The sequence below is a fragment of the Corylus avellana genome, chromosome ca7 (assembly GCF_901000735.1).
Source record: "Corylus avellana chromosome ca7, CavTom2PMs-1.0".
In the NCBI taxonomy this organism is placed as follows: Eukaryota; Viridiplantae; Streptophyta; class Magnoliopsida; order Fagales; family Betulaceae; genus Corylus; species Corylus avellana.
Genome location: NC_081547.1, coordinates 18,958,689 through 19,012,948, shown reverse-complemented (window position 1 = coordinate 19,012,948; position 54,260 = coordinate 18,958,689). Strand labels below are relative to the sequence as shown.

General features: G+C 36.2%; 3 protein-coding genes and 1 non-coding gene across 7 annotated transcripts; 2 read left to right on the top strand and 2 right to left on the bottom strand.

Annotated features, from left to right (window-relative positions):
- Positions 1-10,632: 10,632 nt before the first annotated feature.
- Positions 10,633-15,775, top strand: LOC132187237 (probable sulfate transporter 3.4). Its single transcript, XM_059601481.1, has 13 exons — positions 10,633-11,049; positions 11,560-11,608; positions 11,696-11,903; positions 12,714-12,885; positions 13,350-13,415; positions 13,522-13,635; positions 13,735-13,851; positions 13,953-14,079; positions 14,160-14,446; positions 14,614-14,804; positions 14,936-15,021; positions 15,281-15,357; positions 15,460-15,775. Exons 1-13 carry the CDS (start codon positions 10,720-10,722, stop codon positions 15,601-15,603), a joined length of 1,968 nt encoding a protein of 655 aa, XP_059457464.1. The 5' UTR covers positions 10,633-10,719; the 3' UTR covers positions 15,604-15,775.
- Positions 15,776-16,839: 1,064 nt separating this feature from the next.
- LOC132187264 (uncharacterized) lies at positions 16,840-24,914 on the bottom strand. 3 transcript variants are annotated; one of them, XM_059601524.1, is made up of 4 exons: positions 24,773-24,914; positions 23,957-24,680; positions 19,045-19,271; positions 16,840-17,259 (listed from the first exon to the last, which is right to left on the bottom strand). In XM_059601524.1, the coding sequence occupies exons 2-4, from the start codon at positions 24,178-24,180 to the stop codon at positions 17,252-17,254; spliced, it is 459 nt and encodes a 152-aa protein (XP_059457507.1). In that variant the 5' UTR covers positions 24,181-24,680; positions 24,773-24,914; the 3' UTR covers positions 16,840-17,251. The 3 variants fall into 3 exon arrangements, with proteins under 3 accessions (XP_059457507.1, XP_059457508.1, XP_059457506.1); XM_059601525.1 differs by having other exon boundaries at positions 23,957-24,628; XM_059601523.1 differs by having other exon boundaries at positions 23,957-24,914.
- Positions 24,915-28,215: 3,301 nt separating this feature from the next.
- Positions 28,216-28,289, top strand: TRNAR-UCG (transfer RNA arginine (anticodon UCG)). Its single transcript has one exon. It is a non-coding gene; the product is annotated as a tRNA-Arg (tRNA).
- Positions 28,290-28,508: 219 nt separating this feature from the next.
- Positions 28,509-41,980, bottom strand: LOC132186328 (MAR-binding filament-like protein 1-1). Of its 2 annotated transcripts, XM_059600240.1 has the most exons (5): positions 41,623-41,637; positions 32,046-32,251; positions 30,827-30,870; positions 30,598-30,738; positions 28,509-30,406 (listed from the first exon to the last, which is right to left on the bottom strand). In XM_059600240.1, the coding sequence occupies exons 2-5, from the start codon at positions 32,062-32,064 to the stop codon at positions 28,691-28,693; spliced, it is 1,920 nt and encodes a 639-aa protein (XP_059456223.1). In that variant the 5' UTR covers positions 32,065-32,251; positions 41,623-41,637; the 3' UTR covers positions 28,509-28,690. The 2 variants fall into 2 exon arrangements, with proteins under 2 accessions (XP_059456223.1, XP_059456222.1); XM_059600239.1 differs by lacking the exon at positions 32,046-32,251 and having other exon boundaries at positions 41,623-41,980.
- Positions 41,981-54,260: the final 12,280 nt, after the last annotated feature.

Genomic DNA, 54,260 nt, shown 5'->3' with positions numbered 1-54,260 from the left:
AAAAAAAAAACCTCATATTTGAAAAAAAAGAAAAAAAAGAAAAAGGAAAACCTAGCATTGCATGGGCGGCTTGCAACTCCATTGGAGTGGCCGACCACCCCTGCCAGGACCTAGGGGTTGTCGCACCACCCCCGGAGCACCCTACGGTGGACCCCGAGGTGCCCCGGGGGTGGCGCGACCACCCCCAGGTCCTGCTAGTGGGTGGTCGGCCACCCCTTAAATTCTAGGTTTTCATTTTTTTTTTAATATAATAAAAAAAAAAAAACAAATTTTAGGGTTAAAATAAACATTTTGAAAAAAATTGGTTTTTTTTTTTTTTTGTAAAAAGTTATCAATTCCTTCTAGAATAGCTATTCTCCTTATTTTTTTTAGAGGAATAGCTATTCTTGTGTGTAAAGGATTAGTGATTCTCACGACAATAACTATTCCTAAGAGTAGGCCCTTATTAAACAAAAGAATGACTATTACATAAGAGTAACCATTCCATTACAGGGATCTATTTCACAAACTAAACGGGCTCCTAGTAATAGCTATTCATTTTCCTAACGGAATACTGAATCCGCAAACCAAACGAGTTCTTAATGTAATTGTTGCGGGAGTAGACAAGATTAATAAACAAGCTACTCTTTCTAATTATTATTATTTTTATTAAAAAAAAAATAGTTTTAGAGCATGATATTTAATTGGTTGGAAGATGATGGGTTTGTGCAGAAAACCTATGGATAGGATTGAATGAAGCTTATTGGGTCGTAGTGGTCCGGCCACTACGATTTTTGTGGTACAAAACGCGCAGAATCGTTTAGAACATATCAAGATCCCCTCGAAGTTGACTTGAGTGGAGCACCAAAAAGTACGTCACCCATAAATCAAGTCAATCGAAGCATGATTCAAACAACAAGGCCACTCTGAGGGACTAGGAAAGCTCACGTAACTTGTTCCAAAATGTGAAAGAAAGGTATATTCCAAGAATAAACCTGCCCACTCATCAACCCTAGCCTCTCCATGTTCATCCATGAGGAATAAGGTCACACCCTAGCTAAGCTACTCATGCACTCACTCACTCACTCCAAAAATGAATCTACTAACCATGATCAATCAAACTAGGTAGGAACATTACTTTCGGTCGGGTCAATCACTTTAAGAAAATTTGATTCAATTTTTAAATTTGATTAATATTAATTGTTTTGGATTCTACTAATGTTCTCATGTGTTAGGTCAGACAGTGGCTTAATCCGTAGAGTTTGTAATTCTCACCGTTTTTTGTGTAACTATTATGATCACGTCTAGATAAAATAGTCACTTTATCTATCTAAAAAGACTGATTTTGACTTAGGTCATGATTGGATAACTTGGTAGGAGCTTTTTCTTATGTGAAAAATGTATCGGGAACTAATTATATTGTGTCCACCATCTCCAAAGCAAGTAGTAATTGTGCTGTTTGGATGGAAATGGGGAAGGTGGAGCAAGCGCGGAAGGCTATCATCATTTTGATCTATTGGGAGGTGTTTGATTCATTGATGAGTGGTTACATTATCCTTAGGATGGCCTTGGTCTCAATGTTGGCATTGGATATACGAGTAACCCTCATTTGTACTCCCATTACACGCTTTGAATTTTGGACCTATAAGTCCAAGCCACTCTCTAGGCTCTTATGTTGTCCAACTTTCAAAGGTGGTCGAGAAGCCCCAACTACAAACGTCTTGCTAAGGACGGCTTCAATCATTCAAACCAGGACCTACCATTTTGTGAATGGCACAGACGCGTGTCAAAATTACAGACGTCATACATAATTTAATTCATTTAAATAAATTGTTCATATCTTTTTATTTTAATCCGTTAATTTTGTGTTGGGTTCATAACAAATTTACGGTACTAACTTTATGTTGTGCACTCAGTACAAGAGTTGTGGAAGTAGTAGTCCAAATCTGATGGGTGTCTACTAGTTGTTGCGAGATAATCTATATATCTGTAAGTTTATTTACTAAGAGTACATTACATTAATATACATATTTGAACATCACTATGATATAATTTCTTTATACTTAACTATTAACTATTAGTTTTTTTTTTTATACTTTCTCAATGTGTGACTCAACCCTCACAAAGTGCACTCATAACACTTTAGTGTCGAGTTCAGAACGTGTAATTCAATCAATTTAATTAAATGGATCAGATTCTTCGATTGTATTTCATTAATTTTATGAAAAGTTGTAAAAATAAAAAAATAAAAAATAATAATAATAATAATAATAATTTTTTTTTTTTTTAATGAAAATTGTTGGCTTAACATTGATTTTAAAATAAGATAATTTTGGATTCGAATAAATGAGAGTAACATCCAACGTTGGGACAGGACTGGAGCAAATTACCACGTTCCATATTTCCTTAAATTACTTTACTGCGAATGTTATTATTTTAGATTAAGATAAAGACTTAGAACAATCTTTTTGACTAGCATTGAAAAAACGAAGAAAGATACTCAAGAAGGGTGGGAAAAGGGCCTGAATTGGTCCGCTCCAATAGCTTTTTGACTTGTAAGCCAAGAAAAAGGTCCATATCGCCTACCAATTACCTACGGTTTTTTAAGCAATCCCAAAGAAGATCTACTTTAAAAGAGAACTACAATAATGACAATGAGACTTAAAAGTTACGGTAAAGAAGATGACATTAAAAATGAATTAACTCAATTAATTATTAGTCACAGGAAAAGAATTGGATTTGAATCCCTTCATATTTTAAAAAATATGAGATTTTAATATTCTAAAATTTTAGCGATTCATTTCATCTAACGATTTAAATAAATGCAAAAATTTAATTAGGGACTCAAGATAGACACAAGAGATATTTTTAGAATTACTCTCGAGGGGCACGTGGGCTTTACATATTAAAAATTAAAACTAATTATCTCGATAACACACAAACTTTTGTATTTATTTAGACCGTTAAATAAAATAGATAGCTCAAATTTTAGAATATAAAAATTTCTTATTTTAAAAAATACGAGGGAATCTCAATCCAAACAAATTTCACCCCATGTTCGATGGTCGGCAAAATAGTCTGGAAATATCTTTGGGTTTTAGGCTTACCCTAAAGGGTGTCAAATTACACACTGGTTTTTATTTTCTTAAAAACAGTTTAGTTTTTTTTTAAGTGTAGTTTTGTCATTTGGGGCATTAGCAATTTTTTTTAATAATTTGAGGAGAGAAATTGTCTCAATTAAAAACTTGGGACGGCATTTTCAATTGTTTGATTTTATATACTAAACATCCTATAAATTAAAATGTCTTTTATTTGTAATTTGACACCCGTTCGAGTAGGCCTAAAACCCAGAGACATTTCCAGGCTGTTTTTGCCTTTTCAGGTCACTTGATGAATTTGTTCAAAGTAGCTTCAAGTTAATTCCTAACACTTTTTTTTCTCTACCTGCAAGATAGCCCAGCTCCTCAAAGAATCTGAATAGATTAAGATATCTTTCTTTGTTTTTTTCTTTTCTTTTTTTATTATTATTATTATTATTTTTTTAAAAAGCATCATATTATAATCAACAAGAAGAACAAATTCCTGACAGATGTACGTGGATGCGTCCAAATCAGAACCACCACGTACATGTACGTGTCAAACCTTTTTCTTCAGAACATCTTCGTAAAGAGAGAATTTCTGATTGAATCAGGTCCGTCCATCGTGCGTACCGTATTAAGTTTCCGTTTTCCAAATTGCGGTAGCCCTTCCGCCCCATTTCTGGCTTAGAATCTAATCAAATGCCTCTACCGCTCGCCGCGTATTTATTTATTTATTTATTTTTAAAAAGGTTAGAATATTCTGAAACTAATAATCAAGCATAATTTTGAAGTGAAGTGAAAATTTATTCTCTTTGGGGGTTTGAAAAATTCAGTGGTTGCTGATATATTACGTAGCAAGAACGCAGAAAGAAAGAGTTAGGAGTAGTGGGTTGCTCACGTGGCTTAACTGAGCATTCAACAGGCTGAAACTTTTGACTCCCATCCACAAGATTTTGCACTGAAGAGAGTATCTCAACTTTGGATTGGACCTCTCTCTTTATAGACGTGTATCTAATTTCCCATTCTTAAGATTACTACTATTTTGTCACTAGTATAACTCCTTAAGCACCAGCCAAGTAGCAATAATTATACTCCAAATGAGCTTCACGTGGGAATCATCAACCTATAGAAAACCCTAAACAATAACCAGTAAAGAATGTGTTTAAACTGTTTCTTCGCTCGAAACCAATAACATAATGTGTTTAAACGGTAAAACGTGACTATAGTAACACATTTTCGTTGACAATTAATGACAAGAGGAGCTTAGACGGTAAAAATTACAGACGTTCCGATTGAATAATACTGTGACACAGTTCCATCAAAACATTAGTGAGACTCAGAGTGATTTTACACTCATGCATCTGTGTTTACCTAACCAGATAAGAATTGGTTTGAGGTGGTCGAGGATAAGCCATCTTTGTTAAACTAATGACACTTTCTAGCAACCTTCCGGTGAGGGAGTTAAAAAGAGTATTATAATGATGAAGTTGGCCAAGTGTCTAAAAAAAGGGAATGTTTATAGTGATTGAATTATTTGGCAGGATCATGATGAATCAATGCTTAGATTTTCTTTTTCGACCAAGTTGTTCATGTGGCGCATATCTATTGGATCTCCGGCCGGTTACATCCAGACATACCGGCAGGCATGCAACTGCGATATGCTCCTAATATAAACATACCTAATATGCCAACATGTCTGCCCTTTTGCTTCAAGGATTACATTAAATAATACAAAATTTAACGTACAATTATTAGACAAATTACTAAAATATATATCTTGGCCTGATGGTAGGTCGAAATTAGACCCACTGCTTGTGGTCAAAAAGAGAAGTTAATTAATTTTCCACATGTATTGGCGAGTCCAAGCTGACAAAGCAATAAGCACTATATAGAAAAAATATGTTCGACAATCTGCTCGATAAAACGCTCGTATAAATCTGACTCGAATTAGTAATTAAGTGAGTTGTACAAAATTAATCTCGATTATTAAACGAGCTAACTTGTATTAACCTAGCTAACTCGTGTAATTTTATTTTTATTGTTTATTTATAGTATTATTTTAATTTCAAAATTAGAACATATTAAGTAAAGAGAAATTTTTTTCCTAATATAATAAATATTACTTGAATTATTGTTATTATAAGTCTAAAATATATATATATATATATATATATATAGATATATGTCTCTCTTTGTGTACGTGTGTTTGTGCATATGTTTAAATATACGTGTGTGCGTGCATAATGAATTTATATATATACTACAAAACATACATATAAACTTGAGATTGGATAATTTACTATTCAAGTTAATTTTTTTAACTAACTCAAATGATAAAATCTTAACAATAGTTAATTAACTAATAATTAATATGAATTTATGAAGAAAAAAAATACCTTTATATAAAAAATGAATAAGTTAAATACAAAGTTAGTGAATAAGCTTGAGTTTGCTTGAAAATGAAATGAGTCAAAATTGAACAAATTATTTAGTTTAGTGATAAGTACGAACTCTAAGTAAGAGGTTCAAGGAGCCGGTTGGTTAAAATAAGAGAAGTAAAATTGTAATTTTAATTTTTCTGGGACAATTTTGCCTTTAAAAATAACTAACCGGCTCCTCTCCATTTCATCTTCCGCCGAACTCCACTTGTGTTTGAAATAAAATTAAATGAATAGAACTTAAACATTCAATATTCAGCTCGAGGATTATAGCCCTATTCTCGTAGGTCGGCAGCTTTAATTTTCTTGAGCATATTAAAAAGATAAGATAGAAATCTGCAAAAGTTCTTTTTGTTATTTTTAGCTTTAATCTTTTCCCAGTACTAATCACTTCTGCTGCCGGAATTTTCTAATGAAGAAGTGCACCCTCCCTTTGTACTACAGTCATCTTTGCTTTCTACATCTTACCCACATAACTTTGTGAGAAAATTTTAAAAGAAAATATATATATATATTGACAACTTGTTCTAGTTGATATGTTTTGGCTTTATTTAGATCAATAATTAATTAAGTTATTAGTATATATAAGTTTATATTTAAAAATTAGTGTTGTTTTGTAATTTAATCATAAACTTGGCCTAAAGTCAGTCAAATTAAGCTGTTCTTTTCTACTCCAATGGAGATAGATTATATTATCTAGCTATTAGTGTGAGTGAGATATTCTTGTTTGAGATGAGATTTCTCATTTTGAGGCGTAAATAAAATTCTATTCAAAACAAATTTATCTTTATTTTCTATTTGTTAGAAAATTCTTCCATTTAGAGAAAACGCGTTCCATATAAACACACAATCTTTTTCACACCCAGACAATGTGGGACGTCAAACAGTTCTTCAGGAAAAGGAAATTCCTTATGACATAAGAAACAAATCAAATACGGGTTTTGTTTTGTTTTTGTTTTTTGTTTTTTTTTTTTGGTGTTTTTAATTACTCAAGCAACCAAAAAACGTTTTTTGATTGGAAAATATTTTCTGGTTGCATTAGAAACATATTCTTTATACCACTCAAACAACGAACACCATTTTTTTATTTTATCAAAAAAATAAAAATTCTTACTTAAAAACAATTATTTTTTTATTTTTTATTTTTTGAAAACAAATTAAGGCTGTCTATAACAACCTAAATCATGAGGCTCATTGGGTTGAAAAATAAATAAATAAAGATATCATTGTTATTATTAATAAATTGATATGTAGGAGATGCCAAATAGGTGCTAATTTGGTGCTTAATTTACTAATTAAGTTAATATGCAAATTTAGTGTTTCTTTTTCTCCTTTTTGACCCTGATTTTACAACTAAATTGATACTCTTGACATTATAGATTCTTTTACGGATTAAATATTAACAGATATAGAAAAAAATTAGGAGAAGTAAAAAAGAAGCCGACCCAAGAAAGAAAGAAAGAAAGACTGGCTACCTAGCTAGCGAGAATCTTTTCCAGTGGAGTAAAAGGTGGCATCAATTCGACGGTCCTGATGGAATGGCCTCCTCATTCAACGCAGAGCCAGGATTCAATTCAGGAATGCCACAACGACTTATACAACTACTAAAAACATATCGAATACAATAAAAAATATATATATATATCGAATAATTTTTTTTTAAAAGTTATATATACCTTCTTCAAATTATGACTCCATTGACAACGTTTCTCTTAAATTATCAATTGTGTTAATTTTTCCTTCTAAACTACCCAAAAATATCAATGTCACCCTGGCCAAGAAAAGACAAAAATGATTCTACCAAAATTTTAATAAGACAAAAATATCCTTATAAATTTGAAAAAAAAATAATAAAAAAAAACCGAGCTGCCCCCCGCCCCCCTTTTTTTCTAATTTGTGTTCTTTTAGATTTTTTTTTTTTTAAAAAAAAAAAATTATGAATGATATTTTTTGTCATTAGGAACATTGACATTTTTTTGGTAGTCTAGGAGGAACATTGACACAATTTATAGTTTAGGGAAGTAATTGACAATGAATTTGTAGTTTGAGAGGATTATGTGTACTTTATTTAAAAAAAAAAATCCTCTACATGATAGAGTACTGGACTTAGGTTCACCAAAGGTTTTTTTTTTTTTTTTTTTTTTTTTGTTTAAGGAAATCTTTCATATTCATTCCTTGAAAAAAGATTAAGAGCATAAAGCTCTGATAAATCATAACCAAAGTTATGAGATTACAACATCATAAAAACAAACATAAAAATCTTACAATCAAATCCTATCTATAACTTCAACATTCGCTAACCCATGTTCAAACTTCAGTTATATAACATATATGCTGTAGGCAAACTCAATCTAATACATAGGTAGCCCATATTCTAAACTTTTATTTTCTAAGCCATGGGAGTAAAACCCTCACACCGAAACTAATCATCCTCAACCCAAAGGCTAAGATAAAAACGTTCACCCTAAAGATGGCTCATGAAAGTAGATTTAAAGAGAAATCAAACCCTTATTCAAAAAACACAACAAAAACACAATAAAAAAAGCCAGTAAACAGCTACAACAGTCTGGGTGAGAGAGGCGAAGCGCATTGGCCGGCGCGTGGTGGACGAGATGAAGCCGTTTTGCGCCGATGGACTATTGAGGAGCCGCGGACCACGGTGGCTGAGCGAAACTTGTTGAGGGAACTAGATTTAGATTTGAAAAACTAGATCTAAAGCCCAACCGATTTCGGAAAGGCGAAGAGCGGCGCAGCACGGTGAATAGCGAACGGAGGTAACGCAACATAAGCAAAAGGATGGTTGGAGCAATTGGACTGGTAGGAGAAACCAAAAAAAAAAAACAATTGAAAAAATAAATAAATAAAAAAAGGGAGGGAGAGGAAAGAAGAGGGGAGTAGGGGGGGAGGGGAAACTCCCCCACAGGTTTTTTCTCTCTAGGGCCGTGTGATTTACCAAAGTTTTGATCTACAATTAGAGTTACTGAATAACCAAAAAAAAAAAAAATAGAGTAATTCTATTTAGTAAACTTTTGTATAACTATCATATAAATAGATACCATGGCAATAAAAATCAACTAACTATTGGATCATCACTTGTAAAAAGGAAATTTAAATACTTATTCAATTGTGATTTTTACTGCCACATTATCGAGTTGTATGACAATTGTATTGGAGTCTGCTAAATAGAATTATTAAAATAAAAAATAATAATAAAAAAGGTAGAAAAGTAATATGAAAACGACTTATTTAGTTTTTTTTTTTTTTTTCCATAAATTGAATGGATCAAACACAATAAAAAGTTATTTTGTGAAGTATATTTTAGTATTACCATATGTTTTAAATTGGATGGGAGGGTATGTAATGATTTTATACATTTTTATTGAATTGGAAGCCCTACATATGATTGGGTTTGTGTTGATCACAAGTGATGATGAAGAAAAGGCAATTGGAATTTGGATTGGATTTGGATATCTCTCTCCTGCCCACCAATGTTAGGCAATATGCCTGCCGGCCGGTCAAATGGATTGGCATGGATTCAGCTTTTGTATTGCTTGATATTTATAAAGCCAACACCCCCCCTTGGATGTTTTTTATTTGCTTTATTATATGCTTTTTTAGATGTCTTCTGTCTTATTTCATTTCAAGTAACACCTTCTTCACACATGGGGCTGTTTAGGCGTGACTGATTTTAACCCAAAAAAGGGGAAAAAAATATAAACTTAGTTCTTGTGGTTTACTTTACATGAACTCAGAGGTTCATACGAGATCTAAAGCGTGAGAGAGACAGATATTAGTGTGTGAGAGAGAGAGAAATCAGAGTCTGGAGAGAGAAAGTTATTAGTGTGTGAGGGAGACAGTTTTATAGGCGTGTGATTAATTAATTAAGAAGATAAACGGTTTATTTATTACAAGACTTCTAACTGAATGTCAAGACACCCCAGCTCTGTCCCTACTACTAACATTCGGTTAAGTCTTGTAATAAATGAACAGTTTATCTTCCTAATTAATTAGTCACACACGCACAAGACTGTCACACACTTATATAGACTGTCGCATACCCATAAAGCCATTTCTCTCACACGCTAATATCTTTCTCTCCAGAGTCTGACTATTTGCGAAGAAGTGACTTACCAAAAAAAAAATGTAAATTTAATTATCTAATTATCGAAGGGGTTTAAGTTAAACCATATTTTATATTTTCAAGTGCCTTGTTGAGTATTCCTGGGGCTTGCTAGCTCTATCTCTTCCATTGCACCCAAAACATCCTGCACGGCGCTTGAATCCTTGACCCACTCCCACGAAAAGTGCAGGAAATGCCAGTCCACCAAAAGACAACAGTGAGGGCTCAAATGGAGTCATAGTAGAAAACAACAATCAGGGCACAAAAATGGAGTACAATCGAGACGAGTATGAAATGGTCAAGATTATATTTGTTTATTTAATATTCTTTTGAATACGGGTTGAGTTCGACTTTATCACTTGGCTAAATAATTTGTTCAAGCTTGGCTTATTTATTAAATGAACTAAATTCGAATTGAGTATTGAACGTAAAATAAGAGGTAGTATTGTAAATTTGGTCATTCAGCTTTAATGTTAAGACAATATTACTATTTATTTTACATTAAATAAATACTCTCTATTTCAAATGAAATGGAGAGGATTCTATTCCATCAAACTGATAGTCAATCAGACTGGTTCATTTACAACCTTATTTATGGTTCATTATTGTCCATCGAAACCGGAGTGAAGGACCCCACAGATATTCCAAGTTTTCCACCCTTGAAAACCATCTACCTAAAAAGGAAACTGTGGAGCGATAAGAATCATAAAGAGTGTTCTTCAGGGCCCTCCATTGTGTTGTGCACTAGTTCTGACGCTTCAACTCCATGACACCCTCATTCCATGGCCTTTTTTTTTTTTTTTCTCTCTTTTTCTTAAAAAAATAAAAAATAAAAAATAAAAAAAGTAATTTATTTTTATTTTATCTTTCAAATCCAAGTGAAATGACCAAAATGCTCCTGACACGCAACATTTGACAACTGCTCAATTAACTGCCATTTGAGACATGCCCTTCTCTCTGCTTCATCTATATAATCCCCAGAACCCCTTCATTTTTTTTCACAAGCACACAACATTCGAGTGGGTTTTTTTGTTTGGTTTCATTGTTTAGCAGTATCTGAGGTTTTTGTTGAGCATTTTGGTGGGTCTTTGAGCAAAGAGAAATGGGTGTCAACTCTAACAGAGTGGAACACTTTGCATGTCCAGAAAGCAATCTCACAATCCCATCAGAGTTGGGGGGAGCAATGCAAATTCACGACGTTCGCCTTCCACCAGAGAAAACCACTCTCCATAAACTCAAGCACAGGATCTCCGAGATCTTCTTCCCCGATGATCCACTCTACCGATTCAAGAATCAAACTTGGCTCAACAAATTCATCCTTTCTCTTCAGTTTTTCTTCCCTATATTTCAATGGGGCTCTGAGTACAATGTTCCTCTTCTGCGCTCTGATATCATCTCTGGTCTTACCATTGCCAGCCTCGCTATCCCACAGGTGAGAGAAACAAATGAAGCTCTGTTCTTCTTGTTTTTTTTTTAATAATACGGGTGTCCAGGGCTTCGCTCAAACTAGATTTTTGAGACACCATGCAAAACGTCTCCTCTACAAGAGTTAGGTACACTCGGGCTTTCGATTTCCACTCAAAAGGGGTTGAACCTTGGACTTGATACTTCATTAAGTACCCGGACCAAATGACTTACCATTCAAGCCAACTCTTTGGAGTTATTAATTATGTTTGTCATTGAAGTTTGGTTCCATTTCTCGTGGACCATATGAATTAGTATATTATGTATCCTATGAACATGGTTTTTGTCTTTACTCCTCATAAACTATATTTTCCAATGTCCTTTTTCATAAGGTGATGTTATTTGGAAATTTACTACATCATAGAAATGGAATATACATTTTATCAAACCATTTGACCGTTGGAGACAAGAACTCTTTTTTTTTTTTTTTTTTTTTTTTTTCTGGTGATCTAATTTAGTTTGTAATACTATACTGCAGGGAATCAGTTATGCAAAGCTTGCCAATTTGCCACCTATAGTCGGGCTATGTAAGTATCAATAACCACTGATGTATTTACTAAAAATATTAATTATTTTGATTAATTAATAAAAAATAAAAACTGGGTTTGATGCAGATTCAAGCTTTGTGCCCCCATTGATTTACTCAATCCTTGGAAGTTCAAAACATCTTGCAGTTGGGCCAGTGTCAATAGCATCTTTGGTGATGGGATCAATGCTAAGTGAGGCAGTCTCTCCTAATGAAGACCCAATTCTCTATCTTAAGTTGGCCTTCACTGCCACCCTCTTTGCTGGTTTCTTTCAGGCTTCTCTAGGTTTCTTAAGGTATTCTAATATTTCACTTCTTCAGCCCTTCTCTTTTGTCATTTCATTATGAATGAGTAATATTATTTCAAAATTTGCTCTTATTTCTATATTAGAAATGGTGGTAGAAAGAGAAGTCTTTTTAACAAAAAAATTCTTAGGGAGATTGAGTATAGAGTCTTTAACCCAAAAGTTTAAGTTTATATGTTTGGGGTCAACCATGCTATATTAATCGCTCACACTTGTAACTCATTTTCAATATGAAATTCAATCTTTTTATATTCATAAGTGAGTTCATCACTACATTGCTAGGCTCCCCCTCAAATGAAAACTTTTTATCAACTTTTATGTGCTAGGTGAGTTTGCCCGTGTCGTGTACTTTTTCCTCTACTCTAAGGACTCGTTTGTGCCCATGCCATGAATCTTTTCCCTTATTCTAGGAACTCTTTGTCAATGCTTGCGCCAGTCCACCATGCCACGCTTCACCGACCTATCTCTGATATCACTTGTTAGAGAAATTAACATCTTGTAGAATCTCTCAACGAGATTATAATATAGTATGTTAGCATACCACTTAATTTGAAAGCTAAAGTTTATAGGTTTTGATCCAACTATGTCATATTAACCGCTCATACTTTAGACACAGTTTTAACGTGAGATTCAATCATTTTACAATCACACATGCTCAACATAAATTAATAACCTTAAAAAAAGAATATTTCACCTTTTAAAGAGTAAAAGAATAATTTGTAAATGGAGATTGATAAAAAGAAGATAATCATTTTCTTTTCCTTGTTGAATTTGTAGTTGATTTTGACTTGTGATTTGCAGGTTAGGGTTTGTAATTGATTTTCTGTCAAAGGCAACTCTAGTTGGGTTTATGGCTGGTGCAGCCGTCATCGTATCATTGCAACAGTTGAAAGGATTGCTGGGGATCGTCCACTTCACAAGCAAAATGCAAATGATTCCTGTCATGTCCTCTGTTTTAAACCAGAGAGATGAGGTAATTATTAACCAGAATAAAGTAGTCGCTAGTCTATGGAAATTTATTCTCTTTTTTTTTTTTTTTTTAGCAAATACTTTAGATATTTACACAAAAGGAGCTTTTAGAATTTTTTTTAAAAAAATTATTAATAAAGGCAACTTAACCATGTATGCTTTCTTTTAATAAATCCAAGCAACTCAAACATAGAAATAATTACTAGAAGGACCTGGTGCCACCAACTTTCTCCAGGGAGAATCATTATGTATATATTTTTCAATATATCAAACAGTTCCACACAATAAAAGTTTGATTCTTTATGTCAAACTTTTATTGTGGTGGAATTGTTGGAGATATTAAAATATTTCTTTCTTTTTTTTTAGTTACAAAAAAAAAAAAAAGAATTGTGTTTTATTGATATTACTCTAATTTCAATTTTCATCCTCAGTAGTATTTTGAGTAATAGTGGTACAATTGATGTGCAGTGGTCTTGGCAAACCATTGTCATGGGTTTTGGTTTCCTCCTCTTTATGTTGACTACAAGGCATATTGTAAGTGTTTCTTTGCTGCTCAAAAGCATAATCTACTCATCAACATGTTCTGTTTTTTGGTTTTTTGTTTTTAATGTTCTAATTAATTTTGTATTAATGAAAACAGAGCAATAGGAAACCGAAGCTTTTTTGGGTCTCAGCAGCAGCCCCATTAACTTCAGTTATTCTCTCAACCCTTGTAGTTTTCCTCCTCAAGTCTAAGGCAAGAGGAATTCCAATTGTAAGTAGTACTAAAAAGTGGCAGGTTTTGGAACTTCTTTCTTTCCATTAGTTTAATCATGTATTGATCTTTCTTTTTATCCTTTTTTTTTTTGAAAAGATTGGGCATTTGCCAAAGGGCCTTAATCCCCCTTCACTAAACATGCTATACTTGAGTGGCCCTTATCTAGCTGTCGCTATTAAAACCGGCATCGTGACAGGGATCTTGTCTCTCACTGTAAGTTGAATGTTCTACGTGTTGGGCCTCCCTGACGGTGATTTACCACAGCAATGTTTTTCTCTTACCAAATTCCTGCTGTTTTGTATTGTTACTTACAGGAAGGAATTGCAGTGGGGAGGACATTTGCTGCTTTGAAAAACTACCAAGTTGATGGAAACAAAGAAATGATGGCTATTGGTCTTATGAACATGGCTGGTTCATGCTCTTCATGCTATGTTACCACAGGCATGCAATTATGATACCCTTTTCCAAATTATGCAGTTGTTTAACAATGGCTGAAGTTTCTAATAAGATAATGTTTTCAGGATCATTTTCTCGATCGGCTGTAAACTGTAATGCCGGAGCACAAACGGCAGTGTCAAATATTGTGATGGCTTCAGCTGTGCTTGTGACTCTACTTTTTCTGATGCCACTGTTTTATTACACCCCCAATGTCATCTTGGCGGCCATCATCTTAACGGCTGTGATCGGGTTGATAGATTACCAGGCTGCATACAAATTGTGGAAAGTTGACAAGCTTGATTTCATGGCTTGTTTGTGCTCCTTTCTCGGTGTTCTTTTCATTTCAGTGCCTCTAGGACTTGCCATTGCGGTAAGCTTTTTCACCCCTTCATGTTTTACGTGTTGAGCTTCACTTATTAAATGAGAGTTTAAACCTACACGTAAGGGGAGTTAAATGATTAAACTCGCCCCTTCTTATCGGCTTAAGCTTTTAGGATAAGTGATGATTTATTAAAGCTAATTGTCTGCAAAATTCAGGTTGGGATATCAGTTTTCAAGATTCTGTTGCATGTCACCAGGCCAAACACAATGGCATTAGGGAATATCCAGGGCACTCAAATATACCAAAACCTCAGTAGGTATAGAGAAGCTTCAAGGGTGCCCTCATTTCTCATTCTTGCTATTGAGTCTCCCATCTACTTTGCAAACTCAACTTACCTGCAAGAAAGGTGAGTCTCTCAAAATATATGATTTCCAAGTTGCTTCTAAGTACAACTTTGGGATTACGTGAAGTTATGCATATAGTTTTAGTAGGATACACTTGAGCATCTCCTTGACTTGTTAACGTTTTTTGGCACAGGATGTTAAGATGGGTTCGAGAGGAGGAAGAGTGGATAAAGGCAAACAATGCCAGTACACTGAAATGTATAATTTTAGACATGACAGGTAACACTTCAGTCATCTAAACTCGTTTCGTAAGATATCGGCGTTGTTTGATGACACAAGCTTTTTGCTTTTTAGTATAAAAAAAAAAAAAAAAAAAAAAAAACGAAAAGCGTTAGCAAACAACTTTAAACACAAAACACTCAAAACTGACATCTTTTGAATCAAAAAGCAGAAAAACACCCTCTAAAAAGTGTTGTCCAACCAACCGATGTCGATTCTGGTGCATTTGGCTGACCATTTTTTATTATTATATTCTCAGCTGTGACAGCCATAGACACAAGTGGTATAGACGCAATATGTGAAATCAGAAAGATGATGCAGAAAAGAACACTCAAGGTAAAATAAATAAATATATAGTAATTATATCAGAAAGTTTCATAAATGCCAGAATTGTTTGGTGGGGTTCTGATTAGTTATGTTGTGGTTGTTGTTATGTAGCTTGTGTTGGCAAATCCTGTTGGGAGTGTGATGGAAAAGCTAGAGCAATCACAACTCTTGGAATCCTTCCGTGTGAATGGACTCTACCTCTCTGTTGGAGAAGCTGTGGCTCACATTTCTTCTTTGTGGTATCCTCAGCCATGACTTGCAAAGCTTGGCAATCAAACAAGAGTTCTACTCAGAGGACTCAGGAGAGGACTTTTCTTTTCTTTTATAGTCGGCGACAGTATTTAAAGGCAATCAAACTTGTAGCTTTTTCTTTCTTTTTTGTCCCTTTCTAGTGGGAAAGATGAAAGCTATATGCTCTTCAATCAAAGAAGCGATTTTGAAGTTCAGATTTTTGCACTTGAACAGGCTCAAGATGAATGAGAATTTACTATAAAATAACTCAAACAATACAGAATACTAACATCAGCACTCAACAATTGCTCTCACTAACTACTTCAGCAGAGCTAAATTTGACCCACACCTCCCTTTATATGAATTACAACAACAAATCCAAATAAACAAAAGAACTATATTGTTTGAGTTATAGTAAATTCTCATCTAGAACCACACTCCAAGCAATTGCAATCAGCCAATCAACTAGACTTCAGAACTCACAGAATCCTTGCCAATAAATTCCATCTTCTGCATAATTCCATATTTTCAGGTGTCAGCTTAAATCTTCCTTTCGCCATGATCCATCTCCCAGCTTAATCTTTGAACAATTTTCTCCTCTGATCTTGGTTGATTCCCATGTTTAAGATCATTTATTTACTTCCAAAGACTATAAATTTCCCATGCTAGCTTTCAACCGGCAAGCCTTCCATCCCTTAACCCCCTTCCCAGTTTTGTGTAAGGATCAGTAATTAGACTTCAACAACATTGAAAAAACATATGCTCTCTACTTTCTAAACAACCTCTACAGAAGAGCACATCCCCTGTACAACCCCATTTCACCAATTCCTTACCGTCGAAAGGCCATCTCTAACAAGAAGCCATAAGATAAATTGTCTAAATTTCATTCATCCTTATGAAAAGTTTGAAGCATGCCATAAAGATGAATATCGATGAGATTCGAAGAATCTATCATATATGCAAGCCAAACTGATCAATTATAAACCAACCCACGATCTATTCTACGAAATATGAATAATCATGTTTGCTTCGGGGTAAGCTCTACCTACATGTAATTAGGACAATCAACGTATGTTTATTGAATAAACCACCTATTAATAACTAGCCTTGAGCCAAAAAATCGCAAAAACAAGCTACCTAGTACGACAGTTTACTAGCCCCATAGCCATAGACTATGCCCAATTGGTTCAATACCCATGCCTGGTCCAGCTCAGACACAATTTGTTGAGTACGTGAGAAACAAACAAACATCCGCAACCATATAAAACAAGTCTTGACACAGAATTATATAAATTTTTCAAATTCATCCAATTGATCATCTTAAAGAATAAGACCCAAATAAACTAAGCATATTACAAATAAACCAGGAATGATATATCAGACGCAGAATAAAGCATGATCACATTTTCCAAAACAACCTACAGTTAGTCATACATGAAACATTTCCTATACTCATTTTCTCATTCTTCCCGTCATTTAATGCCACCTCAAATTTCTTTGCACTTCTTCTGTCATAGCCACCAGAATCTAGAGATAAAGCTATTTTTTTCTTATCACACCTTATAGATTCAGTACTTGATGCGCTTGAACCAGGTGATCCTCCCTCCAAAAGTATGGAAGAAACAGCCATTACAGAAAATTTTGCCCTTGCCTCTTCAGTCTGCCATATCAGTCAAACATCTGCATGGGAATAGTTGCAAATTAATCCTGTTGGTACTACAAGAAGGGCTAAAATAAGACACTATGCAACCCTTGTTGACAATTGGAACTAAATCCGGTAAAGTATTCTATTTCAAGCTATGAGATTTCTAGTAGGCACAAGATTGCCCCCATAATATTCCTAGAGTCTAGACCATCAATCTGAAGAAAAAAAAAATATTTGGAAAAAAATATTTATATGGAAAAACAATCCTTCAACTGCCAATCCAACAAACACAAAGGGGCACTCGGAAAGAGTTGGGTATCACATTAAACAGCCAGTAAATCACAGCGAAAGAAATATAGAAACACAGCAAGCAAATACCACAGTCCAAATGGAACTTATCTAAAAAAGGGTGGGTGAGTTGGGAGAGAGAGAGAGATGAACTTCAACCCTATCTACTTCCCCAAGGATTAAGTTTTAACAAATAATTGAAATCTGCCTTTTAAGGCAACAAACCTGTACGTTTTATTTAGAATAAAATAAACTTGAAATGATGAACCAGATTTTTTTTTTCTAAGCATGAACCTGAATATGTAAGTGTAAAAGGGTCCATCTAGAATGGATAAGGTGGATATACCAAACGTGGATCAACTACCCACCCACCCGCCGCCTTTTTTCTCCCTCTCCAAACTGAACCATCAGCATCTCCTTCCAATTATTTTTCTTAAATTTTCCAAGATGAGAACTAATTGCAATTGGTACTGAACTCTTTTTTTTTTTTAATTACGAGTACACTTTTGATAAAATGAAAGTCTGTCTCAAGTAGCTTTTGGCGGTTGATTCTCAATAAGATGGATCAGTCTATTTACAGAATATAAAAAATTTGAAATTGTTATCCCTTGTCCCAAAATACGGTTGAGAATAAAGACTCATGTTTAGAGGTTTACAAAAGAACAAGGGGCTCACAGAAGTCCTACACATAACAAGGGACAAACTGACTTTTGATGTGTGGTAAAATAACCATATAATAACTGAATTGTGACTGAATTGTGGCACTGATCAAGAATTTGATGCACGAGGATTCAACCAGAGAGAAGTCATAATTTTACTGCTTATCATTACTGTTCAACCAACAACTTCTTCTGTGCATGTGAAGGATATCAAACTATAGTATACCATAATCAAAATCAATAATATATATGAAAGCAAGCGAACAAGTATACATTTAACGAGTTCTGGACAGAAATACAACAGTGAACTCCCACCAATTATATGAATTGATGGCTGCTTGAGATCATGCATACAGGCTGTTGTCAACCCACAAGGAAATCAACAATTGGAAATTGCCCAAGAGAAGGTTGACTCAATAAGATAGGCATCAAGAGAAAAAGAAGAATTGCAGAAGTTTAAAGTTTTATTCCCTATTACAAGCATATATATCTGCAAATGGACTATTTCATGGTAATAAAAATTATGACAGAGCATTGCTTCCATCATTTTCTAAGTATTAAACTAAAAAGAAACAACTCAAAGTGCAAATTCAAACATTAAGCATAAATAGTATCACAATTCAGAAGCTAATATGCAGACCCAACAGAGTATAAAACAGTATCAGCGGAACAACATTCAATGCATGGAGTTGAGTACCAGACTTGATGTAAATGACAGATTAGAAATCAATCCCCACTAAAAAGTAGTCAGCAGCCACCATTTGATAGTGAACTATGTAACAAGAACAGATGTAACAAAATCTCTTTCACCTATGAAACAAATAGCTGGAAAGAACATTTATCTTGATTAATGTACAGAAGAAAAGTTCTTACTCGAACGGTATCGTGTAATGGGAATCTCTCGCAGTTCACGTCTAATGCACAGATATTCACCTAGCAAAGCCATCACTGCAATTCCAGTACCATTCAGAACCCACCACGTTATGGAGGAAGGCCAACCTCCATATACAATGCATATGAAAAGATGGATAATGTACACAGTGGCTGAAAAATCTAAGCACTTTTTTGCCCTCTCAATCAGATAAAGCATAAATCCAGCTCTGTATAAACAAGAAAAATTTGCTAGTCAACAAGAGAAATATATTTTTTTTCATTTTGCTGAATAAAGAAAAAAAATACTATGTATTTTCTTAGCCATTTTCCAAGATAATACACATCTGCAAACCATTACTAAGTTTTGCTAGATTCCTTTCATCTCTAGGACATTGATTTTTTTTTTTTTTAAATAAGTAATTGACAAATATCATTAAAAGTGTAAGGCGGCCCTAAGTACACAGGAAGTATACAAAAGGAAACACCTAACTAGAGTAGCACTCTATGACATTGATTTCATAGAGCATGTGAGATTAAAATCTTACTTTGTGAATGCAGAAGAGAGGGGGGGAAGTGACCTTTAGCCTTAACATTTCTGATAAACATTTAAGTTGACTTTTACAGTGGTGCCATTTTCAATTTATCTAAATAGGATCTCAAGTCATACACCACATACTGCATAATAGATCTAGTTTTATGGAAAGACTAGCATAAAACGTTTTTAAAGGTATAGGGCACCTTTACAAAGCAGAAAACAGCCTCTCTCTCTTTTTTTTGATAAGTAAGCAGAAAACAGCCTCTAAAAGCACAAAATACCATAAAGACAGGGACCCAGTCCATGTAAATAAAATTTTAATCACCATTTTGTCCTCATGAATACCCAATTTCATTAACAACAAGATGTAACTACAAACCAGCTAAATGTATGTCAATCAAAATTTGGAGACATTATGGGATGAAAGCAAATACTGGCACAGCTTCTACCACCAATATGAATGAAACTAGAAGGAAGTGGGGGGGGGGGGATAATGGCCATCATTTTGTTTTCTTCTGGTCAGCAAGCATTTTGTCAGGTCTAGAACAATAGTCTACAAAAAAGTAACTAGCACAAAGTATCACATCAACAAAATGGAAAATTTACTTGCACAACACACAAGGACATGTCAAACCCATGGTATTTTTTAAACACTAAGAGATTCTAGATTCTGAGAAGTCAAAAGAAGCACTCTAGTCATGATTCCAAATGTAGGAAACATTTCGTCAGTTCTCAAGTTTACAACTTACATATGATCAGAAATGAAACATTGTAAAGATTGTAACTAGCACAAAAGTTCCAAAGAACGCTGTTCAAAACAAAACAAAGAGAATGTTCTTCTTTTTCTCATTAAAGGGGTTTTTTCTTCTTTACTTATTGTGTACTAGGGTTGCGTCCTTTCTAATCTATTCTAGTTACGATTGAGTCTTATCTTTTACCGAAGTTCTATTAGAATAGGAGTAATCTAGTAATCTCAAACTTGCTGACATGGGTTGTAACAGAGGCCCCTGAGTCTTCTTTTATGCCTTGTGTTTTATTTTGTGATTTCTTTTTCTATTAGGTTTAGTAGTTTCCAACTTGGTTTTGAAATTCTTTTATTTATTTCCTGTTATATTTGGGAATCTCAATCTTTGTAAGCCCACTACAACTTCTATACTACATCAAAATGGTAGCAATGCAAGGTTCTGCATGATGTTTTCACATTGTGGGAGATCCTACACAAGAAATTTGATTTGGGAAGAGAGTAAGGCACTTCTAAGAGACAAAATTTGTCCTCAAGATCTTTAGGATGATCTTCTTGACAAGTTGTATATTCTTCAACAGGGTGATTTGTATGCGACTGATTTTGCAAGAAGATATAAGGAGTTATTTCTTGAGTTTGAAAATGAAACTATGACTATTGTTCAATTCAACAGTAGGATGAGAACTGAACTTAAAAAAAAATAAATAAATAAAAAAAGATCTCATATATATATGTAGAAGATTTAGAAGATGCTATTGCAAAAAGGCTATCCAGTTGAGATGTTATTAAGATTTATGAAAAAAACTAGGGGTAGGTTTGGTTAGGTGCTGAAAAGTGTTTTGAGTTTTGAAAAGAGTTCTCAAAAAGGTCAAAATTGAGATTTGATTTGGTGGGGTCCACAAAAAAAATTCCTGACGTCTCTGAAAAACAAATGAGAACTATTTCTACATAATAAAAGAAGAAACTTTTTTTAGGAAAAAAAAAAAAAAAAAAAAAAAGGATGCTGCCCCATGGCTGTCGAACGGCCCTAGTGGCCACTGCAGTGACCGCCACCACGACTGGGTGGACGACTACCATGCCAGATTTTTTTAATATATAATAAGGAACGTCCACAACTGAAAAAATAAACCTCTAGCTTTAAAAAAATAAATAAATAAATAAAATAAAATAAAATAAAAACCGTCTAGCGTTTTACTTATAGAATAGTGATTGGTGAGAAGTGTTTTTTTTTTTTACCAAAAGAGTTGTGGTTTGTTTTGAAAAATGTGTAAATGGCGGAGGCCACATCTGAAATCTGTTTGGTTAACTGATATTTAAAAAGAGTTTTCAACGTTTGAGATGCGAAAGAGTTTTAAAAAATCTTGCCAAACAGACTGTACAATTTTCAAGTCTAGATATAATGTTGAATGGCTAAAAATGCATGCAAAAGGCCAAAACAACATGGGAAGCAAGTGAAAAGGCCTAATAGAGAGAAACTGCCCCAACAAAAGGTTGGAAGGCTAGAAGAGCATGTGAATGAGTCTAGACAATATGCAGGAAAGCTCGAAAAGCCAGAAGAGTAAGCAGCAGAGCTCAAAAGGCTAGAGGATTCAATACAACTTGATGAAAAGGTGAGCTAGAAGCTTTTGATGAGGAGAAAGCCTCCGAATTGCTCAATGGAGAACAGGTAGGACATGAGGGACAATTCACTCTTGTAGGAAAAGAAATTGATAAATAAGATATGGTTCAAAATTCAGACTATACAGTTATTCTCAGTACATATCGATCAGCTACACGTACTATTCAAGAATAGGCAAAAGTTGAAACAAAAAAAGATAAAAAAAATAAATGCAACTGTGAAAAAATACCAAAAGAGGCTTTGGTAGTTGGCGCGTGAGGGCACGTCCCAGCATTATCATTAAGGATTTTGCGGTTCGTATTTCTTTTGATTAGCAATGGGTTATTTGGGCTACTTCTATGTCGAAGCAAAATTATTTAAAATGTTGTCTGAGATTGGTAACAGTGGTATTCATTTTTCCGAGAGGAACAGAGGTTTTTACTGGGGCAAGCCGAGCATGGGCTGATTGTTAAAGACAGGAGGAGTTGATTAGAACAGACAATCTTCAGGACTTCTATAGGACTTTCAGAGTGGATCGTATAGTGCACATTGCCCAAGACGTATGAATAGCCATGGTAGGTTTTTGGAGGTATCAGAATACGGAGCAAGAGGGTGGCAAAGCTTCATCATCACTCCGGAGGGGCTGAGAAGGGAGCGGGTGGGGTAGTTGTGTTTTTCAGATCAGGAAGGTGGTTCACTATTTTGGAAAGAAGGATACTGTCGGGAGTACTATCAAGGAAGCCTTCAAGTACTTATCAAGAACCCTAATCTAGTGCTGAATTTCCTAAATATCCTACATCAAATTGGTATCTAAGCCCAATACAGCTTATGTCCTGCATCTCCAGCTCGTAGGCATTTTTTGTCATACTAACTTAGAGTAGAAGGCTAGTAGAATAGACTAAATTAAAAATCCATAAATGATTAGGAACTCATGCAGGAGGGAGAGAGAACTACTAAATCAAGCCCATGCTGAACACCAGAATGACTACATCCTTCAAGTTTGAGGATGTTCAATCTTAAACAAAACAAACCCGAATTGGCAACAAAATCATTGATGATAGCTTTGACATCTTGCGTTTTGCAAGAATAAACGGAAGGCAGAAGGAATGTTCATGGACCAACTTGAAAAGCATGACATCAATAGTAAAACTCAAAAGAATGAAACCAAAAACTTCCAATGTCAACAAGAAAGGCTTTACTGCAAGAAAAATTAACAGAAAAGATGAGAAATGAAAAAAGGATGGATGGTAAAAAAATAGATGATTATGAAAATCCACTGTCACCATATTTGGCATCTTAAATGAGGGGAACATTATAAATCATATAAAATGAGGGGAACATCAAGATGTATTGCCCAAATAATTTAAAAAGTGCAATATACAAAGAGATAATATAGCTGTCATTGGTATACATACAATAGAGGAATGCTTAACCATATACTTTTAAATGATAAAAACAAGACATCCACTGCACATTAACTGAAAAACATGTTCCCAAAATTAATATACCATGGTGAGGATGTTGAACTGGGCAGTTACAAGCCCAATTAGAAACATAACAAATACTAAAGAAAAGATAAGAGAAAGCCAACTTCCATGATTTCACAAATGATAACAAAATCTGACCTCTGAACCAGTAAAATGTGATTCAGTTGAAGGCAAACAAGGATAAGTAGAAGGATGACAAGGACATGCGCAATACTATGGCAGATGACATTATGGGGTAAAAATAACTAGAATATGGTTCTAGATTGAGCAGTTTAGCCAAAATGGAATCATTTAGTTTATCGCAATTAATAAAGGTTTGGCAATAACAACATCATGTCTGCATCATACCATGCATAACACCTCATACAAACTTAAGGAGTTGGAAAGTAAAAAGCAGGAGATAGAAATCCACAAATATTTCTAATTACTCAAAATTTAGAAATGTCGTGCTGAACGGAAATAAAAACTAAGATTCATATTTATGCCAGAGACATCAAAAGCAAAGGATCTAAGTTATGAAATTATAAATAAAAGTGAAATGGAATTCTCACCCTGCAAACGAGCTGAGCAGAAACGAAGCAATGACAGACCAGCCGGTAACTGTAGAGGTAGTGGCAGTGGCATAATCAAAGAAATACACCAGGCTCATCCTAGACACGCGAGTCCCGACAAGAATTGTCAAGAATACTCCAAGACTGAGATAGTATAAGCATTGAAGGCAAACAATTTGGGCAACAATGAGCCAAGGGTCCCATGAAACAGAACCATAGAACATGACTACAGCACCTCTTCCAGGCAACCCAAACCCACCAACCAATTCTCCAAGTCAAAAAAAAATTCTTCTCCACAGAATCTGAAACTCAATTCTCAAATCCTCGCAATAATCAAACCCATATCCATAATACCCACGAATAGTTTCTGAACTTCGAACAATTTTTTAACCCATCACAAACCCAATTCTCAAATCCTTCGACTCAAACTACCTTAAATCCACTACTCTAAACTCTAAACTACTTTCGAAAGAAAACCCAATACTGCAGTAACAAAATCGAAAAACCCAAATCAATCTGATTCCTTCAGTGTTCCCAATTCCCCTCCTCTATTTACTTTCCTGATACTCAAATTCAAACCCATGTCTTGTGGATTCGGATCTGCAATGAACCAAAATGCAAAAAGTTTTTCCCAGAAAATATAACCAGTTGCTGAAGCAAGACCCAGTTTTTCTGAGAGACTGAAGTGAAATTCAGATTTGCGTGAATATGATTGTAGCAAGGGCTGGAAGGTCCAGATTAAAATTCAATTGATCAAAGACTAAATAGAGAAAAGAAGAAGAAGAAGAAGAAGTAGATCGACAGGTAGAAGCTGACCGTATGAGATTGTTGAGAGAGTGCGAGAGAAAGTTTTCTTTCTCGCAAGGAATCACGAGGTTTTTGTTTGTTGGATATTCGCACCACTCCAAATTGCTGCGCCTTGCGTACTCAAAACTGAGAGCCCAGGCTGGTGCTCTGTTTTTTCTTTCTTTCTTTCTATTTTTATTATTTTTCTCCATTCTTTTATAACAAAAAAAAAATGAAAAAGTTAAATTTATTTCAATTAGATTGAATGACTCAAACTTCGGCGAAATTTTCTTTAAACTAGTCTAGTAAGTGTCAAATGTCATTTCTCACATATTTTTTTAATATTTTAAAAGTTATTTATTGCCATTCCACCATTAATCTATGAACCCAAACATTAATTTTTGAGAAATCTAAATATGTTGAATGACACTTGTCACTTATTAAAGTATTTTAAAAGAAATTTCTTCTAAACTAATTTGGAGAAAATTTGTGTCCAAAACAAAAGTTGGCCCCTATTTTTTCATATGTTTGAAAAAGAGAAATACTAGGGGTCAATACTCAATAGGATAGAGTTTTCCTCCCAACTGGGTTGGAGGAATTTCTTTTAACCTAATCTATAATATGTTCTCCAAATTTGGCTCATATTCTTCTAAAAATATAATAAATCAACCATTAAATTTGTAGGGCCCACCATTGACTTATGTAGAGTCCACACAAGTCTACAAATCTAATGGTCGATTGCAAGAGAGCATGGGCCAAATATAAAAAATATATATTAACCTCTAGCATTTCTCATCGGTCAAGTGCTTGACCAAATTGTAGGTGAAATTTCTGTCATATTAGCAAGCCACCTAGTTACCAACTGCCATGTAATGTATGAAATTCTAATTATATCCTGTTACTTAAAAATAAAAAATAAAAACAAATAAAAAAACATAAAAAAGAAGTTGGGGTCTACGTGAAGGCTGTGGAGATTAGGGCTATCAATTTTTGACATGACTCACAAATTCGATACAAACCTAACACAAAATTAAAGGGTTAAGGTTTGTAAGTCTGACATGTTTAATTAAATATATCATGTTAAGTTTGAGTTATACAATCTTATCTACATGTTTCGATACGACCTGAATCTGCCATATGACATAAATGACAAAAAAAATTTGATATGACCCGTGAACTCGACACGAACTTAATACAAAATTAAAGGATTAGGATTGGAGGTTTGACCCGTTTAATTAAACGAGTCGAGTTAAGATTAACTTATATAATTTTACTCATATGCTTCGATACAATCCAAATTCGATACACGAATACGAATTGCTACTTCTGGTAAAGACCCATCCACCTTTATTTATTTATTTGTATTACTATTTTGTAGTTGGTATAATTAAAATTCAACACAAATTGTAGAGAGTATCTTTATTATCACGTGATGGTTGGCTACTAAACAAAATGGGGTTCTTTGCCCTCAGGGCAGAGGAATAAGCATTACCTATGCATTGGATTGTGTCTGTTTGGTGCAGATCTGAACTTAAACCTGATAATAGTCATGGGTTAGCGGATGTTGTTGCCTTTGTTTGCCATGTTTGGTTGATGACTGTAACTTTAGCTTCGGCTATGATTTGCTTCAGAACTTTTTACTTTGTTTGTAAGAACTCTTGCTCGCGACTTTTTATTAATGAATGAGTATGAAATGTTTTTCCTTTAAAAAAAAAACCTTGTTCACGTTGTAGAAACTCTACTGGCAATTTGAATGAAAAAATAACCCAAAGAAAGTTAAAGTTTTCCCTCTCTCCTAGGGTTTCTTCTCCTAGTAGAGAACGCCGCACAGGAAGAGGGGGAGAACCTTTGATCTCCCCCTTCTCCCCTCATCCTTTGCTGCTTTCTCTCCCCCTCTTCACCTTATGAGATAAACTATTTACCTGATGCTCCCTAGCTCCTTATGCGGTGTTTTTTCCCTTTCTTTTCTGCCTTTTTCCCTTCCTTTGCCCCGTTTTTGGTTTAGCCCCTCTCCTACTGCCCTTGAGCTTAGATCCGTCGAGTCAATTTTCAGTTCTGGCTTGGCTCTTGGATCATAGTGGTCTAAGTCGGATCTACTGTCCCCCGCCAGACCCACGTCGACTCGCGCTCTTCCCACTAGCACTCCGGCTCCGTCCATGTCCATCGTCTCCTTCCGTCGCTTTTCGGCAGCCTCGCTGATGCCTATTTTCTTTTGGTATCGCTTTTTGTTTTTGTGTTTTTTTGGCTTTTGTCTCTTTTTTCCTTTGTATTTCTTTTCCAATTTTTTCTTGTTTGTAACCTACCTGTTTTTTTTCTTTCTATTTTCTTGTGTTTTTGTTGCTCGTAATAAGGCTCTCTGTCCTCTCTTTTGATCTGCCCGCTTGATGATCTGTGGGATATTTGCTTTTGGTCCATACCCTTGGGTTATGGATGTGAACGGTATCCTAATTATTGGGTCGAGGAGGATGAGTTTCGATATAGGGGTTTTCTGCTCTCAGGGTCGAGGAATAAGAGCTACATATGCATTGGATTGAGTCTGTCTGGAAAAGATATGCTGTTAAAACTAAAGGCTAGTCATGGGTTAGTGGATGTTGATTCATTGATATTTTTGACCTCTGTAATCTCGTAGCTTCGACTATGATTTGCTTCAGAGTTTTTTACTCTATTTGTAAGAGCTTTTGCTCATGATCTTTTTATTAATAAATAAGTATAAAATGTCTTCTCCTTAAAATAAAATAAATTGAATGAAAAAGATTATAGTAGGATTGATTTTTTTAAAGCTTGAAACCTCAGACTGAATTTATTTTATTTTTTAATGTTGAAGCATAGGGACCATTTTTTAAACGAGTGAAAACCCAATAATTAATATATTATTATTATTATTATTATTATTTTAAAAAAAGGAAACAAAACGAGAAAGAGAGTAAAGAGACCATTAACAATACAATTTTGTTAATATTATATATATTAATTTTGTTAATATACTTTTTTTTTTTGAAAAAAAAAAAAAAAAAAAGTTGATATAACAAACCCCATCAAATAGAGTAATTCTAGGTACCATATTTTTATTCTCCTAAAATCCTCTTAAAGCTGATGTGGCTTTCAAAATCACTATTGGATCAAAATTCAAGTATAATTCATTTAAAATTAATTATAATTTTAAAAGCCACATCAACTTTAGAAAGATTTTATAATGATAAAAATATGGTACTTGACATTACTCCAACAAATGATGGAGCAAATTACTCATATGTCATGAGTACGCCCCTAACGTGTGAAACAAATTAGAATAGAGGTTGGGATAATTTTGGGATAAACCTGAAAGCCACCTATTTCCTTACAGATTAGGACTAGAAAACTTGAAATGATTTTTGGTAACTGGACATTAATTTGTTTTTGACTTCTTTTTCATAGCAACCTATCATTGTTGGTCTTGTGATATTTAAATATACTCTATATACATTGCACCAGGTGACCGCATAGCGCAGTGGATTAGCGCGTTTGACTTCGGATCAAAAGGTCGTGGGTTCGACTCCCACTGTGGTCGCTCGCCTGAGTTAATTATTATTATTTTTTTCTTTTTAATTGCTATTTTACCAACTTCTCAGTTAATTGCAGGCAGGTAAAGAAAAATCACTTCTTCTTCTACATCTAAAGCCATCCCACTTACCTTGGAATTTTTTTTAATTTATTTTTTGTTCTTTTAATTAGCCAGAGAAGGTAAACAAAATGCTTCCTGCAATGCTTGGATCAATATAAGGATATATAAAGAAAATTTGAAAAATTCATACCATATTCCATCAGTCAAAAACATTCCAGAACCTGATACTACTATACATACAAATGGAAACAAAACCCGGCAATGAAACTCCTAAAGTACATACATAGTACTCACTTCTAAGGATACAAAGAGCATTTGAACATGGTGGGAAGAAAAGATTATGGGAATCAAGATTCTTGGGAACTAGCCTTCCTCCTCCTCCCACTTTTCTTTGCAGTAACAGTGGCATTGCCTTCAGCTTCACCTAGCTGTGCTTGCTGATTATTTACATGTGCTTTTGTTGAATTAATATGACTCCTTGACCGCAATATTGCACCCTTTGCAGCTGCCAATTCCTCCTCAAGTTTCTTTGCTCGCTTCTCCAAACTATCCCTTTCCTTGCCAAGCCTCATGACAAGGTCATGTGCATCTTCCACGTTTTCGCGGGCCTCTTTAGATGCGTTCTTTTGCTCAGTAAGAGACTTGTAAAGCACCTCCTTTTCATCCTCAAGGTCATAGATTCTAGAATTTGCCTTCTCTAGATCACTAGAAAGTGTCAAAGCATGTCGGTTCATCTCATCAAGTGATTTGGTAGCCTCTTCCAGGTCTCTTTCAAGGGATTTCCGGGCCCCCTTGTCCTTCAAGATTTGCTTCTCCCAAGCCTGTACTTCTTTGCTTAAAGAAGAAACTAGCCGTTTTTCTTCTCTTAAATCATTTACTGCAGTTTCTGCCTTTTTATACACACCAACCAATTCCTTCTGTAGGCTATCGCGATTTTCCACTGCAGATGCTACTTCATGGGACACAATTTGCAGCTCCTCCTCTCTTTTCTTCAGAAGTTCCTTCACTGCTGTAAGCTCACTGGCCAGTGCTTCACTACTTAGTGTTGCCTCATCAAGTTTCCTCTGGAGTGATTCCCTAACTTGAGAAAACTCTGCATGAACCCTAGAGACCTCACCTTCAAGCTCTGTGTACAGATTTCTAGACTGCTTCAGTTTACTTGTCAGATCAGACACCTCTTTTCTTGAATTTCCAAGATTTTCCTTAGTGCTCTTGAGCTCGTGTTTTAGATGCTGTACATTGCTCAATTCTATATCTAGCATTTCTTTCAAATTACCCCTTTCTTGGGTCAAATCAGCAATTATTGCTTGGATTGCACTCACTTCATTTAGAGCAAGTTCAAGCTTTTGCTTTAGCTGCTGAAGTTCCTCTTCTTTTTCTCCCAAATGCTTAGCATCCAAAGCTGCCTTCTTCTCAGAAGATGACTTCAGATCATTGAATTCCTCCTGAATCACATCCAATTTCCACTTAGAATCATCTCTCTCAGAAGTTAAAGAACTTAGTCTTGTGTTTAATTCGTCCAACAAAGAATTTTTTGATTCTAGTTCCTTTTGAATTTTCAGGTATTCACCTTCCAATCCTTGGATTTCTGAATGCACTTTAGCTAGTTCATCCTTAGTTTGCTTGTAGGTAAAATTCAAGTTGTTCAACTCTAATTCTTTTTCAGCAAGAGAAGAGCTAAGACTTCGAACATTATCTTCTTTATCCTTGAGCTCTAAGATGAGCAAATTGATCCTTTCTTGTAAGACTTCAATTGAATCAAGCTTTTCCTTCAAATTCTCTTCAACTTCCTTTTTATCATCCCTAGCCTTTGAAAGGCTGGTTTCAAGACACTGAATTTGAACTTTAAGATCCTCAATCAATCTTTTCTCTCTTTTCAGCTCCTGCCCCAAACCTGTAATTGTACTGTTTGCTGAATTTAGTTGGTTCAATAAGGCCTGCTGCTCCTCCTTTGCCTTTCTCAGTTGCTTGGTTCGTTCTTCCTGTTCTTTCAGTAGCTTTGATTCAAAGTTTCTCTCCAACGAAACAATGGCAACATCCTTTTCTTTCAGTTGGGACTTCATCTGTGAAATTCAAGCAGTGCATATATGGGATAAAATCCAACAACCAGCCAAAATATACTCTGCCAATAAAATGATAGTAATGATAGAAAACAAAAGAGCTCCTTCAGAAGGGATTGTCTAGAATGCTCAAAGGTTTCCAAGTCTATCAGTTTATAAGAAAAGCTTGATTGCGAAGGTCATTAGTGGCTTACAGAATCTATTGTTGCGTCAGTAGCTGTCCTTTCCCTTTGAGCCAATGCATACAGAGCACCAATCACACCAGAACTAAATATTCCGAGTCCATTCAAGAGAAACAGGAAGGGATTTGGTGGAGCATCTCTTTGAAGTGCTTGCTGTTCATAAAAGTTACTTTTTCACAAACATATAATCAATAGAATTTACTAATCTGGACTCATTAGTTAATCTAGCAGAGATTCAGACCTCTGCTTTTTGGTTCTCCTCAGGTTTCTTTAGCCCACTTTCTTCTGAAAGAAAATGCATAAATGTATAAACAATCACAAATGGAGGAGATTAAAACTGGATCCAAATAAAAATAGTTGAGGAAGAAAGACTAGTCTGTGATAGAAAAAGGACCAAAGGATGAAGAAATAATCAGAATCTTCGTGAGAGATATTATGCAACATATTAAAACTGAAAAAGCCTAAGAAATATTTTAATTGAAAATGAGGAGGTGTGAGCTGTGTAATGACGTATCTGGACTATGAGCTGGAGTAGGCAAAAGTAGGTTTCTTTAATTTTTTTTGTCTGCATCACTAAAACCTTTTGTTCTAATAATATCTTAGGATACTAGGAACATCATAAACAAAGAAAAATCAGAATGCCCCTAAATACTAAATAATTACCACTATATCAACAAGCCATTACTGTATAAACAATTTTTGTCAATATGTGCTGGCAAGTAGCAGTACCCCACATATTTCAGAACCTTAGGTGGATGAATGTCCTCCAAGCCTTATTAAGATGGTACAAACTGTTTGACCAAAAAGAATACTTAATTTTGGGGCATGAAATATGAGTTTGTCACTTATTTTTGCCTTTTTGTAAAGACAAATCGGTCCAGATATATGTTTGTGACCTACGCTTGCTCTAATACATGAAAATGAGCATTTTCAAACACTCTTACTAAAAGTCAGCAAAATAGGAGCCTTTTGATAATAAGCACTAGTAAATGCCTAGTCAGCAACGAGCATTGCTACATCTAAGCTTAGACTTTAAATCAGTTGTTTCTGCAAATGTACTTCCTAGATGATCTAATCTCATGCTAGCATGATGCTAAGTGATGTGGGAAAACAAGCAATTGAGAAGAAAGTTTGAAGAGAGAGAAGAAGCTGAGAAGAGGAGAGAAGAAGAAGCACGGGAGAGAGGAGAAGTCAGGAGGAGGAAGGCGGCAACAGTCAATTGTTTTCTTTATTCATCAAAAGTTGCTTACCACAATACAAAATTATGTTTAAATAGAGTAGGGATAAAATCCTAACCCTAACCTTATTGACACTTGGGCTGATAGCCCCACTAAAATAACATAAAGCTCAACTAAATTAACATAACCCAAAGTCTGAAAAATACCATCCCATTGAAAAATAAAATAAGATAACAATAAAATATCATAACATATCAAGGCCAAACATGTGTAATCACTGACCCGTATTGGGTGTCCCCATCAACTCTCCCAGGACAGGAAGAAGTTGACCCCGTCGAGTATAGCTTCTAGTAGCTCTGGTAGTACTCCCAAGGATCAGGATCAAGCTGCTGCAACATGTCTTTGGCGACCCATGTGCGGTTTTAGTCTAGTTGGCCTCTCCAACGAACTGGGAAACGTTGGACTCCTCCATCCCTGGAAAAAAGAACCTGCTCATCCAAATAGCAGCAATATTTTCTTTATGTGCTGGTGGAAAGGATGGTTGTATGGGTGAGGAATGGCTCAACATGCTGCGAACAGCCTCCCCCATAAGAACTCAAGAAGCAGCTAGGATCAAGTTTAGGATTGGTATTGGGGACAAGGGAAGGCTCCTTGAAAGGATCATTTGGGATAATAGTGGGTCCTGTATAAGCAAATAGATCCTCTACATTAAGTGTGAAGCTAATACCAGGGTCGGGTGGAACATCAATGGCATATACTTTTGGCCCAACCCACTGCAACACTTTGAAAAGCCAAGCACTACAGCTTGCAATTTTCAAACAGATCCATGTGGAGACTCTTTGGATTTAATCCAGACCATGACATAATCCTCTAAATGAAAATCAATGAGACTCCTACATAAATCAGCTGCAATTTTTTTTTTTTTTTTTGATAAATAAGTGATTGATTGAAAAGCACAGAGGGGCGCAACCCTAGTACACAAGAAGAATACAAAAAAATGCTCCACTAAAGGCAGAAAGAAGAACATAAAGATAAAAATTGAGACACAGTAGAAAATTGAGGCATACTAAAAGCGTCAGTCCAATGGAACAGAGTTTGAATAAACAACTTTTTGAGCTCCTCCATTGACCTTTCTTGATCTTCAAAACATCTTCCATTCCACTCTCGCCAAATAATCCACATGACGCACAATGGTGTAATTTGCCATACCTTCTTAGCTAAAATAATGCCTCACTGACCGCGCCAACAGGCTAACAAATCTACCACTTCATTAGGCATGACCCAAGTAACAGTAAAAAGAGAGAACTATACTCCATAAAGTTCGGGCCACTTCACAGTGAAGAAGAAGATGGTTTACAGACTCGCCATTGTGTTTGCACATACAACACCATCCCACCACAATGATATCTCTTTTATGCAAATTATCCAAGGTTAAAATCTTTCCAAGAGTCACTGTCCACAAAGAAACTAACTCTCAATGGAACTTTTACTTTTCATATACTCCTCCACAGGAAAGAGGATGTCCCCAAGGAAGAAAGCTTACGAAAAAAAAGACCTGACCTCAAAGATATGTCATTTAGAAGGAGTCCACCGCATGCAATCCGACACCCCCATGTGATTACGGAAAGCATATAACTTCCCAAAAAAAGCCATCACCACCTCTACCTCCCAATCCTGTACTGCCCGTGAAAAATGAACATTCCACTGTATAACACCATTGACCAGCTACATATGATCCCTAACCCATGCCTCCTTATTACTCGCAATTCGAAATAATGCAGGAAATGCTTCCTTTAAGGACTGATCCTCGCACCAAATATCATGCCAAAATCTAATGTGGGAGCCATCTCCTACTCCGAAGGTAATAAATTTTGAGAAAACTTTCCACCCTCTCTGAATATGTTTCCACACCCCAACTCCATAAGGGCCTCCACCACCTTGGTGCACCATCCACCATTCATACACCCATACTTAACTTCTACTACCAACCTCCAATACGCTTCCCTTTCCGTTGCATATCGCCATAACCATTTACCCAATAAAGCGAGATTGAAAGTGCGCAAGTTTCGAATTCCTAAACCACCATCTTGCATGGGAGAACAAATTTGAGCCCATTTCACTAGATGGAACTTGGGCTCCTCATTTAGACCACCCCACAGGAAATCTCTTTGCAGCTTCTCCAGTCTATTCGCCACACTCACAGGAATAGGAAATAAAGACAAGAAATATGTAGGGAGGTTGGATAAAGTACTTTTGATAAGTGTAAGCCTCCCACCCTTTGATAGATACATTTTCTTCCAATCTGCCAATTTCCTTCCCATCTTCTCAGTAATATCATTCCAAATGGTGGTAGACCTATAAGGTACCCCCAGAGGAAGACCCAAATATTTCATAGGTAATCCTGCCACCCTACGCCCAAAAATGTTTGCTAGCCTATCAATATCCTCTACCTCACCAATTGGAACAATCTCAGACTTTGACAAGTTAATTTTCAGTCCCGAGACCGCTTCAAAACATAGAAAAAGACACCGCAGATTTCTGAGATGTTCCTCATCAGCCCCACAAAGAATTAATGTGTCATCAGCAAACAGCAAATGTGAAACATTGAGATAAGGATTGTTCCTTAATCCCACTGAAAAACCAGCCACAAGACCACTAGTTTCAGTAGCCTCCATCATTCTACTTAGCGCCTCCATCACAATAACAAACAGAAAAGGAGATGGTGGATCCCCTTGTCTTATACCTCGGGAGCTACTAAAAAAACCTAAGGGTTCTCCATTAATCAAAATTGAATATCGAACTGTGGAAATACAGAACGCTATCCAATTCCTCCATTTCACCCCAAACCCACTTCGTTGCAATATGAATAGCAAAAACTCCCAATTCACATGATCATACGCCTTCTCTAAGTCCAATTTACATAACAAATCGGGTTCACCAGATCTAAGCCGGCTATCAATACATTCATTAGCTATCAGAATTGAATCTAGAATCTGTCTCCCCTTGATATACGCATTTTGAGACTTTGATATTATCTTCTCTAACACATTTTTCAGTCGATTCGCTAGCACTTTGGAAATCAATTTATACACAATGCCCACCAAACTAATAGGTCGAAAGTCCTTTAACTCCTCTGCCCCTGCTTTCTTTGGAATAAGCGCTATAAATGTTGCATTAAGGCTTTTTTGAAACCTTACCTTGTTGTGGGAATCACTGAAAACATACATTATATCTTCTTTAATTACTTCCCAACATTATTGCACAAAACCCAATGAGAAACCATCGAGGCCAGGGGATTTATCTCCTTGTAACTCCTTTACCACCTCTAGCACCTTAATTTCTTCAAAATCCCTTTCTAACCACAAACCTTCCTCACTTCCAATAGACTGAAACGATAAACCGTCCGGTATAGGCCTCCGACTATAGCTTTCAGTGAACAATTGTGTATAAAACTGAACAATGTGCGCCTTGATATCAGTGGCTTCCGAAGACAAAGAACCATTGATAATTAAAGACTCAATGGCATTGTTTCTCTTGTTTGAATTTGCCACTTTGTGAAAGAATTTGGTATTCTTGTCCCCCTCCCTTAACCATAGAGCCCGAGATTTTTGACGCCAGCTTATCTCCTCACACAACAGCAATCTCTCCAACTCCGAAGATAACTCAACTTTGTGCCTCCTTTCCTCATCGTTCAACCCTCTACCTTCCCCAGAGATGTCAAGCTCCCTTATACCATCCAAGAGCTTTTGGAGGTATTTTGCTTATATGGGATAGAAGGGTGGTGGAAAAGTTGGACATTTGTGTGGGGCGTTTTATCATTGCATGTTCTTTTCGAAGTATTAGTGATAACTTCGAATGGGCTTTCGCAGGTGTGTGTGGTCCCAATGATGATAATGATAGGCAGCTATTGTGGGATGAATTGGTAGGCATCATGAGTTTGTGGGAAATGCCTTGCAGCTGATTGCAGCTGCAGCAGTCATCAGCTGCAATTTTATATTGGGGATTATTTGAGTGAATTTGTTTACTGATCTCATTATGCAAGTCATGCAAATGTCCTGCAAATGTATTGGCTAACTCAAGAACTATAACATGAGGGGACAGCAGGAGAAGATCTAAAGGTCTTCTAGGCTTATAACAATTAACAACTTCAAATGGACTCAAACCTATTGACCTATTGATGTGACCATAAGGTAGGTTTAGAAGACCAGATAACTTGACAACCTTAGGGGCATCTGAATGTCCAGAACCTATCTCTTTCATTGGCTCTCCTTGAGAGACCACAAAAACCTCTCTAGGTTGTTCACGCGCACAGCTTACCACACCCACTCCAGGTATTTCAAGGCCACTCTCTAGCTAACCTATCTGAAATGAGGTAGCACGAATGCAACCTAGATGGTTAGGATCGCTTGAGCAATCATCATCTAAGTCCCAGAACTCATCAGGGTTAGGCTCATAGATCAGTTTTTCGACGCCTCTTCTTCACTCACATACTCTTTCCCATCAAAGACAAGGGCCTTGTTGGCACAGTTAGAGGCAACATGCTTGAAACCATAACACTTGAAGCATTGAACCCTAAAATGCATCTTGTGGATCACTAGCTACTCCCTTACCTTTGTCATCCCTAACAAGTGCAGCAGCACCATTAGAGCACTCCTATTAAGCTCTTCAAAAAAGAATTAAATTTGAAGAGAAAAACCCACTTTTTCAAAATTAGAGAGCCACTTTTAAAAGTACCAAACATCAAAACTCTCTATATCTTTCTCTACTTTCGTTAAATATTATTTTTTATTCTTTCTTTGTTCTTGGTAGACGATAGAGAGAAGGGAAATGAATATCTACACTTAAAAAGCTAAATAACTTTCTGTTTTTGGCTCTTGGTATTTGGAGAGCTTCTCTTACAAAAGTTAAATTTGAAATAGAGTAAAGAGCTTTTGTTAAATGGCATCTTTGTGAGTTTTTTCAAATTTTAGAAAAAAGTTAAATTTGAAGAGTTTAATAGAAATGCTCTTAGAATTGGATTTCAAAGGAGGAGGTCCTAGCAAGGAATTACTACCCAAAGGCAGAGACTTGGTGATTGTGTTTCAGGTGTCAATGTGCCTTGTAAATTGCATTTTGGTTGCCAACTAATAATCATGGACTAAGGTATACACTTGGTTAAGGGTGGTGATACCTTGGAGAAAAAGTTCCCTCCAGAGGTCGTCATTGAGGCCTCTTCTAATAAACCTACTCAGGGCCATAGCTTCATCCTCGAATACAGCACACCTCATCTTATACTCATCAAATTGTGCAGCATAGTCAATGACAAGTCTATTTCCTTGCTCAAATTTTTCCATTGGTCCAAAAGGTTACCTCGATATGACCGGGGCAAGTATTTCTGTTGAAGTTCAAGCTTCATTTCAACCCAGTCAAGGATAGGAGGCTCATTCCTCCTAATGAGGAGTTCCTCGACGCACTCCCAGAAAAGCTGAGCACTCCCATTGAGTTTCATCTTAGCAAACTTGACCTCCTATTATCTGATAATTTGTACCACTAAAAAAAATGGTCCATTTCATGCAACCACTTAGTGAAACCCCATTGGTCAAGACGACCGTCAAAAGTAGGGGCCTCCAATTTGATATGTTCATGACTCTCTCATTAGGGTCTACATAATTTTGTTGACCTCGCCCATATTATGACCTCCTGATGGTACTGTACTGGAATGGATGAGTTTGATTGGGATGAACTCGATGGTGGTACACGTCTTGTATCACGACCTTGGTCTTGAAGGACACGCCTTTGAGGTATCCTGCACTGTTTGGGATTTGTCTCACTGGTTTTCTGTTTGGGTTTCTTGTTTTTTTTTTTACACTGATGGGTGGTAAGGCTGTGTGGGATTTTTTGTAAGAGTGTTCAGTTGGTTTTGTGTGGTTAATGAAACGTCCTGTGGTTGCCTGAAACAAAGATGGCGTAGGGCAATACAAAATTATGCTTAAACAGTGAATTTTTTTTTTCATCCATCAAAAGATGCTTACTATGATACAAAATTATGCTTATATAGACTAGGGATTAAGAAGAAGAAGAGGAAGAAGAAGAAGAAGAAGAAGAAGAAGAAGAAGAAGCACTAAAAAAAGAGGAGCAGTCGGGAGGAGGAAGGCAACAACAGTAGATTTTTTTTTCATCCATCAAAAGATGCTTACTACAATACAAAATTATGCTTAAATAGACTAGGGATGAAGAAGAAGAAGAAAAGAAAAATGCAAGCTTTCTTGCCACAATATTATCTCCCAATTGGAACAGGTAGTAGCAACACTAACTTTTCTGTCCAATCTACATTTTAAGCCTCAACGTCTCTCTCTTGGTCAATAACTCATTTAAGTTTTCATCATTTCCCATGATATTGTAAATTTATCTGGGATTCTAAAAAGTTTTATATCAATTGACAACCACCTGAGGCCCAACGTGACACAGAGGGTCTACCTCCTTTCATGCACCCCTCACCTTCTCCATGACGACTATCCATTGGATTCATTGCATTAATCATAAACATGCACTGTGGTTAAGATTGAAATCTCTACCAATAGTAGCTCAATATCGGGAATCGATGAGTTTTGCAACACCCAAAGGTGCCCTGCACAAGCTTAAGAGAGCGTAGAGGTGATGGTTCCTTAATTATTTTAGCAAAAGTTCCTCTGGCTTGAGCCAGCTTGACATTAGAATTCTGTCTCTCAAATTAAATTTATGTCCTTGCATGAACCATTCTTTTTCAGCATAAAGAGTATGACATCAATCTCATCATTTTCAAGGGTGCAGGTAAAATATCGACATAGATCAAGGGATAGACAGCAAATAATCTACTTCTTCACCATGACATAGCCAGAGATTTGTGATTGTTCGTATTTGGCCTATTTGGAGTTTTGTGGTTTATGCCTAAAACAATTTTTTTTTTTTTTTTTATAAGTTATCAACTAATATCATTAAAAGCGTAAGGTGCCCCTAAGTACATAGGATGTGTACAAAAAAAAACACACATAACTAGATTAAGCAAAAAGAACAAAGAAGTCACTATAACTAATCGACAGAGGAGACACATAAGAAGCTATTCACATATACAAAGTTTTGAAGAATAAAGATAAAATCTCCATTGTCCTTTCCCAGTCTTCAAAACTTGAGTCATTCATTTCCGACCATAAACACCATAGAAGGCACGTAGGCACCATCTTCCATATTGCGCGACACTTCACGAACTTTCATAGGTCCACCAACAGGCAAACAAATCAACTACACATCTAGGCATAACCCGGGACAACCCAAAACAATTGAAAAAGGCAATCCAAATAGCATAAGCCATGTCAGAATGAAGAAGAAGGTGGTCAACAGACTCCCCATTCATCTTACACATGCAACATCTGTCCATCACGATGACGTGCTACTTCCTGAGATTATCCATAGTGAGGTTCTTACCTAGAGCTGCCGACTAAGCAAAAAATGCCACCCTTAAAGGAACTTGAGTCCACCACACACTCTTCCAAGGAAAGTGGCACCCTTCAATACAAGCCAATGAGCAATAGAAGGATTTGACCTTAAACAACCCTCTTTTGGAGGGGACCCACCACAGCTTATCTTCACTTCCACTTCTCACTCTAGCTAAGTGCAACACCTGGAAAAATGAGGCAAAGATATCCACCTCCCAAGTGTGCGCCACTCTAGCAAAGCCTACATTCCATTGGTTGGAACCACCCAAAAACTCCAAGTGAGCCGCAACAAAGTCATCTTTTGCACAAGCAATACCAAATAAAACTGAAAAAGTTGCCTTTACACCACATCCCCCACACCATTGATCATGCCAAAAGCTCACCCTGGATTCATCTTTCCACCTTAAAAATGGTATGAAACAAGAATTTCTCATATCCTTTCCTAATATTCATCCATAACCCCACCCCAAACACTCGAACAAGGTCAAGAGAACACCACCCACCCATAAACGGCAAATTTAGAGTCCACCACAACTCTCCACCAAGCCTCTCTTTCAATCCCATAGCGCCACAACCATTTACCTAAAACAGTACAATTGAACACCATCAAATTCTTAATACCCAACCCTCCCTCAAAGATCGGTGAACAAACCTTGTACCAACTCACCAAGTAATATTTGAACTCTTTGCCAAACTCACTCCACAAGAAATCACGCTAGAGCTTCTCAACAGAGTTACCAACACTCGCCGAGAAAGGAAAGAGAAACATGAAATACGTAGGTAAATTGGCAAGTGTACTCTTAATAAGGGTAACCCTGCCACCCTTCGACAAATACATCATTTCCAACTAGCCCACTACTTGTCTATCTTCTCAATAATGCCGTCCCAAATATGCTTGGGTTTGTAGGAAGCCTCCAACATGTTGCCGATTTATTAATGTGTTGGAAGGGAAATTTTGGTAGACATCGTACTCATGAAATTTGGGAGGTAGTTCCCTTGTGTATCATGTGCTGTATTAGAAGAGAGAGGAATGTCCAGAATTTTAAGAGGGTGTGAATTACCTGCATTGAAATTGAAGTTTCCGTTCTTATGCTCTAACTATGATTGGACATCAGCCAAAGTTGTTTTTCCTACCCAAATTTATGGGAGTTTTTGGACCTTTTGAATTTTGAATCTTAGATTTTCTCTTTGGATGCTTCTGTTGCATACTCTTCTTTTTGGGTGTTTACATACTTCTAGTAAAACAGGGTTGCGCCTCCTTATTGTGCTTTACTTGTCAATGATCACTTACTTATCAAAGAATATTATGCACTTTTGTATTGATAATCTTCACCATATCAATGAGAAGAGAAGGGTAAATATAACGGTATATGAAATCCCAATGGTCACACCATGATCAGCTAGCTTCTCTCTATATTCCCCTGAATCCAGACAATTATAACTACTCTACACTATTAAGAACTTTCAAATCCTATGATCTAAACAGACTCTATTGTCGAGTTCACATAAATCAAATATTACATTAAGCCAAGTTCCTTTACTAATATTTGTAATTTATATCTTGTATAATTATTGTTTCAAAATAATGACTATTTTGAAGAAATATTTAAGCACCAATACGGCTCCGCATTTATCTCGATGTTCCAAACAGACTTTATTTAACAGCTAATGCTAACTATTAAAACCAACTCAACTTTTTCAACTCACCAAAACTTAAATTTCTTATCATCCTCCCCCAATCACTAAAACCGAGTTTACTAGTCCATTTCACACAACTTGGTGAGTCAAATCAAGATTTACTGCTGAATATCCTTATATTTTCACTTTGGTTCTCATACCATTATTTGTATGAGTACCACATCCCAAACTTCAAGCTACATCAGCGAAAAACCCAATTGTCTTGGAAGGTGTTTAAGGTAATCAGCCATTATATCATGCATAAATAGTTGGATACCTTAAAAAAGAATTAAAATCATTTAGTAGCACAAAGAAATCGCAATTAACAAATTGGACGGCCCCAAAAGTCAGACCAAAAACTAAAAGATTTACCTAACCAATACTATTAATTTGCTCAGGAAAGGACAAAATTGAAAAAAAAAAAATAAAGAATAAAATGCAGCTAACAGAAAAAACACTGTTTGATAAAAATAAGAAGATTAATTTCCAAGTTCAAATAGTACGGAATAAATTACTCTAAAATAAACCCAAACAGCTTTCCTTCCAAAGTATACATTATAACAGCAATATTTTGAAGGCCCATATCACCAAAGTCATCAAGTTGTTCCAGAAATAAGAATTTCTTTATCATACAAATTGCAAGACAAAGGGGAAAAAGTTAAGAGGAGGAAGAAAATAAAGAACCAACACATAAATCTCTAAAAGCTTAGGAGCTTTGATTGTCAACTTACTTGTTCTGGTGCTTTCAAGAGCTCCGGCCCTGAGTTGCAATAATGGAAGAACTGAAATACCCACTAACAGAATGGCCCTCCTCTTGCAGTGAACATTGTTGTTTGGGTCCTCATGGTGCATAGAAGCCCTTGGACCAATGCTCTTCCTCTTGGCCTCTGCATTTCTTGTGCAGGAATAGAAGAAAATGGATTGGGGAGAAGAAGGAAAGCGTGATTGGCAGATGAGAGAGTGTAAAAAGCAAGAGCTCCCCATTACAAAACCCATCGTTTCAACCTTTTTTCTGATTTCTCGGTGGGGGTAGAAAGAGAGAGAGAGAGAGAGAAGGAGAGACAGAGTGGCACTCAAACGAAGTGCTTGTTCTTACTTTCTATGATTCTATCTTTCCTCTCTAGTTTTGTGTTACTGTGACCAATTAGAAATACCTAAAACTCCATGTTTTTTGTCGTAATTACTAGAAAGCCCCGTCCTTTGTTTTGGCCTACACTAAACTCTTAAGAAAAACAAATTTGCAATAAGAAAAACAAATTTGTTTTGATCACATCTAGAGAAACAAAAGTTTTCCTTCTGGCATTATTTGAAAAAAAAAGAAACTACAAAATCAATCAATGTGCTTACATTAATTTGCAATAAACTTTGTGTATATAAAAAATATTTTGAGAACTCTTTTTAGTATGCAAAAATAATAAGTTTATACTAATAAATTTCATCCAAAATCTTGACGGATTCCGTTAGTATGGTGCATCAGATCCAATAACATAATAACATATGTTCAATTTAATTACTGACCTAAAAAAAACTATAAGCCATGTATTTATACAACGTCATATGATAAATGTTACGGATCAATATTTTTTCTGTATTTAGCACATATCATCTTACAAATTAACTATTAGATTTGTGGACTTTGGTAAACCCTACAAACTTAATAATTAATCTATTTAATTTGTAAGAGAATATGAGCTAAATATAAATAACTTATTAACTCCAACCGTTTCTCTAAACTCACCGTGTTGTCATAGTTCTTCACCCAAGTAAAAGTATCTTTTCAACAGCCACCGCATGCATGTTCCTCCACCCAAATCCAGTGTTTTTGTTTATGTTTTTCGAAGCATTGGCACTGCGTCCTTGGTTTGTCTTTGTAGATGGTGGTAAGCTTGATTTTCCCTGATTGTGTTGTGTTTGAAAATGTAGAAATCATGAATTGAGTTCTCCGTAGACAGCTTAAATCATTGGTTTACCCAAATAAAAGGGTCAACTTGTCAAATGAACTGTGTTGTGTTCTCTATGTACAACGTTTTCATGTAGAAACAGTGGAAAGTTGCTCAAATCGTTTTCCTCTCAAATTGTGCTTGATTTTCCAGATCCGTGAAATGAAAGTTCTAATCTTTCTTGAGTGTGAAATTCCACATTTGTCACCATAGAGATAATGCATCTATGCCTTCAATGCATGTATTACTGTAGCTAACTCCAAATCGTAGTTGGGGTATTTCTTCTCGTAATGCTCCGAGAAATTAAGTAATTTTACGGTTCACCTCCCCATATAATTCTCCTAAGGAATACGAATAAGGAATCATCTTCTCCTTCAAAAGAGAAAAGAAAAATGCACTTTACCCCCTAAAGTTTCAGCTCATTTGCAATTTGGCCTCCAATATTTAAAAATTGGCAATGCAACCCAACAAAGTATCAAAAATTTGTAATGTGACCCATCATTCAATAATTTCTATTTTCTCTAACAAAAATTATTGAAAATACTTAATTAACCTTAATTTGTTTTTTTTTTAAAAAAAAAAACAAACAAAAAAGCAAAAAATAAAATAAAACTAGGGTGGCTGTAGACATGGGGTGGCATCTGATTGGATTGAGAGTGGCTCAAAGGCTTTGGGGGTGGTTTTGGCCACCTTGGGGGTGGCCGAACAACCCCCATGGGCTGTGGGGGTGGCTCGCCACCCCCGATCAACCACCCCTTTGGCCATTTGGGGATGGTTTCGGCCACCCCCATTTAGTCCATTGGGGGTGGCTGACCCATCCTCAATCCGGCCAAATGGGTAGGGCTGGCAATTTTGACACGACCCACGAACCCGACACGAAAAAACAGGTATTGGGTTTGGACTTATCGGATTCGGGTCGTAATCGGGTTTACCTGATTAAGACCCGGTAATTTCGTTTCTGGCGGGTACGACCCAGTAATTTCGTGTCTGACGAGTTGACCCGCCAGACACGATTACTGTGCGGGTCTGGCAGGTCTACCCGCCAGACCCCTTTTTTTTCAGTATACTCTGCCGTCTGCCTCTCTCACTCGTCATTGTTAGATCTGAAAACTTCTTCAAAACCTGTAAAAAAGGAAGAAACAGAGAGAGCAATGGGGAGAGAGAGAAGAGAGAGAAAGCTCCTTCTTTGAGAATGAGACCCTTTTGGTAGTTTGGGCTCTTGCAGGATCTAGAAACATTTCAAAACCTGTAAAAAAAAGAAAGAAACAGAGAGAGCAATGGGGAGAGAGAGAGAGAAGAAGAGAGAAGAGAGAGAAAGGTCCTTCTTTGAGAATGACTCAATGATTATGAGACCCTTTTGGCTTTTGGTGGTTTGCATTCGATTCTATCAATGTTAAATGTTTTTTTTTTTTTTTTATCCAAAAATAACAATTGGATCAAAATTTAATTGTGATCTATCACAAATTCAATTACGATTTTAAAGTCCTATCAATTTTGGAGGACACAAAAGAAACACAAGGAAAACATGTAGCAAAAGCAGAACAAAGAGAAATTCTAAAATCTAATAAAAACTCTACATTTTGTCTATAAAAGTCCACATGGCAAGATGCCACATCATTTTTTTTTTTTTTTTGGAGGGAAAAAGACAAAACAAAAAGAAGATAATGTGGAATCTTGCCTCTAGCATATCTCTAGAACGAATGTTATCTAGTATTCGTATTTAAAAAAAATATGAATTTCTATTGGTTTAGATATTACTTTTGACAAGAGAAAATGAGATATAGAATTTTGAGGCCTAAGACAACAAATTTAGGTAGAGCCTTTTTTATATTTAAATATTTAATTAAATGATTTTAATTTAAAAAATTCTTCTTGCTTTTTGCCCTTAATTGTTTTTTTTTTTTTTTTTCAAATGATTTGTAAAATTCATCTATCTTATGAGACATTTAATTTCAACAAATTACAAATATTATATTTTGTGTTGAAATATACATAATTCTTTTTTAGTGGAATGTAATTTGAGCAAAATTAAATTTCTTTATACTAAAAATTATTTTAACAAATAACCTTAGTCAATATGCTTGCTTATTTTAAGTTTAAGTGAAATTATGAGTTTAATAATTTTTTTTGGAGTACAATTACAGTCACTTTCCATTTTTTTTTTCTTTTCTTATCCATTATTAAAAGCCTTTAATATCTTGGAACTCAATTTTTTGCATTGACTGTATTAATTTATTAGTATTATTATTACAATTTTGATTTATTTATTTTTTTAAAAAAAAATTATAGTTTAGGGTAATCATGTCGGGTCAGGTCTGCCCGATTAGACTCGGTTATTTTAAACGGGTAAAACAGGTCGTGTCGGGTTATCTGGCTATTTTCGTATCATAATCGTGTCAAATCCGATTACCCGTTTAGCTCAACGGGTCGTGTCTGGGTATAGGCTAATCATGTAACGGGTACCCGCGGGTCGTAATCGGGTCGTGTCAGGTACCCATTTTGCCACCCCTACAAATGGGGGTGGCCAGGCCACCCTCAAATGGCCAAAGCGGTGGCTACGGCAACCCTTTTTTTTTTTTTTTTTTTTTTAATTGAGAGTATTTTTGAAATTCCGTTAAAAAGTATGGGGTAATTTTGGAAAGTAGAGACAAAAAAATGCACGTGCGAAATTTTCAATCAAATTAGACAGAAATGGGTAATGGATGGATCACATTGCAAATTTTTTATACTTTGTTATGGTACATTGACAATTTTTAAACATTGGAGTCCAAATTGCAAATAAGATGAAACTTTGGGGGGCTGAAGTGCGTTTTCCTACATTAAGTTGTGAAAACATATGATTTCTATTATTTTATCAATATTAATAATTACAACCGGAGCATCTACTAAGATTCAACAATACTCGTTACCATGAACAGATTCCAAAATCTTGCGATGAGTCCTCAAGCGTTAACCCGTTCACTAGCATTACATCAAACGGCCGCATCTGACTCAAAATCGTTCTCACTCAAATCCAGCATATAGAGATAGGCCAACTAGAAAACAACATATGTTTTAGAGATGGAAAATATATAAGTTTAAGTCAACAAATTAGTTATTACGTAGTAAACTCAGTTATATAAAAAAAAAGGTTATAAATCACAAGAAATAATATAAATGAAGTTCTATTTTGAATAAAATGAATGTCATGGTAATGCATTATATATATAGTACATGATATATTAAGTAAGCATGTCATATGTTAAACAAGATGGTCTACTCGAGATATTAATCCTTTTTCGGCAAGATTGGTGTTGTCCTGATGGACTTATAGTACAATACCGATGCCTCGAATATTGCCACATATCATTCTTTATTAGCAACCCGACCGAGTCCAATCTTAGGTGGCTCATGCCGCTAATGACTTTCATAATGGTGACCCATCTATACATGGTCTGCCTGTCACAAATAATCATTGCATCCAAGGGCAAACAATAAAAGTAAATATATTTGACCATAAGGTTAACCTATATAATAGTAAGCTCATGGTTGTTATTCCGCACATACTGGTGTACCAGCCATGTCATATGATACAATTTAAATCACAATCTTTTACATGCATGCATTTATAAACTTATAATTTTCATCATCTAGTTATTCATCAATCATTTTCACAAAAATAGAGTTCATACTATTCTAAAATGTATTTCATGTGAGTTGTAAACATGCATGTTTTACATATATAAAATAATCATGCCATGTAAAAATGTAAATAACAAGTATCCGTATAAGTTTTATTCACCATTGTTGTAACTCTCCACTGGTTGATTCCCTTGACAGTCCATAACGTCCAAATATATGAAATGGTCTATCATCAGCCTCTGATCTAGATGAAAATACCCTTAAACCTAATAGGGGTCAAAATGGTCATTCTGTCTATCTGTCGATCGTTCAAGTATCATGTCGAACATTCAGTAAAAAATGTTCAACAATCCTCGCGAATGTTCGAAGGTCTGGCAGAACCTCCCATCTGAAAGATGTCCAAACTTTACACACCTGAACATGATCTAAGGTTCTATTAGCAAGCTTAAGACTATCTTAACCACAAATAACATGTCTATGCACTAAAAGGTACGCCCAAGATCATTGACTTGCTAACCCATCACTAATCGCATCTTAAAACCTTAACACAATCCATGGGTCTCCATTAGAACTCTTTGAACATGGGGTTATTCATGTCAAACCAACAAGATAATAAGGCCTTACCCATAAACATAACTTGAGATATTGAGTCATTCAAGCCCCTTAATTCATTTATGTTAAACCCTCACGATATTTCACTTATCCTACTAGGGATGCTTAGGGGTTTAAAAGGCTTATTGCATATGCTAAATGCAATCATCTCTTCCACGACAAAGGAGGTAGAGTAGTTGTTTTTTTATATTTATTTGGAAAAATGTAAAAAAGTCCCCCAAACTACCAGCGGTTTTCAATTTAGCCCCCTAATGTTTCAAAAGTGATAAAATAGCCCCCCAAACTACCAAACTATTACATTTTGGCCACTCCGTTAGTCAAAACCGTCAGTTTGGATGGAAACTGAAAAACGGCGTCATTTTGTTGGGAGGCTACTTTATCACTTTCTGAACATTAGGGGGCTAAAATGAAAACGGCTGGTAGTTTATGGGGCTTTTTTATATTTTTTTCAATTTTTTTTTTCTTTTCATTAAAGGGCATTGTAGTAACTTACCCATAACAAAACGACATCATTTTGCAGTTTCCGTCCAAACTGACGGTTTTGACTAACGGAGTGGCCAAAATGCAATAGTTTGGTAGTTTGGGGGGCTACTTTATCACTTTTGGAACATTAGAGGGCTAAATCGAAAACGGCTAATAGTTTGGGGGGCTTTTTTATATTTTTCCCTATTTCTTTTTATTTTTAGTTTCGTATTGCTAAGAGACTAGCAATATTTAAGTTTGGGGGTGTGATAAGTGTTGAATGTTACACATTCAAGCCCCTTAATTCACATATGTTAATCTCTTAGTTTTGTTATAAGTTGATGTTTTGAGTTGTTTTTGTGTTTTCTTGCATTTTTAGGATTTTGAAGAAAAGCAAGCGTTTCTAGCAAGTTCCACACTTAAAAGCCATTTTTGGGAAAAGTTAAAGGAAATACGATTGAGCGCAAGCCAGATTAGGCTCGAGCGCATCAAGGCTCGAGCGCACAAGCAGCTAGGATCGAGCGTAGCCATGCGCTCGAGTGTCCAAACCATTAGGATCGATCGCAGTAATGTGATCGAGCGCAGACGTGCGCTGAGCAGCAGAGAACACATTTTGACACAGTTTTGCACAGTTTCAAAGTCTAGAATCCAATTCCAACTCGATTTTTGAGCTGTTAGGCTGCACAAGAACGTCTAGGGTTGTTCCAAACTCTATAAATTGACCCTTTATTCATCCAAATAGAGGGGGGAGAACACAAGCTCGGGAGAAAAGTTGGAAGCTAGATCAAGAAGAGTTTTGAGTTTTTCTTCTCTTCCCTATTTTCTTATTATTTTTGTATGAGGATGATTTTCATTCGAATTATGTGTAGCTAACACTTTAGTTAGGGCTCGATTGAAGCTCTAATCATGTATCTTTAGGATTTCAATAATGGTGCCTTTGCCACAATTATATTTTGGATACTTAACTTGATTATTTCCTAAGTTATTTCATTCCTCACATGAATGTTCTTGATCATCATATGCATGTGGTATGGACTTGTTATTTAATTCAATTTGGATGATCGAGTCATGAACTTAATAAAGTGACAAAAGAACCCCTTCATAGGTTCTTAGATTAATCAACTTGGAGAACTGGGAGTAGATACCATGCCCTAGGCTTCATATGGTTGTCGATTTTCATAGATTTATGCTTTCTTAAATATGCTTGATCATCATATGCATGTGGTATGAACTTGTTATTTAAGTCAATTTGGATGATCTAGTCCTAGGCTTAATAAAGTGACAAAAGAACTCCATCACAGGTTCTTGGATTAATCAACATGGAGAACCTAGAGTAGATACCATGCCCTAGGCTTCATGTGGTTGTCGATTTTCATAGATTTATGTTTTCTTGAAGAACAACTTAGTGTCATGCTAAATCATTTGAGAGAGAAAAGAATTAGAGTAGATACTATACCTAATTTGTTGCTTAGGAAAATCAACAGCTTAAGGAGTAGATGCCATGTCATTAGGTTGGCAGACATTAGGTATCTTGATATGATTGGAATATTGGCATATTATTTATCTTATTCAAGTATGGTTAGCGGTGGATATCAAAACCCTACCCTTTCATTCCTATTATTTAATTTCAATCTTTTATTTAATTTCATTGTTATTATTTCAATTCAATCTTATCTTGTTTAATCCAGTTAATTAATTTAGGGAATTTCTTTTAAGCATAATTATAACAATCCTCGTGGGAATGATCTCGTACTTGTTTTCTATACTATCATTTTGATCTTGTACACTTGTGAGTAAAACATACGATTATTCACCTATTAATTTAGGTGGATAATTGCACAACATCAGCCTTTCTCAAAAGTCTAAAACTTGGGACAGGGTGAGGTTAAGGACATCAAATATCTCATTTGCAACCTTGGGAATTGGCAGACAAAATCCTACTAGAAGTATGGGCATCGTCAGGTAGACCTCGTCGCCACCATCAATGCCAATAGCTCCTCCTCCAATGCAAGGGAAGTCGGAGGTGTATGTCCGTAGGAAGCGAAAAATCTACTTTTGCCCTTTCTAGATCAAAAGCCTTCACATTCGATTCCCAAGCCTCACTACCAAACTCAACGACAAAGATACGAAGATGAAGGTCTAGAAACTAGAAGAAACACCTGTTTGCGAAGAGAAGAGAGAGAAAAATATCCAAGAGAACAGTGGAGTCTTGTACTCCCAAGACACCTTATAGAAAAACAATTTAGAGCCATACCCGCACAAACCAACTCGTGTAGACCCTAGAGGCTGCATCGTCATCCCCAAGACTCTAAAAGGGGAGTTCTTAATGAGACACAGCCTAATTTTCAAATGTCGCATCAGACCCCAAAAGGTAGGCCTCTAAGGCCTCACACTAGACGTTGCACGACCCCAAATGTCCTTGTCAAACAAATAGATGCGACATGCGATCAAGGAAGCTCCGTATGGACAACAATCGACATCATTATCATAGCACGCCTCAGCAACACCCTGTAGAACATCACGTGACTATTTAGCCTCCACCAAACCATTTAGATTTCCCCCAAATGGCACACAACAACCACCATACTAATTCTCATTGCGCCACTACCATGACCCAAGGGAATGCCAAACTTCTAGAGTTGGCCCTTGGAGAGGCCCACTATACTAATTTCCATTGGGCCACGGTAGGAATGGCGGAATACTAGAATGGGCCCTTCAAAAGGCTGCAAAGCCCCCAAAATTGGTCTTGACTAGGCTGGCAAGGTTACTGGCAATTACCCCAATTTAACCAACTAGTGGCTAAATGGAGAACTGCCCTCTAAGCATTATTAGAATTAATGCATAGGAAGGTGAAATAAATCTAAGAAATTTATAAATTATTACAGGTGAAAGTATAATCCTCAATTCAAAGGCATGGAGCAACTAACAATAATATAAAGCAAACCTGATAATAGCATGAAGATCTTAAAGCAAAGTCTTTAGTGGCAATCGAACCACTCTTGGTTTCTAGGAACAAGCTCCCTATAAGAGTAAGAACCGCACAAGTTTAACGACATAGTAAGTAAACCTCACAATTGGATATGACATAAGCTCATTATTATTATACGAAAATAAACGTGCAGTTCCGATATCATTGAAAAGAGGTGTTGTCTCTATTAATATACCTTGAAAATATCGTTTGGTTTGATAAAGGATGGTGTACTCCCGACGGCAATTACCTAAGTATTTAAATGCAAAAAAACTAATGCTTTATAGGTCATAACTATCATATATGGTCTACTCGAGATACTACCCCTTCTTAACAGGGTTGGCGCTGTCTCAAGGGACTTGTAATATAATGCTGGTGCATCGACCATTGTACGCTACCCTCTATAACACTAGCAGCCCGACCGAGTCCGACCTTGGGTGGCCCATGCTACTAATGATGGACGTCCTATAGTGACCGCCCGTTAAGCCTACACCAGTCACGAAACAACCACTGGATCTAAGACCCATATAACAACCCACACATTTGACTTTAGAATCAAATCTATATAGTACGTCCATGGCCATTATACTACACATATCGGTGTACCATGTCATACAATGCATCTTATCAACAAGTTATTAAAGCAGTTAGCAAGTTATTACAAAAATGTAGACATTCTCATATCATACGCGTGGTCAATCAGCTGACATATCCCAAGTTTTTAAGGAAAGTATTCGTAAGTGTGTTCTTACCTCATTCGCCTGCTCGAGTCCTCCGACATCACAAAATCCTACTATAACAAAATAGGACACATCGTTATGCGCAGTACTAGAGGACTTCTATGAGTATGGTGTTAAGTTCTATCTAACAAAAGGAATTGTTGGACCTAATATTACACAAGTGGAACTAAGGGGCAGATGCCTTGCTCCCTGGTTGTATGTACCGCCTCGAGAGTGTATGTTCAACCAATGAGTTAGGTATTTCGGCCAACAACTTTAAACTGTGTTTTGAGGCTTCTATGAGATCTATGGGTTGATATAAATCCTTCTAGACTACTAATTAGACATATACAATGTAATAGCATGTTACCATACAACTCAAAGTAATAAAAGAGTGGTTTAAAACTCTTTGAAAACATACTTGGTTTTTGTAAAGAAATGGGTGTGAGGGTTTTACCAAATCATCTTTTAAAAACATGAATTTTCTCTCAAATCTCCTCTTCTACTAGGATTAGGGTTTTTCAAGGAGTGAGAGAGGCTGATGGGACAAAGCAGGGGGGGTGTTATATAGGGGTTAGGAGGCATGCCTCCTCTGAAAAAGTGGAAAATGGGTTAACATTGCTTTTTAGGGTGTCAGCGTACCTATGGGTACTATTACACGTTAGATAAAAGGGTTAAGGCATACATCTTGGGTCTTGCCCACTGGGTCAAAGAATGGTCTACGTACGTACGGGTGGTCCCTTGGGCATATGTCCTCACTGAAGACAGGTTCGTACGTTTGGGTGGTCCCCTAGTGTATGTACGGCTAGAAATGGGTGGAACTTGGGTTTTACCTCAAGGCTTTCCAGGAAATCTTGGTTATGTGTGAGGGCTTAGGTCTTTTGTTTTAAAACTATGCTTTATGAAATTTTTAACCATATTGAGTCTTTAATAAAAACAGTTGTTTTTACCGAGTATCACACTCTCCCCTCCTTATAAGAATTTCGTTCTCAAAATTACGAGTTTTGAAAGTAAATAAAAGTTTCTTCTCGTGGGAGGGTTTGTAAAATAGTAGAGAGAATTGGGATATATAAAACAAGACTTTGAAAAGAACAAAAACAATAATGGAATAAAAATAGGAATAGCAAGTTTAGCATCTACGGCATTCATATAAGGATAAGGTATAGTAAGTTTAGAAAGACTGCATACACACCAAAATTTCCACCACCAAGGTAGACTTATAATGTAATTGGAAAAAAAAAAAAAAAAAAAAAAAAAAAAAAACCCACCCCAAAAACCAAAAACCAAAAAAGAGACAAAAAAGAAGTCGTTACAAGACTAGTCTAAGAGTGGGATCACCTATCCCTCTTAGAGCTAGGCTCCACAGATCCTCGACTAGGGTTCCTCGCGCGCTTGGGCTCCCTCTTCCTTGATTGACGCTCGAGCTATGAATACTGTAATCCTTGACGTCGAGAGATCCCATCAAGTGGTTTTGCAACTGTATGAGGATGGCATGGTCCTTTGCTCGTGCCACTTGTAGCCCCTGAATGGATGGCTGGATCTCGTTGAGCATGCTTTCCATACAGCTCATTCGCTCCTCTCTGCTCATAGACGAGGATGCTCCATCAGCTGTTGCTGCTCTTGGTGCTCCTGGTGGTCTCGGCTCTGGCTCAAATCCTCGGAGGTGAGACTTGCTTGCATTGAGAAATCATGAGGTCATGCATGCTTTAGGCAGTGGTAGCTCGTCAGACCCTCTGTAGATACTCCGGCATGTTTGGCGATCCAGGTGATCAGAGCTCCATATGGAAGGGCGGTGCCTTAGTCAGCCAACTGTACTCCCTTCATTGTCTTAATGATGAAGGAACCGAAATCGACGGGGGTTTCTGTCGGGAGAGCCTAGAGGCAAGGAGCTCTCTTGATGGTAATAGAGGTGAAGCTCACCACTGGGTGGACCCGGCTGATCATGATGTAGTAGATGCACTGGTCGTCGTCTTTGAGGGCGCTAATCTGAAAGGCCTCTTTTCCTTCCATATCCATCTGATGAGGACATCCGTCGGCGAAGCGCTTGACTATCTAGGGGTAGGTAGGGACGCCGCCAAGTGGTCATGGAAAGCTAGGGCCACGTACTCGTGGCACTAATTTTATTCATTTCGAAATCATTGTGTTGATTTTGTTTATTTTCTCCTCTATGTGCTATGGGATTTTTCATCTTTTCATAGTTCATGGGTTGTTCTAATTTTCTCCTCATTTCTTCATTTCAGAATCATTGTGTGAATTTTTTTTTCCTGCTCTTTTTGGTGCTGGATTCGACCAAAACGACCCTTTGGACGACTGATGGTAGGAGAGAAAGATTTGACAGATTGAGATCGTCTCCCGTCCCAAACTATCCTCTCTTTCAAGATCAGATCGAGAGGTTTTTATTCCAGCATAACTCCCATCACTTTACTTCTTCTTCCCTCTTCAAGCTCGTCATTTTATTCCCGATTGAAGAAGAGCTTCAATTCCTTCCACTCTCGCCACTGATTCTACTGAAAGTTAAGTCACAACTGAAATTGAATGAACTAATAATTAAATTAATTTGACTTCTTTCAATGAAAGTTTCCAATCAGAAGGGATTCGCGCCTACCATAAACTCTCAGTCGTGAATTTCCTTTACCCTTACAAAACCAAGAAAAAAAACTAGAGGGAGGGCAGTTTTCATTATTCAGGATGGAGAATTGATAGAAATCTTCCCTATTGTTGACAAATAGGCTCGTACTTCTTTTCTTCTTCCTCTTGAAAATTCTCTCTCTTCATTGATTGATTTTGTTCCCACCGAAAGAAATGGAATAAGCGACCATAGAACACAATCAAGTGATTCTCCTTAAGCTAATGTGTGTAGTATAACGTTTTTATTTATTTATTTTTTTTTATTTTTATTGTGAGAACAACATGTCTCATTTTTGGCCTTGGATTCCTTCAAGCCGTGAAGTGGATATTCTCTAGTCCTTTTTGGACTGGAGAGGATCCGGATCCCTAAATCAAGAAGACTAGAGATCAAGGAATATGTGGCATCCTCATAAGTAAAA

Bases quoted from the DNA above. Each gene is read 5' to 3' on its own strand.
- LOC132186328 (XM_059600239.1), bottom strand. From the start codon at position 41,887: ATGGGTTTTGTAATGGGGAGCTCTTGCTTTTTACACTCTCTCATCTGC. The intron at 30,871-41,622 runs GTAAGTTGACAA...ATTTTCTTTCAG, and splicing joins TCTTGAAAGCACCAGAACAA to AAGAAAGTGGGCTAAAGAAA. The intron at 30,739-30,826 runs GTCTGAATCTCT...TTTTATGAACAG, and splicing joins AGGAGAACCAAAAAGCAGAG to CAAGCACTTCAAAGAGATGC.
- LOC132187264 (XM_059601523.1), bottom strand. From the start codon at position 24,180: ATGTTCTATGGTTCTGTTTCATGGGACCCTTGGCTCATTGTTGCCCAA. The intron at 19,272-23,956 runs GTGAGAATTCCA...TTGTTTATACAG, and splicing joins CTGCTCAGCTCGTTTGCAGG to AGCTGGATTTATGCTTTATC.
- LOC132187237 (XM_059601481.1), top strand. From the start codon at position 10,720: ATGGGTGTCAACTCTAACAGAGTGGAACACTTTGCATGTCCAGAAAGC. The intron at 13,416-13,521 runs GTAAGTGTTTCT...TAATGAAAACAG, and splicing joins TGTTGACTACAAGGCATATT to AGCAATAGGAAACCGAAGCT. The intron at 13,636-13,734 runs GTAAGTAGTACT...TTTTTTGAAAAG, and splicing joins AGGCAAGAGGAATTCCAATT to ATTGGGCATTTGCCAAAGGG.